This window comes from Aristolochia californica, unplaced genomic scaffold (assembly GCF_029961685.1).
Source record: "Aristolochia californica isolate CCGP_79_NKW_82.1479 unplaced genomic scaffold, dmAriCali1.0.hap1 SCAF_16, whole genome shotgun sequence".
Classification (NCBI taxonomy): domain Eukaryota; kingdom Viridiplantae; phylum Streptophyta; class Magnoliopsida; order Piperales; family Aristolochiaceae; genus Aristolochia; species Aristolochia californica.
In genome coordinates this window covers 1039636-1109268 of record NW_027181837.1, presented here as the reverse complement: position 1 = coordinate 1109268, position 69633 = coordinate 1039636, and the positions used below count along the sequence as shown (strand labels likewise).

At 39.1% G+C, this 69633-nt stretch overlaps 8 protein-coding genes across 10 annotated transcripts in view; 5 read left to right on the top strand and 3 right to left on the bottom strand.

Annotated features, from left to right (window-relative positions):
• The window catches only part of LOC137953481 (uncharacterized), a 486-nt gene extending 343 nt beyond the window's left edge, over positions 1 to 143 (bottom strand). The window contains exon 1 of the mRNA XM_068800898.1: positions 1 to 143. This exon is cut by the window's left edge and continues 343 nt beyond it. Coding sequence (XP_068656999.1) covers positions 1 to 143 — 143 coding nt within the window.
• A 1548-nt stretch (positions 144 to 1691) lies between these two features.
• LOC137952513 (auxin-responsive protein IAA9-like) lies at positions 1692 to 8143 on the bottom strand. 3 transcript variants are annotated; one of them, XM_068799587.1, is made up of 7 exons: positions 7998 to 8143; positions 3544 to 3947; positions 3279 to 3460; positions 2963 to 3189; positions 2703 to 2844; positions 2303 to 2364; positions 1692 to 2195 (listed from the first exon to the last, which is right to left on the bottom strand). In XM_068799587.1, exons 2-7 carry the CDS (start codon positions 3913 to 3915, stop codon positions 2158 to 2160), a joined length of 1023 nt encoding a protein of 340 aa, XP_068655688.1. In that variant the 5' UTR covers positions 3916 to 3947; positions 7998 to 8143; the 3' UTR covers positions 1692 to 2157. The 3 variants fall into 3 exon arrangements, with proteins under 3 accessions (XP_068655688.1, XP_068655687.1, XP_068655689.1); XM_068799586.1 differs by lacking the exon at positions 7998 to 8143 and adding an exon at positions 7730 to 7939; XM_068799588.1 differs by lacking the exon at positions 7998 to 8143 and adding an exon at positions 6383 to 6450.
• Positions 8144 to 17479: 9336 nt separating this feature from the next.
• On the top strand, positions 17480 to 20406 carry LOC137953909 (uncharacterized). The gene is made up of 3 exons (XM_068801459.1): positions 17480 to 17783; positions 17884 to 20138; positions 20240 to 20406. Exons 1-3 carry the CDS (start codon positions 17600 to 17602, stop codon positions 20312 to 20314), a joined length of 2514 nt encoding a protein of 837 aa, XP_068657560.1. The 5' UTR covers positions 17480 to 17599; the 3' UTR covers positions 20315 to 20406.
• A 4961-nt stretch (positions 20407 to 25367) lies between these two features.
• LOC137953679 (uncharacterized protein At5g65660-like) lies at positions 25368 to 26633 on the top strand. Its single transcript, XM_068801144.1, has 2 exons — positions 25368 to 25778; positions 26273 to 26633. Exons 1-2 carry the CDS (start codon positions 25542 to 25544, stop codon positions 26444 to 26446), a joined length of 411 nt encoding a protein of 136 aa, XP_068657245.1. The 5' UTR covers positions 25368 to 25541; the 3' UTR covers positions 26447 to 26633.
• Positions 26634 to 33572: 6939 nt separating this feature from the next.
• On the top strand, positions 33573 to 38086 carry LOC137953478 (uncharacterized). The gene is made up of 2 exons (XM_068800892.1): positions 33573 to 34736; positions 37230 to 38086. The coding sequence occupies exons 1-2, from the start codon at positions 33573 to 33575 to the stop codon at positions 37935 to 37937; spliced, it is 1872 nt and encodes a 623-aa protein (XP_068656993.1). The 3' UTR covers positions 37938 to 38086.
• LOC137953325 (transcription factor bHLH93-like) lies at positions 38062 to 40309 on the bottom strand. The gene is made up of 4 exons (XM_068800669.1): positions 39439 to 40309; positions 39073 to 39240; positions 38800 to 38967; positions 38062 to 38709 (listed from the first exon to the last, which is right to left on the bottom strand). Exons 1-4 carry the CDS (start codon positions 40000 to 40002, stop codon positions 38623 to 38625), a joined length of 987 nt encoding a protein of 328 aa, XP_068656770.1. The 5' UTR covers positions 40003 to 40309; the 3' UTR covers positions 38062 to 38622.
• A 6722-nt stretch (positions 40310 to 47031) lies between these two features.
• LOC137953157 (phosphoglycerate mutase-like protein 1) lies at positions 47032 to 61775 on the top strand. Its single transcript, XM_068800413.1, has 11 exons — positions 47032 to 47176; positions 48251 to 48312; positions 48404 to 48511; positions 52395 to 52474; positions 57766 to 57928; positions 59210 to 59284; positions 59404 to 59492; positions 59603 to 59722; positions 60344 to 60388; positions 60482 to 60608; positions 61367 to 61775. Exons 1-10 carry the CDS (start codon positions 47059 to 47061, stop codon positions 60576 to 60578), a joined length of 957 nt encoding a protein of 318 aa, XP_068656514.1. The 5' UTR covers positions 47032 to 47058; the 3' UTR covers positions 60579 to 60608; positions 61367 to 61775.
• A 173-nt stretch (positions 61776 to 61948) lies between these two features.
• Positions 61949 to 65028, top strand: LOC137953155 (probable beta-D-xylosidase 6). The gene is made up of 6 exons (XM_068800403.1): positions 61949 to 62757; positions 62950 to 63116; positions 63236 to 63333; positions 63421 to 63771; positions 63866 to 64282; positions 64348 to 65028. The coding sequence occupies exons 1-6, from the start codon at positions 62029 to 62031 to the stop codon at positions 64944 to 64946; spliced, it is 2361 nt and encodes a 786-aa protein (XP_068656504.1). The 5' UTR covers positions 61949 to 62028; the 3' UTR covers positions 64947 to 65028.
• The last annotated feature ends 4605 nt before the right edge of the window (positions 65029 to 69633 follow it).

The window sequence follows — 69633 nt, the reverse complement described above, 5'->3', positions numbered from 1 at the left end:
AAATCCGCTGTGAGTTCTGCATCAGAGATGCTGCAGCGAAGACGGCTTCTTCTTTTTACTCTACAATGGATGAATGGGAGCCTTTGAGATTCAAGGGTTTTCGGGAGGATTTGGGGGGAAAAAAGAGCGGCCGTGGTAGCCATTCAGTGCGTTTGGTAATGGGTTTCCGTTTTTTTCTGGGTGAAGAGGATGAGAATCTGTGCAGCTAGGGCCACTCTGGAAGAATTTTCTGATGCTTATCGTCAGTCACCACTTCACCGAACATCACAGGAGATTCGAGCTACAAAGACCCCTTCTGTGGCTCTGGGAATTACAAGAGAACCTCGTTCATTACTTTGATGTGACATCTGGATCACTCTCTGTGATTACAGTAATAATCTGGCCCTTGGCAGGTTTTTCAATTCCAGGCAGATGAACTGAGTCATTAGGACTTGCCGACCTGGTGACAGGATTCGGGGCGAGTCGGATGGGGCAAGAAGTTCCCGGTCAAAAGGCCATCATAAATAGCAAAACACCTCTACCGCCCCCTTAATCGTCTTCTTCCTAAGATCGAAAACCCATCCCCACCTAAATCAGGTTAGGTCAGGTGAAGTCTTATTACAATTTAGAAAAAAGACTCTTATCCCACTTCCTTCACTTGCTAAAAATTAGAAGGAACCCACACCGACCAGTTTCTTCCTCTTTCTACGCATAATTACCCCTCTCCTCTCCCAACACATCAAAGAAGCAAGAAAAAGGCTTCGAGATATCAAAACTGAGAGGTACTGGGAAGAAATGTATCACTACAGAGACTACTAGCTGCAGTCATTCTCTTCTAGTTGAACACGATGATCAGTTGCCGAAGCAACGATATGTAAGCTAGAGAGAAGTGCAGCAGAAAAACATGTAAAACTCGTTTTTGAGCTCTAAATTTAAGTAATGACCCACAATTTTACAGCCATGTAACTGGGTTTTTAAACCATCTGCTGCCGCTGTACTGTAAGGATTCTACAAAACCAAAAGACATTAACACAAACAAGTCAGTAAGAGGACAATGTTATAAGCAAACACCAGCATTTTCCCCTTTTACATGCTTAGCCTCCTTATTTTTGTCATTTCTTTGCAATCTCCCGAGAACTACGCCTTGGTCCTAGGCCCCTCCTGCCTCTGTTCCATTCATGTGGTCAAATTCAAACAACCCAGAATGGACTTCAAACTTGCCTAGGTTTTCCCATTTCACAGAAATGGAATAAACCTGCTCCAGGATTTTAGTTGAATGACTATGCATAAACAACAATACGAATCAATGAATCAGTAAAGGGCCCCCATATCACTCGGAAGCTTTCACATGAACACTACATACATAAAATAAAATAAATAAATAAAAAATGTGGGACGATTTCATTCCTACATAACATAGCTGATGGGACTACTCGGAAAGAACAGTGAAGCCATCTCAGTAATTGGTCTCACATTTCCGTTTATCTAATGTACTTTAAATGACCCCACATTTTCTTTGTACATAATGCCTCCACTCATGCAGTACCATATCATGTAAAAAGGAAACTCTTCTGTAGCAGGAATAAGAGAACAGATCCAGAAAACCTGCCAACAGAAAAATAATCAACCAGCTGACAACCATTGAAAGGAACCACTCTAAATCCCCATATCATCAAGAAGTTTCTACCACTAAAAAAAGGACATCTATTCAATAAAATGCAAAGATACTTAATAATTCACAGATCAGTGAATAAACAGTGTTGGCCAATAGCAAGAACTGCCACAACGAGGAAACCACACCATTAACTGCTCTTCATCCGGTAAACAAGAGCATATACACACAAGGCACCCAACACTTCTTGACAAATACTAGCCAAACTCCGTTCTAGTAACAACACTTTACAGAATTGTCCCTTCACTTCAGGACAACACAATAAGTCAAATTCTTTCGAAGCTTCATGTCAGTCTTTTTCCGTACTTCAGAAAAACAAACTCAGAACAACAACCACATAATTTTGAACTTTGCAAAATACATAATAGATATCTAAACAAATGACCTGCCTTCTGCCCAGGGCATAATCTTACTACATGGTACAATTGTCAAATCCGCCCTTGAACTTTTCATCCATCATCCAGCAACCTATGGTACAGATGGCAGTCATCACTTTCAGATAATGGCTAGTTCCTGTTTCTGTTTTTCTCCATTGCCCTTGGAGCTGAAAGTACATACACAGGTAGAGAAGTGTGTTAAATGAATCCGTCCCCCTCTGCAGAATTCATTGTCTATGAGTGAATAAAAAATCTAGTTAGAAAACTAACACACCTAGCCCAATGGCATCAGACCCTTTCATGATACGCAACCTTTTACATGAATCAATGAACATCCTGCAAGAGATCCAAACCAAGGTTTGGAAAAAAAATGAAAAGACATTAGTAGCTAAAAGTTCTTTTGGCAATGAATCTCAAGATAATTAGCATAATAGGTATAATCATGAAAAGACTACTTAGATCCGTGAGATAATTGCCATCATTAATCTTACAAGGGATGACATCATTCAACCTAAAAGATAAGAGCAGTTAGCTTTCATCTGCGTAGTTAATAGAAGTTGATGCATCTGCGACTCTCAGGGAGAAAAGGATTATTTATACTAGCACACCTTTCTGATTCGCTAGAGGCAAACATAGAAAATAAAAGTAAATAGTTGAAAATGCCAAGAACTCACTCCCAAGGTACATCGCCCACAAGCATCCAATCACTATCCTTGTCCTCATATGTGAGCACATATTCTGATCCATGTAACAGATCCCTCAGCTTGCTCTCACTCAGCTTGTCCCTTCCAGGAACTCCATGAGACCCATACTGACCTGAAAATATAAAAAAACAGAGCAGTAACAGGTACATACCAACAGATTTAAATAGCACACTAATAAATGTCCCTAATATCTAAAACCAGTATGAGAATCAAGTCTTAAGTTAGCTCACCTATAGTAAAACAGCTGAACATTTTCTCTAGAGCAGAAGACAACTCCATATAAGTAGAATAGGTTTTCAGGTCCACCTTCCTCAAGTAAGGAGCCCCATCCATACTGACCTTCACAAAGAGTGCTCCTGAACCTGGTTTTCCATCCACTTCTTCGCTGTTCTTGGAACTAGTGGCCAATGTGTTTTTCCTGAATGATCTTATGGGAGGCCAACCAACAACCTGGGCCCTATCATGAAGCACTTATCATATGGTTAATTCTGCAAGAAAAGATGAAGTACCATTCAAATTAAAAAAATATGAAAACACTATACTCACTTGGCTGCAGGTGCACTTCCAGTATTATTTGGGATGCTCAGTTTCTCATGTGATGGAGAGTCTTTGAGAACAGAAGAGAGACCTCCAGGTTGGTCTTTGCCAGAAGAAGTCTTTAAACCAGAGTTTACTGGTGGCCTGGACGAAAGAATATTATTTACCCCTTGGTTTGCAGAAAAGTTCCCCTGCATCACCCATTCAGAGCCCTTCTTAGATCAAGCAATTTGAAAACATTCATCTGCCATCATTCAAATGCAGGGGTTTTTACCTCTGGAAATCCATCCATTACATCAGAGAACCCTCTTTTGTTCCCAGAGACAACAGTCTTCTGCAGTGGAGCTAGAGGAAATAAGGGCTTCTCATCAAGTTTGGTTGTGCCCAATGGACAGAGCTCCGGATTCCTGGAAGGAGACTGGGACCCTGGAAGACCAAGCCTGAGTTCAGTTGCTTTCAGATTCAGAGAGATCTCAGATGGGCTTGAGACCACAGAGCTTTCCACAGAAGAGCAGTCAGATAAACCCATATAGTTTCTTTCTCTCAATCCCGGGCTATTCTGACAGGTGCTGTCAGTGGAGGCAGAAGAAGCCACCAACGAGACATTGCTCCTTCCTTCATCCGAAATTGCAAGTGTTGGAGACATGAGACTGTATATGCATAAAAACGTGTCCTGACCTGAATAAAGCCAGAAGAAAAGAAGCCATCAAACTATCATACATAACCTAGACAATTCCCAGACCCCATAATCCTTCTATTCAGAAAACCATTACTCAAACGGACCAGAGGAGATAGAGAACTATAAAATGCAGACATGGTGACCAAAACACAAATATCATCCTTGCATATGGAAAAACATGAAGTGAACAAACATCATCAACTGATTAATAATACAAATCAAGAGCACCAGTGAAGAAGGAAAATAATGTATACAACTGCTTAAATAGGTTCTTTTTGGCCTTTAAAAGGACGGTCGAGAAAATATTCCAGGACAAACCAAGGCATTCTGTGGTTTGAAAATGAAGAGTTAATAAATTGCTAGAAAGATTTTACAGATTAGAAAATAAAGAACTATGCTTATCACTACCAACTCTTGCCATCAATATTAATGAATCAATGCCACTCAAGGAGGTTGCATCAAATACCAGGTACAAGATAAAAATCAGAATATGAAGGTGAATTCTTCTTGGTTGAGCATGCTATGCTTTGTTGGACATGTGAAATTTACAGAACTCCCATAGGTCCAAGCAGGCAGCTGGCAAATTAATAGGTGAAAGGAAGGGGTGTTTATTTAGCAACAGCAAATAGTGCTTAAACAAAGCTCTGGTGAAAAGATAAACAAGCAATGACGCTTCAGATTTCTAAAAGAAATTATCTTCCTTCTATAAAACCACTAGCTTAGCTCACAAGGTCCATTACCCACATTGGAAGGATAGACAAGTGCAAAGTTTAACCATTAATACTTAATCATTAAACCAAGAGCTCCAAAATTTATGGATGATAAAATATCTGGCGCTTAAGCAAATCACATACTAGATGACCCAAACTGACATCCATACTACAATTTCGCTTCGCCTCTTAAAAACATGATAGACCATGACTCCGCACCAACATCCAAGCTTGTCACCCACTCAGACCACCTCATCAACTTTGTGAAGGTTCTCACTCTGACAATGTAGGTTGTCCTCTCCAAATTTCAAATATGAGACATAGTGTCAGTTTTAATAGTGATTTTTCAGCATCCAGCTAATAACACCTGTTGGCACGGCAAATGTCCCACCATTCAATGGTTTTACACAAGCCAGGTTGACATATCAATGCCCAAACCCAGGTTGTGCCACAAAAGCATATATTAATTGATTGGAATAGATTACTTACCTTACATTGGCCTGCCAACTCAAGATGAGTAAACAGAAGAGTTTTCATAATTAGCCTTGATTAGACTAAACTACTGTTGATTATACACTTTAAATGTAGTACTTCCTCAACATAAAGAGAACAACTCCTAAATGAGATCCACAACTGGTTTGAACTGATACTAAACAAAATTCTTTAGCCAGCCTTCCCATGAATCATTGTCTTTAAAACCAACTGTGATACTTGATTAGAATGCTCAATTCAACTGGTAATTTTAAATGCCTTTCGACTTCCCAAAAAGTCACATCTATGATCTCAGACAGTTAAATGGGTACCCAAAGCACAAATAAGATGTATGATTGCTGTCCCAACACCTCTAGTTAGTAGCAATCCAAAAAGTAGGAGTTATATTTAAAATTCACTGAACAATTGCACCTAATCAAATTATTAGAAACATATGTTTTTAATAGCTTTTTAGGAACATAATTACAAAAAAAATATTTTACATATTTCTCCAGAATTCTTAGAAAATTTCCATATTTTTAAGAGAGATATACAACATTCCCTAGGAGATGCACAAAAATGACGGATACATAACTCAAGGTCCATTTGCCAAAACCCAATTAAGTATTCAAATGCAACTCATATCTTGAATGACTAGACAATTCTCAAAAAAGGTTACCAAACAAAGAAAAGGTGACCACTGATAAATGAGAACAAACAATATAAAAGTGAAGAGAGAACACATTTTTCTGGAAACAAGTACATCTCAACGTCCAAAGTAGCGGCTGACAGGAAAATGCTCTAAGATTCTCATTTGGCTCTATGGTACAACTCTAAAAACTGTACAGCAGCTCTTTGTAAAACTGTATTTCAGGTGTAGACTCAAGAGATACAGGAAATACAGCATATCTTGAATTTCTGTGAACAGAACTAGAATCAACTCCAGATATGAAACAAGAAAGAAATAAACAACCTTGAAATTCAGAAACCATATAAGAAAATATCAACATAGAAATCCTAACCCTCTGACCTTAAAATATTTTAAGTGCCAGCATTTCTCAGTAAAACAGTTCCAGAAATTCAATGGACATATAAACATCTTAAATAACTATTTCAGTGACAAATCAGCCATTTTTTTTCTACTTGAACACTCAAATGAACAAATAACGATTGAAGGAACACCCGCAAAGCTCAAAATGACATCAATCACTGGCCTTATCGGTAAAGGACAAAGCATAAAAGAAGCCCCTTGCCTTTATATTGTTATAAGTTAGTGCTTGGATATTTGGTAGCCCAATGAAAAGTAGATAATCTCGGACCACTGCCAAAACAGCTTAAACAATGAATTAAAGTTTTGATAGAACGTTTAACATTAAACCTACACAGGAGAATGGATGCCTAATGACTGACCTGTAAGCGACAGATCAGAGCTGGACGTTACCTCATATTAAATCTTAGTACATAAAACAATCACATGAAAGAAAGTAGAGACGTTCAGTTGGAGCTAAAACGAGTTTAAACAGTATTTACGAAATACTCACCAAGAAAAAAAAAACACACATAAAACCATAAACAGTAAGGGGATAAAAAACAGACGGACCTGATAAACAACCAGAGTACTATGGAACTCAAAACAAACGGAATACACGCAGTAGACACATCCCATGGACTAAATATAGTGATCTCACTATCAGACACGCGGCGATTCTCAATGGCATTACCAATGAAAGAAAACAGAAGCAACCACATACAAATACTGCGGTAATAGAGGTTTCTAGTAACATCAACCGCGATAAACCAGAAAACATGAAAGTTTTAAAAAAAAAAATTACCACATGCGAGAAACTATAAGATTAAGAGGCGTTACCACGGACACACAAAGACAGAAAGAGATTGAAGACGGGGATGGAAAACAGCGTAGAAGTGAAACAGAGAAATCTCAGGGATAATCACGATAAATAATTTCGAAAGCTTCTCTTAAAAAACATAAATAATTAGGAAAACATGCCTAGAAACAAAAAGCAGAGAGCATAAGAGATAAAAATGAAGAGGACTTTCGTATTACCGACTTCGAATAAACTCCTCAACAAGCTAGCAAGCTTCAAATAAACAACAAAAGTAAGGTCGACGCCTGTAATTTAAATAGCAAAACGCATTCCCAAGGCTTCTTCGCAGCCACCCCACCATAAAAATTGCAAGAGAAAGAAACGACAGAGGAAAGGCTCAAAATACCCCAAACAGGAAGAAAACCACATAGAAAGGAAATAGTTAGTGAGTAGAAAATATAGAGAACAAGGGAAGCACATAACATCCCACTTCACTGTCGCCGAGTAGAACTAAAAGCAGGAAAAAACAGTGAATGATGCCAGTAGAAAATAGTGAGATACACGGAGAACAGACGGTGGAAATGCCAGCATCATTTCGCATTTCATCAATAATAACATGAACAAAAAACTCTAAAAGCCATTCATAACAAAGATACGAAAGGGAGATCACTTAACAGAAACGATCCCCTCTACGCGCCATTTTAACAACATTAACTTCGAATCAAATCAGAAACTATAAAAAAACAAGAAATCACTGGAACCACACGAACTAACCAAAATATTTTTTTGCAGAAACGTCCTACTTGAAAACCGCTTTAGCTGGAGAGACAAAGAGAAAGAAGGAGCTAAGGGCCTTCCATTTCGATTGACTATCACGGCAACAACAACAACAAGAACAGCTTGCGCCTTCTCAAAAACCCCAAGGAAAGAGAGAGAGAGAGAGAGAGAGAGAGAGAGAGAGAGAGAGAGAGTGAGACACTGAAAGAACCGTCTGATAATAATAAAATTTCTAATCCGAAATTCTGATGAAAGGATTTTATACCTCTCCGATCAACTCGAGGCGCCAAACGGACGGCCACGATTGGACGATCAGTTCCTCGCCAGCCGTCAATGGATCGCCCCGTCGGAATAATATCTTTCTTTATTTATTATTATTACCAGCAAAAAGAGATTTTTTAGGAAGCCGAAGGAAACAAAGTTTGACCAAACTACCCTTACTGTTCATCTCGCGATATGGAGAGTTTTAATCACTACCGTCGATCACACGAATAAGCAAGCAAGACCAAGATCCGTGATACTATCTCGAGACAGGAGTTTTTTAACAGAACGAGATATTGACGACATAATAGGTATTATACAAATCCTAACCCCCTTCAATTATTCAACCACTCTATTCATCAATGATTAATCGCCAGATTCCTCAGGAATTGTTACCTCTTCGTCAATTACATAAATACCACTAACCACTCCCTCGCGCATTTTAGTGAACGGATAAGGCTCCATATTAAATCCGCTTAATTTCGCCGATAACCCGTCGCTTTTCCCAGATCTCGTGAGTCCACATACCCTGGGGACAGGACCACGTAGCCTGCCTCGTTCGTGCAAAACACGGTTGACGGCACAGAAGGGACGATGACTAGGCTCGTTGAGGAGGGTAAAATAGGAAAGGAATTGTTGGGTCGTTACTTTTATGTCACGTTAGGGCATTTATGAGGAGGGTTTAAGTTGGGGGACAGAGGAAAACATGGGAGGCAAGTCTGGGGGACAAGGAAGCGGCAAAATAGACTCCCGTGCCGGTTCCGGACCGGGACACCTAACCCTCCTCCTACCAAAACCATCATTACTTCTCCTATTTTCTCTCTCTTCTTTTATTAATTTAATTAAATTATAAGACATAATTAACTTAATCTCATCTAGATTAACCACATCATCGTCATCATCATATCAACCCATGCATCCATCACAGCTCATTCGCCGCATGACCTTCCACGTCAACAGACGTCACATCGCGTGGCAGCTGACGCTAGTCTGTCTTGCGTGAGAACGAGGATTTCGTTACATGTCGATACTACCCTTCGTTACATGTCGATACTACCCTCCGAATTCGAGTCAATAGAGGGGTAATTTAGTCTCTGCAAGGCAATTATGGTTCGAGCCCAGTGAGAATTGGGGTGATTAAGGTTTTAAAAGGGGTGGGCCCGAGAGTGGGGTGGGGCCAAGGGATCGGAGTGAAAGTGAAAGGTGAAAGGTTGGGGCAACAGGCGGACAGGCGCTTTATAGGAAGAAGCTTCTTGCAGTATCCAAGCGTGACATGTAATTAGTTGTACAATGCGTGCGGTCTGAGCCACTGACTACGCTGCCACGTTGGTTAATCCTACGTCACCATACCAGCTGGAAATTTGGAATTACTCGTGGAATATTGTATTTATCAATTTACGTGGACTTTTTACCCATAATGTAGTGTGTGCATGGATTTCTAACTAGGGATTGTGGGAAGTCATTAGTACAGATGGGAAAGTGAATTACCTGAAAAAAGAAAAAGTTGATGGGCAAATTGCTTTCTCCGCATGCCTCCTCCCTAAGGGAGTGACTCAAATGCGGGGAAACGAGGGCCCCACCATTTCGCTCGGAATCGAAACTTCTGCTGGAAAAGTATTTTCGAGTGGGTCGACAACGGCAGCACTCGGACACTCATCATATCTTTCCCATCCAATCCTACCCGTCTACGCGCATTGAATATCTGATCCACGATTCGTGAAAGAAGCGGCTTCCACTCGAGTGCGACAATACGGTGGGCCCCGTAGAAATAGAAGTAATGAAGCGTACTCGAGTAGAAGTGGCCTTATTTTATGTCCAGTCTCCTCCATCATTTAACCCTAAATCTCGTATTTTGTTGAAAGATTCGGAGATCGACGCCTTTGATCATTTAATATGCTTTTGTGGTGGGCCCACGTGTTTATTTTTTAAGCAGATCCGTATCTTTTCATTCCGCGGCTTCTAGATACGTGTCGGATCGGAGAGACGGACATGAGTGATGTACACGGATGCGACATAGATGGATGGATGGATGGATGGAGTGGATGTCGAATATGGAACATGGTCTGTGACTTCATCTTAGATGTGAGAACCGCAGATTTTGCGGGATGTTGGCTCAGACGGCTTTTCCCGCCCATTTACGCTGAACCTTAATTTCAGACTCGGCTAAGCAAACACCGGCCCGGACCAGAGGTGGGACCCGGCAGACAAACTAACTGCTAGATGATGACACGTGGTTAACTAGGACGGGATCTCGCTCACGCTGTCGGGCACGAGGCGTCCACCTTTCCCTGCCACACGCTCACGTGTGGTGAAATTAATTTTATTTTAATATATATGCATGAAAGTTCCGATGGAACGGTTGGAAGGTGGATTTAATCTTAGCCCTTGGTTCCTGATAATCCTCCTTCCAAACGTGGTTTCTTTGTCCCCTAGTGGTCCCTACGCCAGGCCCATTAGCATGGGGAGAATCTGGACAGATTAATGGGCTTTAATTTGATTTGCCAAGTGACCAAAAGAAAGACATTGGGGCCCATGATTTGAACGATTCGGAATTCAATCTATAAAGAAGGTTGTCTTATTTATGGTTGATTATCTGGTCCGATAATAGTTGGAAAGGGGTGTTTTTTTTTTTTTTAATTTAGGATTTAGGTGAGTCCCTTCCAACTCACTCTAATCTCGACTCAGCTTCAATGTCGCCGAGTGCTACTCGACATGTCAAAATTGCCTATTCTACATCTCAATAACGACACATGAGGCCCATCCAATCCTAGTTTGTTCGTATCACCAGTGTAAAAAAATGTTTTTAAAGGCCCACCAGCACGTGGGTAGTCTCGACACGTTTAGTGGGCTTCCAACTCAACGCGACCGGAAATCCTCTTTGGGCCATAATGTTGGAACCGTCCATTCGTTACCCTGTGTAGATCGTCTGTCTCATTATGGTGATAATGTGGTGGGACCTAGCCTCGAAGACCACCCGTGATGTCTCGCAAGCTAAAGACCATGGGGCTCCACCTTGTCTCTTTGCATGTTGTGGATCTCAATTAGGACTCGAGCAGGCAGGCCCACGTACCATGAACCATTGTTTAGAATTATTGTGAGAATCTGAAAGCTTTCCTCTTTTGGTAGATCGCGAGTCTTTTCATTGTTCTAAAGCAAAACGACTTGCTACTTGCTAGTAATGTCTTTCTTGGAGGCCACCGAAATTTTGTAGGGATACCTACCCTACCTTTGTTCTTGAGCCATTGATTGGAATCATCCCCTCACTTGCTTGTAATTGGACCCATGGAACTTGCACTCTTATCATGGTGTTCATTGCCTTAGCTCTGGCTTTGTCTATAGATAAAGATGTGCTTGAAGGCCTGACCTATTATTCCCTTACATGTAGGGATAGTGGACAGTTATAACTAAGGGTGACATTGAATTGAACTGAGCCCAAACCTACCTATGCTTGAGCTGAGTTTGATTTAAATATTTTGAAATTGAACTCGAGCCTAATAATTTAAACTGAGTTCGAACTCCAACCTACATTTAAAATTTTACATAAAATACATGTCAAATAAATTGTATATAAAATTATTTATACTCTCTACATAAAATTATTCATAAAAACCACACAATTATGCATAAACTTTATTCAATAATCAAACACAAAAACATCATTGAAATATCAATATCAATTAGCAATCACCCAAATAAAAACTATACATCCAATATAAATTTATAAACTCTAACTCTTTCTCTTCGTACTATGGAAACAATATGCAAAGTTCCCTTCGCATGAGCAAAATCCCCACATATGACAAAAACAAAAGAATAAAACCTATTATTGTTTGATAAAAAAAATACTCTTCCACTACTAATTCTTAATGTGGTGAAAAATATTAAAATTACCCATATGAAAAAAAGATGACATAATTAGTAGCATTATCTTCACAATCTTCTTCTCAGGTTGTAATCGTAAAACAAATTTTTAATAAATAAAACTAAAAAGTATACTAAAAAATATCATAATAAATATATTCAAAAGTAGTTCACCTTTTGATTTTTCTTGACACCGTGAAGAGCCCGAACCTAATCATTGCCACAAATCAAAGCTTGGACTATATTTGGTGCCAAGGAAGAACAATGTGTCTATTACTCTACCACCAGCACTAAAGGTAAACTCTGAAGCTACTGTAGATATGTTTATAAGGATGTCTGCTACCATCTTAGATAATACTCGAAATTTCATATTATTCACTTTCCACCATTCTAAAACATCAAAATCATATTGTGAAGTTTTCTCACAAATATACACACCTTCTTCCAAATAATTTTCCAATTCTGACCTTGGTGAGTTCCCTAATTTCACTTATTTCACATAAGTCATTAACTTTGACCAACCTGAACACTATGAAGAATTTGACCTACTACTTGTGGAAACACCCTTAGAGCTAATACTTGAAGCAATCCCTTCATTACTAATCTCCACATTATATATGGATACATATTCATCATAAATCTCATATAAAGTCCGTCGAACTAAATTTATATTCATTTAAGCTTCTTCCTCATAATATATCTCTAGAAAACACATTTTGATCAACCTTAATTTGACCCTTGGATCCAAAACTGAAGCAACCTCCATCAACAAATTGTATTCACCCCAATACTTCTCAAATTTCTTTTTCATTCTACGAACCATTGTCCTAATAAAAACATTTTCATTTGTAGAATGAAAATTCAAAACTTCTTTTATCCTATATACCTCACTAAGGTACAAATTAAAAGTAGGGTAGTCACTCCTAGAAATTATATTAGTGACTATATTAAAAACTTTTAGAATCCTACACACCATTTCAACCTTTTTTCCATTCATCAAAATTTGGCAAATAATTATAAGTTGGTTCTCTATCTTGAAATCTAGGGAATGCATATTTGAATTTTAATACAGAAGACAACATGTCATAAGTGGAGTTCCAACGAGTTGAACAATCAATAACCAACCTGTTTTCACCTAGTTGTAATTGTTGTACAATTTCAGAAAAAGTGTAAAGTTTAGGCTCAGACAAATTTATGAAGTTGATACTTTCGTGCACATTCTCAATGATATGCTTAATCTGAACAAGACCATCTTGGACTAATATGTTCAGAATATGAGCACAACAACACACATGAAATAACTTTCTACTAAAAATCAATTTTCAAAATTCTCAAACAAACATCATTATATACAGCATTATCAACTAAGATACTAAATACTTTATTTTCGATTTCCCAATCTTTCAAACATTTGTAAATAGCATCTACTATGTCAACACCACGACGAGGAGGAACATGCACAAAACTCATGATTCGTTTTTGTAGTTTCCAATGACTATCATTAAAATGCCCAATAATAACCATGTATTCAGTCTTTTGGTTTTGTGACTTCCAAATATACGTGCTAAGACTAATCTTGTAAATCCCTTTTAATTAAAATTTCAATTTCTTTTTCTCTGCCTCGTACATCTCCATACACTCCTTAATGGTCTTACGCGATATTTTTTCATAATTTATATTTGCCATCTTCAATATAAAATTAAACCCCTCCTCTTCTATTATCATGAATGGATGTTCATGCATAAGAATCCAATGAGCAATGAGTACTCTCATTTTAGCTTAATCATATTTGCCTCCAAAATCCATAAAAGGAAGTTCAATGGACTCTGATCAACATTAAACCCCACTAGTTAAAAGTTTATGATTTTTTGTTTTCTCATTGCCACTTTTCTACTAGGATAATTTTTTAAATGTTGACTCATATGTGTGGTCAATCCATTGTAATAACACTCAAATTAGTTTTACAATGAACACATTGAGCCTTTTTTTTACCATCTATAAGTGAGACTTATTTGAATTTTAACCACACATGAGACCTTTTTGTCCTTTTGAACTATGGATAAAGTCACCTTCTTCGTCATTTAGGATACCTTCATCTAGGTTCACTTCTATTACATTAGTAGTTCTAGAGGTATATGACTCTGGTGGAGTTGAGTCGATATATATGGCCACAATAGAACTAGTGTTAACTACTGATGTCAATCGAGCAGGAGGTGTAGACATTCTTACTTCTAAAAAAAGAATTACAAATTAAAAAGAAAAAGAAAAAAAAGCAATCCAAACAACATTAGTAGTTCCATGCAAACTGGGTTTAAGCCCCAATTGAACCGGATAGATACAAAAAAAACCGATCAGTATAAGCACACCCAAGAATTAAAATTACGAACAACCATACTCTCAAGTGCAAGTACACCCAAGAAATGCAGTACCATACTCTCAAGTGCAAGTACACCCAAGAAATGCAATTTGGGAATAACTATTTGTTTATAGCTTTGTTTATAGCTTTGTCGTCTTCGAGTGAATTTTTTTATCAATATATGTAAAAACTACCAAAAGCTAAAACAGGAAATTGTTCCCATCTCAGTATCGAACAATAGAAACAACACCAGCCATGAGATTACACTAAAGGGAAGTGTTCATTGGTCCTGCCAGAGGTACACTTTGTTCAGAAAGAAGATGATGGGAACCCAACAATGTGGAGAGATGGATTTGAGTTCATGTAATTGTGTAAGAGCTAGGTTTTGAAATATTTAAAATTGAACAATTGGCAAAATAAATTAAATTGGTAGGAATCCTCAAATCCATAGGGAAGGGTCATCTAAACAAATCCACTTTTCTTGGTATTCGTCCTTGATTTCTTCATTTGGGTAGCCATTGGAGACAAAAGGAAAAATAATATACCAAAGTGCAAGACAAATATTTCAATCTAACACTAACAGTTAAAACGCCCAACAAAATAATATAATGGCAAAACAAACAAATCAACAAAACGGTAAGAGCTGAAAAACAAAAAAATCAACAGTAGGGTGAGAGCCATTACCTCTGATAAATTAGTAGGAAGAAGCTCCTGAAACAACATGAGGCGTTCGTCCATAGCAGTTTTAGTGCAAAATCGAAGATAAATAATGGAAAACAGAAGATAAAAATGAAAACAAAATCACTATTACATCTGCGATGAAAAAAAAAACAGAAATAAAGAATAAAAGAACTTACCTTTGTTTTGTCACTTCCGTCGGCGAGGAAGAAGTTCGGAGGAAGAAATCGAAGAGAAAGAAAATCAAAGAAGAAGAAATCGAAGAGGAAGAACAAAGAATAAGAAGATGAAATTGAATAACAAACTAAAACTTACCTAAAGGAGTAGATTGTAGTCAATTTCCTTCGGATCTTCTCCCCCAAATCCCCATTTTTGCTCAATCACGAAGTACTACCGCCTGCCGAATCCCGACTTTCCCTCTTCCCCAAATCCTCAGTTCCGAAGAATGAAGGATGAAGCTCCGCACTCAGGCCCTCGTTAAATTAATAAGCCGCGAGCTTTCGAACAGACCATAGTTCGATCAAGCTTAGTTCGTTAACTGAAATGAGTTTGAGATCTAGATAAATCAAATTGAACCGAGCTAAACTCCCGCTCGCAAACCGGCTCGATCGATGTCACCCCTAGTTGTAACCACTCCCTCATTTTTTAATGGAAAATAAAAGTTTTATGAACAACTAATATGGTCTAACAGAAGAGTTTTGTGACCTTTCTAGCTAGGAGCTTCTGAACAGACGATACCATTTTCAACTTCTAGAATTTGATCGTCATGCGTGGGTAAGCGATCGTTCACACTTCCGTTTAAATTATATTTATGAATTTCATAATATATGTAAAAATTCATTTATACTTACATTGCATGCTTTTTGTTGAAAGTCGAAATAGTAGGTTACGAAAACCAGGAGACCAATATACTCCTCTTCCTCCTTTGCCTCTAGTCTAGGGTGTGATGTTTTCTTGTGAAAATCAGTCTTGGGCAGAGAGAGAGAGAGAGAGAGAGCGTTCATGGGAATGTAAGGGATAGATAGTAGTGGGCGTAGGGTATTTAGGAAGATCCCATTGATAAAGAGACGCATAAGCTGGGGATGACTGATCTTATAACTCTTGTTGAACTTTTTATTCTCCTACTCTCCCTCTTACCTCTACTGAACTCGCCTTGGGGCAGACTCTAAATCTATGCCCTTCCTGCTTTGAATTACAGCATGGGCTCATAACAAAAACCCCACTTATCAATTCAGGGACCAAGGCCTCACCCCTTGAAGGGGGAATGATTAAGTGTTCAAGGGGATCAGTTTAGCCACTCTCTCATGTAAGTTTTCTACCATCAGATAACTCTACAAAAGTAGACAAAAATTTCTTTTCCTAATCCATTTGTGAACAGAACAAATTCTGGTTTTCATACAAAACCATCTGGGAATCTCAAGCTACAAGGAGACAACATTAGCAGCTATGGCAGTGATCTCATCTCTTGAAAATAAAACAAAATTAAAAGAAAAAATAAAAATTCTCACAATTGAGCTACCCTTCAAACGATATTAGTCTTTAGTTTAATTTATAAACTGATTAAATTCTTACTTTTATTTTCATTTGCATTCTACTCAAATAGTGTTCTAGGGTGTGATCCTATCAATTGGAATTTTCATGTGTATGAGTTATCCCTAATCGATCGTACCTCCTCTCCAAGGAGGAGACTAGGGGTAGGCATGGGATTGGGTGTTACGAGGAATTCAACCTGACCCAACTTGACAAACTCAGGTTTTGTAATTTCACCCTATGGGTTAGGGATGGAGCGGGAAAAAAACCCACCGGGTTTAAGCTCGGGAACTGGTTTTTTCAAATCCAACCACATATGAGACAAAAATATAAAACAAGATAGAAAAAAATTGGGTTTTACTGGGATGGGGTGATGACTTATCAAATTTAAGCTGGGTTTACGAGGATGGGGAGGGGATATGGTTAAGAAGATGGTGATCGGGTCGGGGTTTTTTTAGGTTGGGGCTTCGGGTTCGAAAAAGAAGAATTGTACCTACTAAATGAAATGGTTTATAGGCTATGGGATAATTCCTTCTTTCTTGAAAATGAAGAAGATCCATTCTCATGGAACAAAACCTTTTTCCAGTTCTTATTTAGGTAAAAACTTGATTTAAATTAAAATTGGATGGCTAGCTAGTTGGTCCAATCTAACCATAAATCGGATTAGTTAAAAGGTAGGATAACCTATGTTAAAAAAAAAAAATATATGGGAAGTAGATTTAAAATACTTTGGTTCAACCTAGGGCTCAACCCAAACTAAACTGGTTAGATCAAAATCCGTCATCCTATTAATAATTAATTAAAAGTAAAAAAATCAGAAAAATAATAATAAAGAAAAGCCCACTTTGCCCTAAAGTTGTGTAAATAAGGGAGAGCATGTGGAGTTGGTTTGCTAGCCCTAGCCCAACGGTCCGGAAGTCGGAACTCTTTTTCTTCCCCAACGGTCAAATTCCTCTGGCGAAAAATTCAAAAAACGCTGACACTTCAACGTTCTAAAGCTCTCTTCTCCTCCCCCGACTAACCAGTCTATTTCTTAAATTCGAACTTCCTTGGCACTACGTCCCGAGATACTCTCCAAATCCCCTCTGTCGATATTTCCGCTTATAATCACTGCAACCAATCTTTCTTCCACGCTGTTCTCTTTCAATCACTGCAGGAGTACTCGAGAAGGGAAGGCAGAAATGAACAGAGAAAGCATCGGGGCGTCATCGCTCAGATCCTCAACTCCCACTGCGAGCAGATCGGACCACAATTTTAATACTCCAGATAGTTGCGTTCGGCGGAAGAGTTTCACCGGTACATCTATCCCGGCAGTTCAGAGAAAATCCTATACTGTTACGCCTGCTAATAGCCCTGCAAGTCAAGGTACTAACGTCTTATTCCTTCGAATGTCTGTTTTCTGTTCCTTTCTCTGTTTATGTTCTTCTGCTCTGCTGGGTGTTGATATTTATTACTTTTGGACCAGAAATCCCCCCAAGAAAGATGAGATCTTCATTCGAGAAAGAGAACGAGAAAGATCGAACTGCATCAAGTTCAGTGCGTATACAATCACCTGTCATTTCAAAAGGGACAAAGAATTTCATGGCTCCAACCATCTCTACAGCTTCCAAAGTTGCTGCATCGCCTAAAAAGAAAATTCTTTCAGAAAGAAACGAAACGGTTAGGTCTTCTGATTCCCTCTCTGATGTAAAATCCTCCGTTACGTCCATGAATTCGTTACAGACTTCGGGAACCGAAAAGGCCTGCTGCAATCCCGAAATCAGCTCTGTTTCACTGTCAATACCCTCAAAACACTCAACTTCTAGAGATCAGATCTATAGGGCTTCAGTTTCTTTCCCTAACGGAAACTCCACTTTAGTTTCGGAAGAGGTGTCGGATATTTCTAAAACTGGAAGTGGGAGACTGGAAATGGAGAACGAGGTTGGTTCCGAGATCCGGTCACATAACCCAAAACTCTCAATATCTGGAGAAGGTCCTGAATCTTTGACGCCAGATAACTCGAAGCTCACTGAACTTTTGGAGCCAAAAATTTCAGAACCAGAGATCCAGTCACATAACCCAAAACTCTCAATATCTGGAGAAGGTCCTGAATCTTTGACACCAGATAACTCGAAGCTCACAGAACTTTTGGAGCCAAAAATTTCAGAACCAGTTTACAAGGATGATCGGTTGGATCCTAAAAAGAATAATTTCTCTTTTCAGGCTTTGCCCCATAATTCGTCTCGTCCCCCATATAATCCACAAACTAATTATCTTTCTCCTAGGCCTCAATTCCTCCACCACAGACCCAACTCGCGGATTGATATCTGTCTGACTAGAGAAAATGATTCTCATAGTGACAAAGGCATTAAGCTTGAAGAAAGCTTCGGGTCTAAAAGCTCTTCAGACACCGAAGAGTCTGTAGAAATCCCAAAAGATTCCGAGGAATCACTTTCTCACGATGAAGAGGCCGAAGGTTGTGAGGAGACCTGTGTAACAGAGATTAGTAACAGTAGTATCAAAAGGAGGTCTCGTTCCTACCTTTACGGAGAACGAAAGGTGAAATCAGTCCTTCTAGTTTGTGTTATTATAGCTAGTTTATCAATGTCAATTACAGATTCTCCAGGCATGATTATCTCTTCTTATCTCCATGAAGCCTTTTTTCCGAACCAGTTATTTGCTCCTGCTTATGAAAATCTTGAGTGGGCGGCTCATAGTTTTAAACATTGGTCAACCTCTTATTGGTCTGAGGCGATTCTCTTTTTTAAAATTGAAAAGAAAGGCAAATTTCAGTTTGCAAATTTAACTTCTTTAGACCATGAAATTTGTAACCTGCTGGATATTATGGCTGCCGAGAATCAGGCGAATATTTTGCACAAAAAAGGTATGACACAGCAGATCGTAGAAGATTTTACTGAAGAAAAACTTCACGAGACAAGTGAAGATTTCAAAGACCATAAAGGAAGCAACTTCGTGGAGGAGGGTCACTCGGTCTACAGTATGGCAGAAGCCATGCAAAATCAGATTACTTCAGAGCTCGAAAGTGAAGAACAAAACAAAGAGGACGCTGCTGATCACTTGGACTATGAGAGTAAAGCAGTTGCAGACGACGTTGTTGCAATTGTTCGGCAGACTGAACCACAATATGAAGAGGTTCTATCGCGCCATGAAAGCACAAAAAATATTGATATAGAAGTTGCAGAAGAAATTGCAGACGCAGCTCTTGAAGCTGAACAACTTTCATCCCAAATTGGAGAAGAGCCTGAATCCCAGGAAAATATTACTATGGAATATCATACTTACATTAGGAGTGAGTCAACGTCTGAAGAAGCCCCTTCCGGAAAGCTGAACAAGCACCGGGTGCACATTGCTCTAACATCGTTTGCTTTCCTTGCACTTGCTAGCCTATCATCTACCATCTATCTCAAGCACAAGAAAGCTTCCGCGGTACAGCCAAAGGTTTTAAAACAGTCTTGTTCAGTATCCGCTAGCAGTGATGGACATTCTTACTTGAAAGGATCTCGAAATTCAGAAATGGAGGTTGAGATGTTAGAGGGGTCAGGTCCCTCAGAAATGAGCAGCAGTGTCCAGAAGAGCTCGTCTTACAGTCGAAGGACAAAGGTTGAAGAGATTCAGAGCGTTGAAAGAAAGGCAAGAAGAAACTCCTCAGTCTCGGATCATTCTGCAGAATCACCTTCTTTAGGGAGCTTCACAACATATGAAACACTACACGGTAAACATGTAAGTTTCTCTCGAATAGCTTTAATGGATTTTATTGCTGTTTCCGGGTACACTGCTTGTTTTCAGGAAGAAATCTGTCTAATCTTTTGTTATGGTTGAAGGGATGCGAAGAAAATGATGTACTCACTCCAGTTAGGCGTTCGAGCAGAATTAGGAAGAAGATCACTTCCCCCTGACAAGAAGAAGAATGACATCCCCCTTTCTTGTTGGGTCTCTTAGATGATGCAACATTTATCTTCTGAATGGAATGATGTGACCATCCCTGCTATTCTGTCTTCCACCTTCAACACTAATGCTAATGGTGTTTTGAATGTTATCATGATGATAACTGGATCTTCCACTTTTCTCCAATCGATTCACAACACAGACACAAAGTGGAGATTGAAGGTTGTACCAAAGAATATTTCTTGGTAGTTTGATTATAAAATTTGCTTATCAATCACCTATTATTATGTTAAATCGAGGGTACAAGTAGTTTAAACATAAGGTTAGCTTTCGTACATAAAATTTGCCTTTGGGTTTAAACATAAAAAACTTTCCTACTCTATTACTATATGTCAAACATTGAGTGGGCAATGACCAAATTAATGCATCAAATTATAGGAGTCAAAACTACAGTATTGAGCAAAAAAAATTGTTTAAATGGTCAAATGCAAGAGGGAGGTTTAATGTAAACAATAGAAGATGAGGTCTCAAGATAGATAACTAGTTCACTAGTGTGTCGATACTTCATGGACATGGAGTAATAATAATCCATTTATGTCAAAGCAACTTAAAAATGTGTCAAATAATCAACTTTTCGATGCACAAAAATGGCTCGATGGATTTCGTGCAACATCAACCAAGCAAAGAACCTAAATCCGTTCCTTGTCACTAACTATTTTTGGAATAATAATGATCAAATTCTCAATTTATTTTATTTTATTTTCGTTATGTTTTTCAGGAATTAGAGAGAAGAGGGAAACAGGCAGTGTCCAACAAGCGGGCAGCAATTGAGGCAGAGTTGGTTGTTTAAAACACAATCTCTTCTGCCTCTTCGTGTTTTTCGATAGGGGCAACCTATCGGTACCAACTAATCCCGCGAGTTGCAACTAACCTCTAATGTACAGAGGCAAAGAGAAGCACCATTATCCTCTCTGTATGCAGAGTATTTGGTCTCCCTTGAAAAAATATGTGATTCTTTGGGTGCCGATAGGCCGTTTGCAAGTCGCAACTCGCGGGGATTAGAAAGAAGGGAATAAAATTTCTTCTACTCCTTGGTGTTTTCTGTCAATAAAGTACAAACTTTTTTTTTTGTGGCTGCGTTGTCGTCTTCGATTGATCTCAATTGTACGTTCAATTGGGTTTGCACCCACAAACGAAAGATTCAATGGACCAAGCTATATAAAAAATTCTTCCCAAACTCCCGAATTTACCTTTGGAATCTAATAATCAGGGGCACCGAAAGACTATCAGCTGTGAAAACTTGCTACAGGCCAAAACTCAGGCTGTTTCGACTAAGGCTCTAAGTCGGGCCAACACCCTGCCTGGTCTGGTGTTGTCTCCTCCATTTAGACGGGAGAAGAGTACAAAGAAACCCATACAAGGGGTTTAAGTAGCAATAATAGCATAGTCTAATAGATAATCTAGCACCTGACTCAGAAAATATTTTGATGTCAACTCTATTCTTTCTCTTCTAAATTATGGCCCGCATAAGTTAACTATTTAATTTTCTAGATGTTGATTATTTTTACACTTTCTATCTTAGGTTGTTGGTGGTGTGCTAAGGATTCGTCAAATACTGACCAATTTAATCAAGTAAATACTACTATTTGGACCTCTTAAGCAAAAATATACATATTTATGTTTTTTGATTTGTTACATCATATGCTTCTCTTACGTGAGAATATTATGTACCTTATTAAGCCTAGATGATTTTCTTTTTTTGAGTTGAATAATGGACCTAAGAATTTTGAATGTCAATAATTGTCAAAGAGAGAGGAAATACAAAATTGCTCTTTTTCTACAAATAAATTATTATGTTTGAATAAAATTTATGCATAGTTATATAACTTTTATAAATAAATTTATAGGGAGTATATAGATAATTTTCTATACAATTTATTTGACGTGTATTTTATGCAAAATTTTAAATATAGGTGAAAACTTGAACTCAGACTAGAATTCAAACTCGAACTAGATTAAAATGATTGGGCTCGAACTAACCTGATTCGAACATCCACAGTTTGGGGGATCACCACTAAGGACAACCCATGGCAACCTGCCATTAATTCTTCAGGGCCTCCTACTAGTGCTTCTTTGTTTGCTCAACGTCCCATCACTCTTATCGTTCGAGAATCACTTGAAGCATTAGTAGGAAGACAAAAGAAAAGAGACCCAAGTGGGGGAACTTGAACTGTACCTTCTTATCTCTTTCGGTTCGGCTGAAAGAAGACGTAGTGCTCCGCCAGTGGAGTTGAAAAGCTATGTATCTTCTCCTTGTCATGAAGCGAAGTAACAGGTGCTTTCTCTCAGTGCGGGAGCTTCCTTAACAATGGAAGTGGGCGGTGCACTTCCTCGGTGTCTGGGCTGCTTTCCTAGTCAGCAAAAACAGTTACACCCTTAGTGGTTTTATGAACAAGCTTCCCTGCCATACCCTGTTTACATAAGATTTATTCTCTTTACATGTTTATCAGGGGACAGGAGCAAACTCTCGTTTTTCCATCTATTTTCCTTTCATTCTACCCAAGAAGAATGAGGGTAAGCACTGCAGAGGTGGTGCAGGAAGAGCAGAACCCACAAGGTATAGAACCAGTGCTCTTTTCATTCTCAAATGTCATGAGGGAGATTTGAAGAAGATTTGTTCATCAGAGAGGCCGAACTACCCTAGATCATTATAACAAATTTGAAGATGGCACTTTTTATAGAAAAATTACTCTCCTGGAAGTAGATTGGCCCTCCAATCCCATGGCTGCCCAGTCCAGAAGAAAGCACATGTCAACCATGGTTGATTCAGGAAGCTATGATGGGATGGTCTGGAGGCGCAGAACTTAGCATTGTCCCTAGCTGGAACCTGATTCCTCCATCTGAAAGAATACCACTGCAAGTACCATCAATCAACCAATGTGAATCGAAATAGGATCTACCCAGCACGAATTTCATCAAATAAAAATCATAGTAGGAACGAAAGCAAAAAGTAACAAGATCAGAAGCATAACCTATATTTGCTTGCTTATATGTTTTTTTTTTAAATTGCTTCCATGTTGTGCTGCTCAGATTTCCTCAACGTCCCATCGTTCTATCCAGTGAGAATGGGATGGAAAACAAAAATAAAAACCGAAACAACATAATCCATACTTTTTATTATATCTTGTTAGGTAGAAAGCAGTAGTAATGCACCAAATTTGGAGTTTCAGTGCTTCTGCAAGTAGATCTCAAAACTGGTTCCTCTCCTTTCAATGAAACCCTCCTTCATTTGATATAGAAACTCTCTGCAAATTTTTGGTAAGGATAAGAACAAGCAGCCATTTTTTTTCTATTTTCCAGCTTTTCTGCCTGTAGAAAACAAATAGGAAAGAAAACAGACAAAATGGATAAGATGAACAGAGATGGGATAGGGGGAAGTGGACCACTCAGACAAGGATAAGAGTCAGCAGTCAATACCCAAACTGAAGTGAGCAATGAGCATCGCCCATCCCAACATCCTCCACTCCGTACTAACTGTACCTTGCTGAATTGTCTGGCAGATTGGCACAGAAAAATACTTAGACAGACCCTACAAGTATTTGATTAATTATCCATTCAACAATCTGTAAGTCACCACTTCATCTCCTTCACTTCTCTGAACCCAACATCCGGAAGCTACAGCAGTGGTCATAGTAATGACAAAATAGCAAACATAAGATGCCTTTAACAAGTCCAATAAGTCCGAACTCTGATGATGTTTATGGGAAAGAATAATTTTATGCAGGCGTTTGAAGACGACTGTAACTACTTTCATGTCTTTATTATCGAGAAGAAGAGCAGTATCCGTGCAAGCAACAACTTGTATGTCATCGCATACAATAGTTGAGTTTGATGCAACAAATTTAGAAACAGGAACTAGTGGACGACTGTCAACTCTGCCAATAGCAGTTAGGAATGCTTTTAAGTTGAAGATAAGAGAAGGATCTTCTTTAAAATACATGCTATGATTACACTGAAATTTCGCTGAGTTAAAGATGATTCCGGGTTCTTAAATAATCTGCACTAACATATTATAATCCCAACACCGCTGCACTATCTTCTGCTTTCAACTGTAGCTTCCTGTCTCCAACAAGAGAAATGCAAAAGCTCAGGATATAACCCACGTCAATGGTCTAAAGAATTGAGCCTCTTGTTGCTAATACATGTCATTTAGAGAAGTTCAACATCAAAGTCGCCGTCGAATCAATTAAGAAAAGAACCACTCGTATAAGGAATATCTCAGTCTGAGTTTAAACAGGCAAATATACAAACAGGTAATGGAGCAAATGATTTTTTTTTCTTTTGGGAGAAAAAACTTACACGGTAGGAGAGAAGATGGGTGCTGTGGGTAGGTGGGAGGTGAGAGAGTGATTTTCTTTGCCAGTCTTTCTGATGACAGATGATGATAGAAACTGTTTATAAGTCATATGAGGTCATGGTTCTTTGTTGGAGGACCACTGTCTGGAATATCTATTTGCAGAAGATCCAATTGAGTCTGGTTTTTTGAAACCAAATACAGGCGAGCCGAAGTCGAAGTTTAGGTGGTAAATACCGGAGAACTCGATCAATGATGGAATAGCATATCCCGTCGAATACTTGCAGTCGGTTTCTCCCTGATCGATGGCTTCTGTAAAATGTTCCGATTAGGGTCGAGATGTTTTACAAAAAAGGAGACTCAGTTCCCAGGAAGATCAAAATTCATTGGGCCTTGTTCAATCTCCGCATTGTCATTCTCACATTCGCTCATAATCCTCTTTTTTAAGTATCAATAGCAGTCGGATTGAAATGGGGGTCTCTACAGCTCACCGCCAATGAGAGAAAAGTGGATTTACCGCCAGCTGAATGGCATTCGCAATAGTGGATTTTTCAGCTTTTTGCTATTTTTGTTCACACACTTGACGGCTCCATTCCCGGCGGGCCCCGCCGCCCACCTTCCTCCCCCGTACGGTCGACAGGACTGAGAAAAAAGGTTGAAAAATCCCACTTTACACGTCCTCAGTTTCGATCCGCACCGGACTCCCGACCTTTAATAAATTCACCTCCATCCCTGCAAACCGAAACACTGCGTATGTGAGAGTCAGAGAGAGAATCCAGTCTATTCTCTCCCAGTTCATTCTTTTAATTGTATGAGGAAGAGGGGGAGGGGGAGTTGCAGAAAGGAGAAGAAGAGCTGGAGAGGAGGAGAAGGAGAAGAAGGGTATGGACTCACAGGATCTGACGGGGGGATCGGGACACCAAGCGGACGCATCTCATCCGGCGCTCGGTTTTCCTCTCGGCACTGCTCTTTTGCTCATTGTGATTTTCTGCTTGAGCGGTATCTTCTCTTGCTGTTACCACTGGGATAAACTTCGCTCTCTCCGTCGAGCCTTCTCTGGTGACTCTGTCTCCCAGTCCGATTCCTTGGACCCCCCTGTCAAACCAGCTCCTCTTCCCACGGTAATTGTTCTTCCTAACCTCTCAACAGCTGAAAGTTGGACTGCTCATTCTGATATCTGGATCGTATAGCAAAACCGAACGAGCTCTTTCTCTCTTTTTCTTCCTCGGTTATCTTGATTATATTTTCTTTATTTGAGAATTGGACAACATAAAGTTATAAAGTATTCTGTTCTCCCCTGGATCTCGGTTTTTGTCTCTGGTTTTATTTTTTTAACTCAAATTTTCTTAAAAGTATTTACGCGTTGGAGTTTTGCCTCGCACCCGACCTCTGCTGTCTGCAGCACTCTTGCCTTCCTCCAGTCCAGTGACTGAATTTCTTGACTTTTGTCTTGGCTTTCTGATCGGGTATTTGCTTTTTACTTGATAAGTCAAGGTGAACTGTGGGGACGACGGGTTGATAAGGGCAATTCCGTTGATTTATGCTCTTCTTGTTTTCGTTTTTGCTCTCTCTAAACCTGTGGTCTGTAGTAACAGAGATTGTTTTTCATCTTTAGGATCCTAAGCCGGACGAAAAGCAGAGCCTCCCGGTCCTGATGCCCGGCGACAGAATTCCCAAGTACATTGCTTGGCCCAGTCCCTGCGAGCCATCACCATTAGCGCCGCCTACTGACAAGATCCTCACGGTAGAAATCCAATCGCCGCCGCTGCAACCGCCACGACCCTCTTAATCCGATGTCTGGAAATTTAAGTTTCATGTACACAATGAAGAAATCGAGTTTTTTATTAAAAAAAATCAGTTTAGTTTTTGCTTTATTTACGTTAGAATTTGAAGAGTTGCCGTGACCATTGTTGTAGCTTTATCATGTACAGAGCATTTCTTTCAATGGTATTTATATTCCGATTCGGTTTCTGGAAGATTATCTACGGATCGGTATTTTGTCGAACCGGGATCAACACGTCCGATAGGCGTCGGCCTGGGTCGCGATCGTGTCCCACCACAGTACTCATCACGGTAGGCCCACGCGATTCATTATCCTGATCATCAAGTAAAAGAAGTGGGCCCTGTGGTGCAAGCAATCGGAAGGCATTACGCAGCTTTCAGTTTCGGCTTGCAAACCGAGAACCAAACCGTAATCGCTGGCAATTTGGCTCTTCCCGCAACGAAGAGCTACTACACATGGGCCCACAGTTGCCAAAGAGCAAGATCACGCGTAGGTAGGTAGGTAAAAGCAAACGATTTAAAAACCAGTGGGCTCCACCTTATTAGCCCGATTATCGAAGATGACATTGAAAAGCAGGAAAGGAATCTTGATTCTACGCTTAATCTTACGAGAAAATTCATTTCCAGATTTTCCGTGAGGCGAATAATTAGAGATTGAAAATCGGAAAACGCAGTTACGTACCGAAAAAGAATCAATCAAAATCATGGAGGAAGCACTAGAGCAGGAAGGAGTATCTTTGTCAACGACGGCCATTAATTCCGGGAAAGAAAACCGGTCTCCGTCCACCAAACTTCACGGACATGTACTCCGTCCGTAACAAACAGAAAGATCAGAACGTTGAGAAATTTATCTGGGTAATCCTTAATTGAAAACGAAATGCAAGATTAAGGACGAATGAGAGGAGAATCTTTGTGAGTCTGTGACGCCTGGTTTGGTCGGGGGGAGGGGGAGAGAGGGGAATGGTAGGAGGACGTCGCTGTGATAAAGGGTGAGAAAAGGGGTGAGGAGAGGACTGTAAAAGTACGGCTGATAAGTGCGTTAGGTTGGGGGGCCCCCTAGGAGGAGAAAAGAGAAAAAAGGTTGGGGAAAAGCATTAGATTGAATATGTAATTTTCCCAGATTTCTTTAAAAAAAAAAAAAAAAACCTGGTGCAATTTTGAGGAAAAATTGATTCACATACTCCCAAGAGCCCAAACTTGCATATTATTAAGAAAATCATCATATTGAAACTTAAAAAAAAGTAATTCTCTAGTACTCCAAAGTCGAAATCAATCCGGTTTTGCCATAATCAAGGAGGATTCAAGCTTGTAGGTATTTTTATAATTCGCAAAGTTTATGTTTGATTTTAATTGTATTTTTTATCTATCGTAAAGACATGGTGCCCTAGGTTTAGGTTCGGTGTGAACGTCAATGGTTGGAGACAAGTTGGTTGCTTAGTTTATATAAACCCTAGTTTGCTTTTGCTGTAAGTAGAGAAATAAGCTCCCACAATTTGCTGGTGGATGTGAAGTAGGTTACTTGAGTATGTGCGAACTACATAAAATCATAGGGGCAGCACGACTAGTAAATAACGATAGATTCCATAGAAATGTCATAGATTTGTAATTATGCAAGTTGGTGGATGTCCTTTATGTCATTTTCCTTTTGGAGTATGTAGTCCTAAGGACATTGTAGTCATTATAAACACCTTCATACAATTATAAATACTACATTTAAAGGCATGGGGTATGTTGAAGATAATGCCAAAACAAAACACTGCCCTGTTTAGGACATTCCTTACAGAGGATTACGCTCCCAAATTACAGGAGCTAATCAAGCTCCTTCATACCTTTTTTGTACAAATTACAATTACTGTAATCAATTGTAATCTTTGTAATTGATACACACACATCTATAAATTAATAGAAGAACTCACCTGAGAGTGTGGTGAATTTTATAATCTTTACATGGTATCAGAGCTTCGTCTGGATTAACATCCCTCTATCTTCAATGGCGTCAAATTTCTCTTCCGATCTCCTCCCATTCACACCTTGATTTATATGATCACCATCAAGCTCTCCTTTTCAAATTATCTCCTCTGGAAGAGCCAATTTCTTCCTCTTCTTGACAGCCAAGGTTTGCTGAGCCATGTGGATGGCACTCTTGCGCCACCACTGCCATTTGAGCCACCCACTTCCCAGACGCCAAATCTCAAATTACTGGCATGGAAGGCGACAGACCAACGCCTTCTCAGCCTTCTGCTATCGTCTCTGTTAGAAGAGGCCATGGCAGAAGTCGTTGGCCTGACCACCGCCCGTGAGGTGTGGACTACCCTCGAAAATTCTTTTTAGTCACCGATCAAAAGCTAGGGAAATTCACCTCAAGGACGATCTCCAACTGATGAAACGCGGAAATCGACCGGTCTCCGCCTATGCTCGAGTTTTCAAAGCTCTGTACGATCAGCTTCATGCCATTGGGTGTCCCGTTGACGACACCGACAAGGTACATTGGTTTCTTTGCGGTCTTGGCCCCGATTTCTCCAGCTTCTCAACCGCCCAGATGGCGCAAACACCTCTCCCTTGTTTTTCAGATCTAGTTTCGAAGGCCGAAAGCTTCGAAATATTTCAGAAGTCGATGGAAAGCCCGACGCCCTCTACTGCCGCATTCACGGCGAATCAGTCCTTCTCCTCTCGATTCGACACCTCTTCTTGCCCTAATCGGGGCCGCGACAACTATCACGGCCGGAACACCGAAAATGACTTGCACAACTCCTCCAACCATGGCCACAACGGTGATTTCTCGTCCAGCCAGGGTCATTCCAACCCTAATCACCGTCGTCGACCGCCGAGATGCCAAATTTTCCATCAAGACGGCCATTATGCCGATCGGTGTCACCAGAGGTATTCCCCACAGGAGCCGTCGGCGCAACTTGCCAAAAATTTTGGTTCGACAATCTCCCTGTCCGAACTAAATGACTCTTCTGACTGGTCCGTGGACACGGGTGCATCAGCCCACATGACCCCTTCTCACTCCACGCTGGATCAGTCTGTCTCCTACACGGGTAAGGATCGTGTAATTGTAGGAAATGGGGTGTCCCTCCCAATTACCCGTACAGGTCATCTCTCCCATTCCCCAAACCTCAAATTGTTAAATGTCTTAGTCGTTCCCCACCTTACCAAAAATCTATTATCTATTAGTAAATTGACCAATAATTATCTTTTATCTGTTACATTTACTAATGATTTTTTTACTATTCAGAATTGTCAAACGGGAAAGGTGGTGGCAACCGGTAGACGTGATGGAGGTTTATATGTGCTAGAGCGTGGAAACTCTGGCTTCATTTATGTTTTGCACAATAAAATTTTCCATGCCTCATATGAATTATGGCATGCTCGTCTAGGTCATGTGCATCATTCTGTCATTTCTTTATTAAATAAAAAAGGCCAGTTTTTCTTACTTTTTTATTACCCTCTCCTACATTATGTGACACGTGCCAACTTTCCAAAAGTCATCGTTTACCGTTTTCTCGAAACGAAAAAACGATCGTCTCATGTGTTAGAGCTAATTCACTACGATATATGGGGTCCGTCTCTTGTAACATCAAAATTGGGGTTTTTCTATTATGTCTTATTTGTTGATGAATTTTCTCGATTTACTTGGCTTTACCCATTGAAATTGAAATCTGACTTTTATGATATTTTTCTTCAATTTCAAAAATTTGTGGAAAATCAACATTCTGCTCGTATTAAAATTTTCCAAAGTGATGGTGGTGCCGAATTTACAAGCAATTGTTTTAAAAATCACCTTCGTCAATCTGGTATTCATCATCAACTATCTTGTCCTTATACCCCTGCTCAAACGGTCATGCTGAACGCAAACATCGTCATGTCACTGAAACTGGTTTGGATCTACTTTTTCATTCTCACGTTTCTACTCGGTACTGGGTTGTTGCCTTTAGCACTGTTGCCTACATCATCAACCGATTGCCAACACCCTTTGGTTTTTCTCCTAATTATGCAAATTTTCATCCCTTTGGTTGTCGTGTTTATCCCTGTTTACGTGATTATATGCCTAATAAAATTTCCCCACATAGTCGTCCATGTATTTTTATGGGGTATTGCTCACCTTATAAAGGTTTTTGTTGCCTTGATCCCCTTACTTCTCGAATATATATCACCAGACATGCCCAATTTAATGAGACATTTTTCCTTTTCTTAACATCTTCTCAGGCTCAACCTCTCGCCTCTCTCCAATTCTCCAACTTCCTGGAACCTGGTCAAACTCCTACAGTCTTGTCCCTATCTCCTCCGGCGCCTCATTCCCCTCACATTACTCCATCTGGCTCTAATCCCTGTGTTATTTGTACTGATCCTGTGGATGAGATTTTGCAGGCCACTGATTTGCTTACAGGTGCGCCTCTGTCGACCGCAGATTCAGGTCTGCCTGGACCCCCTGCTCCTGTTGCCGCACTCCCAATACGGTCTCATCCTATGCTCACATGCGCTCAGGCTGACATTTTTAAACCTCGTCACTCGACTGATCTTGCTTACTCTAGCTCTTCTGGTCTCCTTTATGCTCTCTTGACAACTACTGCGTCCAAAGGTTTCAAATCAGCTGCCAAGAATCCTACCTGGCTAGCTGCTATGGATAAAGAAATTCAAGCTCTACAAAATAACCGTACCTGGATCTTGGTTCCTCGTCCGGCTCATACAAATATTGTGGGTTCTAAATGGGTCTTTCAGACAAAATACTTGCCTGATGGTTCTATTGAGCGCTTCAAAGTTTGTCTCGTCGCAAAGGGGTTCACACAAGTCTCAGGTCTTGATTATACCGACACCTTCAGTCCTGTCATCAAAGCTACCACCATTCGGGTTGTACTCTCTATTGCTGTCACAAATCGCTGGTCTCTCCATCAATTGGATGTCAAAAATGTTTTCCTAAATGGTACTCTTAATGAACAAGTTTATATGGAACAATCACCAGGATATATTGATCCTCGCTTTCCTGATCATGTTTGCAAGGTTCAAAAAGCTCTCTATGGCCTCAAGCAAGCCCCTCGAGCCTGGTTTCAGCGGTTCAGCTCTTTCCTTATTCATCTTGGCTTCTACTGTAGTCGTACTGACCCTTCGCTCTTCGTCTTTCATCGGCACTCTGACATCCATTATTTGCTCTTATATGTCGATGATATTATTATTACGGGCAACAATCCCTCTCTTCTTGATAGCTTTGTCATCAAGCTTCATTCTGAATTTGCTACTAAGGACTTGGGTTCCCTCAGCTATTTTCTTGGTCTTGAAGCTACACCAACCGTTGATGGCCTATTTCTCAGTCAGTTGAAACATGCACGCGACATCCTTGCCCAGGCTCAATTACTTGACAACAAGCCTGTGCACACTCCTATGGTGGTTTCTCAGCATTTATCCTCTGTTGGTCCATTATTTTCGGACCCCACTCTTTACCGATCCCTTATTGGTGCTCTTCAGTATTTGACCATCACGCGTCCTGATATTGTTCATGTTGTCAACTCAGTAAGTCAATTTTTACACTCTCCCACTGCTGACCACTTCCTTGCTGCTAAGCGCATTCTTCGGCATGTCAAAGGTACTCTCCATTATGGTTTGTCCTTCTGTCCATCCGCTTCACCGGGATCTTTAGTTGCTTACTCTGATGCTGACTGGGCCGGATGTCCTGACACTCGCTGCTCCACCTCGGGTTACTCTATTTACCTTGGTGATACCTTAGTCTCATGGAGTGCCAAGAAGCAACCTATAGTTTCTCGTTCCAACTGTGAGTCTGAATATTGTACTCTTGCTCTCACGGCCGCCGAACTTATCTGGCTCACCCATCTTCTTCGTGATCTCAAAGTCTCCCTCCCTGAGCGGCCACTTTTCTTATGCGATAACAAAAACGCTCTCTTCTTGAGTTCCAACCCTATTGTCCACAAACGGGCCAAACATGTTGAGTTAGACATTCATTTTTTGCGTGAACTTGTTGCTACTGGCAAGATTCGCACTCAATACGTGCCCTCTCACTTACAGGTTGCAGATATCTTCACCAAAAGCGTCTCTCGGCCTCTCTTTCAGTTCTTTCGATTCAAGCTACACGTTTGTCCAAATCCGACGCTAAGCTTGCAAGGGGCTGTTGAAGATAATGCCAAAACAGAACACTGCCCTGTTTAGGACATTCCTTACAGAAGATTAAGCTCCCAAATTACAGGAGCTAATCAAGCTCCTTCATACCTTTTCTGTACAAATTACAATTACTGTAATCAATTGTAATCTTTGTAATTGATACACACACATCTATAAATTAATAGAAGAACTCACCCGAGAGTGTGGTGAATTTTATAATCTTTACAGGGTAGAACATTGAAGCATCTTCTTCTTGGTTCAAATTGGTTCATACACTTCTCTCTCTTTTCCTCTTCCTTCTCTCCCATGGTTTATTCTCTACACTCTCCCAATAACTAGAGTTATTCTCTTCTCTCATTTTTTCTTAAATCTTCTTTTCCTCTCTTACCATATATTTCCTATAGAAAATTATATACTGTTGGAAAGATCTTTGAGTCGAGTTTTCAACTTTTCTATTGAGAAATTGACGTATATAGTTTTTATAAAGTTTGATCTTGAGACTATGCATGACAAAGAGAAAGGTGATGCGATGGACTATGTCATCGTCTTCAAATTATCAATTTGTCTCCACTTTGTTACAAAAAAGAGAAGGATGATGATCATGGCTTCCCCTTTTAGCACTCTCCGGACCCCTTCACTATGGATTGAATGTTGACACCTTGCTTGGGATTTGCAGAGTTGCCTTCAGTTATAGGACCATGAACAGTGACTCGATTTTTTTTATTTGTTTACGTTTCTAAGTTGGGTAATATATTTTATTTAATTATATTTAATATGAGCTAAAATTAAGTAGTCTAATTTTGGTAAGCCCAGTTATAGGACGGGCGAGTCACGATTCGACTCGGCTGATCTTATCCATATTTTCACATGTCTGAGTCAAAGTTCCGAGTCCAATTCGGAAAACGCGGGTTAAGACACGGGTATCCACTTCAGTTTCGGTTTTAATGTCCCGACCCGAGGCGAATTTGAAATTTGAATCTCTTCTTCCTTTCTCGTCTCTCCGCCTAGAAGTTTCGGGAGAAATGCCCAAGGCAGAATTTCTCAGCCATGGAACGCCAACGTGCTTCTCTGAAATCCCACTCAGACGTTCTCCCAGATTTGTTTCTGACGATACCTCCGGCTGTGCAAAGACAAGAACCAAGAAAAATCAGGTACTCTCTACTCCGATTTCCGCTTACGAAGAATCCAATTTTGGATCTGAGTTTGGTAATCAAGTTTTCAGAAGAGGAGTTTTTCCAAAAAAAATTGAAACTAGAAGGAGGTCTCTCCGCTTGGTGAATCTCACCAAGAAGCAAGCCAGACAGAGTGGGTCAAGAAAACCCGAGGCGCCCATTGATAATGCTGAGTCTTTTCGGGTTCTTAGAAGGTCTCCTAGATTTTCAAACACGACCAGTGCTGATAAACATTTCAATGAAGAAAAAATAGCCGATACAGAGGAAGGTGCCCAAATTGAGAAATGCAGTTTTCATGAGCTTGCAACTAAATGTGGATCTTCAGCGCTAACCCGAAGTAAGGGCCAGAAAAGTTGGAGAAATTCGAGAGTAGCTCCAGAGAAAGCATATAACAGCAGGAATGATGTAGTAGAAAAACCAAATGGAGCTACCCACCTGAAGGGAAATAGGTTGAGGGAATCATCAAGTAAGCATGTTTGTTTGGAGACTAAGAGGAAAGGCAGTGCCCGTAGAGTTAAGGGAAAATGTGGTCAACATTGGGTTTGTGCTGGGGACGCGGAAGGAGCAGATGTTTGGGGTGATGAATGTGAAAAATATAGGGACAAGAGTGAAGAAAATCAATTTAGACAAAGTCACATATTAGAGAAACGGGTTTCTCTTGAGATGACTGACAAACAAACTTCTCAAAAAGATAGAAAGAATTTTCGTGAGTCTCTGGCTTCTCTGGAGAACATAAAGAAACCAAAGTTACCCAAAGAATTATGTAAAAGGACTAAAATGAGTAATGGTGATTGTGTGGTGCCTGTAGAATTAGAAGTGGGAGAGGGAAAAGAGAGAAACAGAAGTAAGATAGAGTTAGCAAAGGAAGAGAACGGATCAATTAAGATAGCATGTGAGAACCTCCAGAAAGATACTACAAATCAAAAGTGGACAGATAACCAGGAAGCTGCACTGAGGAGAGCTTACTTCACCCAGAAGCCTACGCCTAATTTCTGGAAGAAAGTATCGAGACTGGTATTTTGGTCTCTCACTTGCTTGCAAGTTTAATTATCATGTTTCTGGCTTTGACACTTACGATAAACACATGGGGCATGATAGATTTGTATGTCACTAGACACAGTTTAGACAGAATTTACTTATAGGCTATAGAATGCAAAATGTTTTATGACTAATTTAGTGTATATATCTAAGAGATAATGGAAATGCTAACTTGCATAAAACTGACTAATGGAAGTTCACTTGGTGATAGAACCAGTAGTGATGGATTGATTGTGTGAGCAATATGTCCAATTTTTAGGAAGACATTTGTACTCTAAGATTAGTGCTGGTTAGGAATGGAAAAAGGCTACTTGTCCATTATGTCTCCTCAGAAACTCACCCGGTCGTTGATATGCAGAACGATACCTAATTCCCTGAACCAAATGGAAAAAATAAACAGAGTTTAATCCAATGAAATCTGTATTGCAAAAGTTTCTCTTGCTCCTTGTTCACGTCAACTTATGGTAGTTTTTTGTTTTCTTTCCTAACCGGGTCTTCCAGTCATAGTTTTTTTTTCTCCTCAAGTTTCTCTAATCCCTCTTGGTTCAATCTCTTGACAATTGCAGCTTTATTAGAGTGACAAGTCCTCATTGTATGTTATTTATCCCTAACTTCCCCATAATTTCTTCAAAGTATTCTGAAATGGTCTTGTACAAAGAACTGTTCAACATTTTGAGATGAACTGTATAATTTATTATACTTCTTCAAAGTATTCTGAAACGGTCTTGTACAAGAACTGTTCAACATTTTGAGATGAACTGTATAATTTATTATACGGGTGGCATCGAGCCGAGTCAAGCTCGAACATGCATATGTTCGAGTGTGGCTTGATCTGAATACTTCAAACTCGAGGTCGAGGTCGAGCTCAGCTTCGAGCCTAAAATTGGAATCGAGCTCGAGCCCAAAATTTTTAACCGAGTTTGAGCCCGAGCTTCAACCTACATTTAAATCTTCAAAAATATAAAAAATTACAAAAATAAATAAAGAGAACATTGTGATGACCTTGGTACCATGAACTGCAAGGTATCACAAAGGTGTCACAGACTTTGCAATGGAGCATACTAATGTATAATAACCAGCTTAATGGACCTAAAAGAAAGAGCAAAAACCTCCTTTAATAGTGTTTATTTCATTGACAAGCAACAATATTAGATGTTGAGGAACCTAAAAGGGATGAACGATTGATCGTCTTTGAGTTTTGAGGTAAATAAGAGCATCTATCAACCAACTAAAGCGGGAATTGTTCAACAATTAGAGTAAAGGGTATTTTCGTAAAAAAATAATACTAATAAGTCGGTTCACAAGCTAACAAGCCAAACTTGAAAAATCTCGAGCTTGGCTTGTTATACTTAACGAGCCTTATTTTAAGTTTGAGTTAAGGGCGAGCCCAAGTAAAAATTGAATTGAGCCGAGCTTTTTCAAGCTGAGCTCGAACGGTTTATGAGCCAGTTTGGCGTGGTGCCACCCCTATGTATAAACATATTTCCAACTTGAAAGGGATCAATTTCATTAGCTCTCCCGAATTATGTACTTTTTATCCTCCCTATAGGTATCTGTGTTGTATGCCTGAGAAACATTTCAAAAACAATTCCATTTCCACCCTTGGTTTTTAAGTATGAGCATGACAAGGGTTGGACATGGGAAAACTTGCCTTAAATGGGCTTATTTGTAGGCTCCATATTATACAGCCAGACAAATTTAGTCTGCCATATCTGTTGTGCAGATAGTGAATTGGAACGATGAATTTTAAGTGGTGTGGATACAGTTTGTCATGGTACCAAAACATAGTCATTGACAATTTTCTGAGACTGACTAAAGATTCCTAATGATGGCCTTCCTTTTCTGTATGTTGGCTTTATGCTCGCTTTGCTTCAAACAGACTTTGCTTATTCTTCCTGTTAAATCTCAATATGCCCAGGAAAATCACCTACTTTTGTGCTGCTACTATATTTGAAGACATAAAGATGTGTACGACCTGTGAATTTGATCCCTTGTCTGTAATTTGTCTGTAAATGTGTAAGTTGTGCCATGGCACTGTTTTTCATTTAGGAGCTTTTGATATAAACTTAACAAATGATACCTGGTAAGGGTATATTGGTTTTGTAGTAATTATCCTTCACACCATTTGGAATTCTGTTTCCAATTTTACTGTTCATACCCACATCCATTAACTTTTCTTCCTTGAAATCTTTTATCATCATGTCTTTCTGCTCGTTTCTGAGAAATTTCTATATATTTGGGAGCAATCTCCTGGCCTAAATTGGGAACCAATATCTTTCTTGGTGGTGGGTCCCTGCATATGTTGTGAAGAACCAATTGAAAAAACCACTGAAGTAGTTGCATTTTATTTCATCAGGGTTGCTTATAATCTTGGTTCTTTGCTTATAATTTTGCTTTGCTAATATTTAACCAATATCTTTCTTGGTCATAAACCTCTGATTGTGAATATTGCTTCATTTATGCATGTAGGTGCCAGGAAAATCTGCACAGGACTGCTTCAACAGAATTTTTTCAGAGCTCCCTACTCCACAGCAACATCATCCTCGTTCCAGGGCCAGAGGAACAAATCTCTCTCCCTTGAGCAACTTCTCAGTATCTGCTAGTAAACTTCTCGAGCCTGTGGACCTAAACATGAAGAAATCACAGAATTTGAAGCATAAATCTCTTGCCCAGAAGACTGCAAGGCATTTACTAAAAAAGCAGCATCTTGCAGACCAAAACCATGAAGCTGATCTGTTCTCAGCTCTTGAAGGTGACTCAGGTTCATCTAATCTAATGTTCTCACCAATTAAAATGCTCACTACCCCTGATTCTATGCGAAGGTCCAATAAATTTCTTCAAAAGACCCAGATGAATTCGAGTGAGAGAGATCTCATTAGTCCCCCGGTTCTGAAAAGGGTGAAAAACATGGCCTTGCATGAGAAGTATATCGATCGGTTGCACAGCAGAGATGCAAAGAGGAAAAGAACGGGATCATTCCAGACCCGAAATTTAGTGTCTGCTCGAGAGGAGACAAACGAGAATAACATACCAAAAGTGACCATCAAAGCTGCCAAGAACGCTCTGCTTACCGATGCCACCGATTTTGTTAAGGTGTTCAAGCAAACGCAGGAAGTTTCTACATGGGAAGACGCAGATTTTGAATCTGACGAAGGCGAGTGCGAAGATGAGTTTTGACCAGAAAAACGGCCTAATTGTTTCTGACCTTGGATCCAATGCCTCCTTCAGCTAGCAATTCTCTTAGGAAAATAAGACAATTCAGTCAGTTTAATGTACAGCTTTGCCCACTTTTTATAAGATTTTCTTGGTAGTGAATTGATTCATTGTCTGCAATTCGATGAACAGTCCATCAAAATCATGGCTTGTTTCTTTGTTTTTGCTAGGCATCTGAAACATTAACCTGTGATCGATCGCTGGCTCTTGTGAAAATCTTAAACTCTGTGCCACCTTGGTAACTCCCACTCTGGGGACCCACCTGGGCGTCAAGAGATGCAGATTTCATAGCCGTCTGGTTAAGAACATTTCTGTAGTTGCCTTTGGAATTTGATGAATTGCCTCTGAAACTTGAGAGGTCGACAAGGCAAAAAAGTATGAACGTTGGAACTGTTGCAGGCGAAAGATTAAATAACTGTTGAGCAAGCCCTTAAAATTGATGGAAAATTTCAAATTCAAAGTAGAAATGACACAGATCGTTTGAAACTTGAAAGAAGATGGAGCCATGGCTCCATTGATTTCCAGCCCTTTATTCAGATGAGGTCCCAAATAACTCGAGTTCCTACAGTGCTATGAACTCCCCTAAATTTTCTACTGGAAGAGAAAAGATGAGAAAAAATACAGAAACTGACGGAAGTTATTGTCTAATTTACATGCATCTCCCTCCGTACCCAGAATTTCTAAACAATGCTTGTTTTATCTCTTCTGAGCTTACTATCGCTCTTTGTTCCAACTCCTGTAAGAAATAACAGAGACCAAAAATGTCGAATAAGTATCCAGAGAGGATAGAAGTTCAGAAATGGTATCAGAAATGGTGGTCGCTCACCTCCGAGCAAGAGGCTTGCATTCCAAAATCATTAAAGCAGCTAATAACGCACTGTTGAATCTCCAGGCCCAGAGCTTCTAATGTGTTAACTATGGAGAACAGCAGACCAGGTTTACCAGCACAGCAGATCTCTATCCTTGTGTCTGTATTTCTCCTCTCCACGTCAAACTGCGGAGAAATGACAAAATAAGACCGCATAAATTTTCATGGAGAATGGGAGAAATATCGTTTTCCAAATTGAATCTATAAGCGTTTAAATTTTTTTCTTCTCACCTTGGGAGTGTTGCTCACCATGATCTCGTTAGGCTTCAATTCCTTGCAAATGCTGACCACATTATGCTGATGATTCCCTGCTTGAATCTCTTCCTGCAGAGTCTTGATCCTCCCTAGGAGCTCTTTCATGTAATCAATGGTGTCCCCCAATATGGATGTTCTGTCCATCTGCCCAACACATTTTTCATTTGCAACGAGTTCAGAGGAAGAAAAACAAAAACTGGAAGGTCCTGTTGAGATGCTAGAATGTTAAATTGTAAAATCTGAAATTTACGAGCAAATGAAAGTGACTGTTGACAACATCAATCATTGCCACTCTTCAAAGATGAAAATTTGCAGAATCAAGAGAAGGGTCCTTCCCCGTGCCTTGCTTATCTTAGGGACAACGGATCGAAGCATAGAAAGACGATCATTCAATCTTTTCCTTCTCCTTCTCTCCGCCATTAGATTCTTTGAAGGCAGGCCCTCCACTTTCTTTACCCGGCTCTTCCTCCCAACGCATGAACTGATTTTGCAGGCCTGAATCTCTGAAGCTCGCTTCAACTCCACATCGCATATCTGTGGCTTCTCCGAATTGCTGAGATTGTCGCACAGTAGTCCCAGTTCTTCATCTTCTATGCCGAGCATACATTCTTCTGGTGTCTGAAAGGTGGCAACGTCCGGCTTCTTGTACGACGGATCAATCTCATTAAACGAATAACCGCCGGGAATTGGACAATAGACTTCATTCAGTGGAGAATCGAAGATGGTTTCGCTTGGCTCCCTGAAACCAAACGATGAGTAAGGCAAAACCAGACCTGGGTTCTCTTGGAAACTGTCAAAGTTCCCTCCACTGGAGTAGAACTCCCCCATTTCAGAAGGAAAGTTACCCCAACTCTCCCTTCTGAGTGCCAGAAGCTCCTCTAAGAAGGCATTCTCGTCATTCTCCATCTCTCTCTTCTCTCTCTTCTCCCTGGAAACCCCTCGGCGAAACTTCGAAAATGTGGAAGTCTTAAAAAGTGTATAAAGCAAGCCAGAAGCTTGATAACAAGAAGCTGCAGCAAGTTGAAGGAATATATAGAAGCGCACAAAGAAGACTTTAATGGAGTATATTAAGGCAAAATAGAATGAATGATTAAGCTACGAAACGTGTATTAGCTGCCAGAGCCTAAGATAAAAAAGGAATCTCCTCTTTTTCTCAAGCTCCCTCTCTCCTTCTCTCCTTCTCAAGGTGATTCCGTGTCTTTTCCACCGAAATCTGAAATCAAACAGAGACGATATTTTAATTCCATTGCTCTGAAAACTTTGACCCACACTTCTGTCTTAACCGAAAAGGATGGAGTAAGCATCATAGACCCTGTCAGGGACATCTGAATTGCAACCACCTTCCTATTGGTTACAAATAGAAAGAGTGCAATACCCATCAACTCCTTTTCTCTCTCCCCTGTCTGTTCATGGAGAAATGCTGATCTGGTTCTACTTCTCAATCCTCTGGCACCTTGGTTTTGGCTCTGCAAATCAATTTGGTTATCGATTACTATCAAAAGAAAACTTTCCCTAATATGAACCAATTAGTACTGACTACGCCCCCCAAGTAAGAGATCTCTATCCAGGACAACAACTTTAGAACAATAAATGGATCTCCCATCTTATTAGAAATTCAAGCCATTAACACATACTAAACTTCTCCTTACAATGTTCTGGCACAACGCGGTCGGTTCTATTGACAATTGCCAACGCCAGATTATTAATTCTGTTTGGTTTAGTTTCAGAACTCTTTTCATCTTATCATTCAGCATTTGGTTGATGAAAGCTTGAACAAAGAACTGTGTTAACAAAGGGTCCTGATAGCTTTCTTCTATTACAACTACTTTGTTCTGCAAATGACAAAACACTAAATCCAGTTGCAGCTCTTGTCTTCACTTGTTTAGAGTCTAATGAACAAGCTTCATTATCAGTACTGTTATTATTTCTAGTCGTTCCTTTCACATCCAAAACTCCACTTCTTATCTTGCTGATAAATAGAAAATACTCCTTGCCCTATACCCTACAGCCCCAACAAAAAGGAGAGAAATTTTGTGCACTAAATCTCATGGCAATCCAACAAAAGCAAAATCTTTTGGGGTTGCCACAGCTGATCAACATGCGACCTTATTAAATCGGTAAAATTGAGAGAATGACACCATATTCAGCATTGTAGAACTTGAGATTATCTCAAATTGTAACTCTAAAGTATTGTAAATTCTCTTGTAGATCACGCTACGAGACCTGTTGTAATCATATAAATACCTGTTCAATAAAAATCATAGAAAAATTATTCATTCACTCTTCTTCTTCTTCTATACCATTTTCAACAAGATCGTAAAAATATTTCGAGTCAACTCAATCCAAACAAACTCAAATTGAATCATCTGGGTAGACTCGATTATACGGAAAATATGATTTTTCTTATCATTTTTTTAAAAAAATATTAAAGTTATTGATAATTCTATATTAGATATTAAATTAATATTTCTCAAAAACCTATAATTTAAAAACGATCGAATTAATCTAGAGACATTGAGATGGCCCGAGTGCTCTGACATTTTGGGCTTAAAACCGTGAAAGGACCACTCGGCTTGCGCCACGTGCAGGAACAGAAAAAACGCGAGAACGTGACGGGTGAACGTCACGTACGTACTGAATGTCGAGAGAGGATTAATTACCCGTCTAATTAGTTTAATGAAGAAAGAGGCGTGATTATAGAAAAGTCGTAATCACTAATCACGATTCCCCTAGTTATAGTAGTCCAGTCTCGTGACAGGACCACGAAGGGGCAGGGAGCCGCAGACGTCAGCCGAAAACGACGGCCCGTGTCGTCACCCCCGACAATGAGCGGTTTTCGTACGCGCCCACAATATCGTCCCTCTAACCGGATCCCCTACCCGACCCGGTTCCGCCAAACCGTCTTACTTTTGTCCTCTTTTCCTTAATTAATTCTTCCGGTGGGGACCCCACGGTTAAATATGGAATACTTCCGGACTCGATTTAAATATTAAATAATATAATAATTAGGAAAAAATACCATACCCGCTCGTTCCCTGCTTAAACAGTCGGCCGCTGGTTTCCGCAAAGCCCGCCAATCTTCGCGTTTGGCGCTTTCCTCTTCCGTCACTCTCCCGTCTCCCTCACCAACCGAAGCCCTAACCCTAAACCGCCTTCCTCTCTCTATCTCTCTCTCTGTAAAACAAGAAATGCGTAATTATGTCAGCGATGAGAAAATGGGGAATTAGGTTGCACTTTCCTTGACAAGGACAGTCGGACACTAGGATACTCGTTTTCTCTCTCTACGCGACTGTGAGATGAAAGGACTGTCAACAGTGTAGTGAGTCGTGCACACTTGCTCTCTCTCTCTCTCTGTCTGTGGGTGGTTATGAAGGAAAGAAGAGGACAAGGGGAGAACATGTCAGTCACGGAAGAAAAACAAGAGAGTCTAGCGACGTAGGGAGGAGGGAAAATGAGGAGAGATGATTGTGTGAAACATGGAGATTTGAGAGCAGAAATGTCAAGGTCAGGTTGATGCTTACGAATAGATACTTGTGTTTAAAATTGACAGCAAACGTTTGGGTTCGATGTATTCAGCAGCTGCTGTTAAGAGGTTACTCGATTACCATGACCAGCTAAACGAGTGAACAATGAATAATCTTCATTGGGTGGACTGATTTGGGAGTAAACGCCAAACTTCGATGAATGATTACCATTCATTATGAGTAATGACGACGATTCGATGACGAAAGGTTTGAGAAATTGCTCTACTGTGAGCATATTTTTTATAAACAACCGTTCCGGTGTTCAATAATGTAATTGATAGAGGTTTAGGAGAGCGCAGAGGCTCCATTGTTTTGCTTTTTTCCACGAGTAGAAGCAAACGGAACCCATTAAGTTCCTTTCCTGTCTTGCTCGGAAAACCAGCTGAGAACAAGCATTCGTTCAGATCTTTTCCGGACTAACCAGGAATATTGTTTTCTCGACAGTTTGGACTTTGGAGAACAGCTTGCCACCTTCTTCAGATATAACATCTTTAAGCAGTTTACCGAAATCGTAATACCAAACGGAAGAGGATTTGCAGGGAGGTATAGTGGAGAATGGCTTTCATTACACCATCCAAGCAACTTTCAGTTTCTGAGTCATGCACAGTGCCAAACACAGTTAATAACCTCTTCTCTCCACCTCAATTATCAACTTCTCCTAATGGTTGATATCAGATCCTCCTTGCAGAAAGGGAAAACCAAGCTCTTGTCAGAATGATTTCCTTCTCTTTTTATCTTTCAAAGCTGCATCAATGAGTCTCTCCATCTCTGATTGAAATAGAAAGCTATCAGTCTGGGCCCTTTGGCCTTCCGGAGGCTTTTTTGAACAGGAATCAGTTGATTAATAACATTTAATTCATAACATTACTTACTAATTACTAATAAACATTGTGTTTAAAGCAGTGGAGTTATAATTATTCGTCAATTATTCATCAGTTATTTAAGTTGGTTTATTTAGTAGCAGTAATTAAGCTGGTTATTCATCATGATTCTAAAGTTGGTGTATTTGTTGAAATTTACTATTTGCCATCTGATTTACACTTATGATTTTTTTTTTTCTGAATTACATTAGACTTCTCTGACAAACCCAAACTGTGAATTAATCATACTTAAATTGAAATTAAAAAAATCTAATAATTCCACAAATCAATCCTTTGAAGATAACAAAAATTGTAGGTCGAAAGCGCGCAAATGTTAAGAAAATAAATTGAAAATTCTCAAATCTAATTCAAGACCCAAATTTCTAAATGAAATGAATGTATCGGAAGAAAGACCTTTGAAGACAAAATCAAATATTTGAAATTTTTATGTAAAGGTTCGATTATTTTTCTCCCTAAATCCTACTTAATTAGCTAGAATCTTTAAGTTTAGGGGCAATCACCCTAGTGTTAGACTTAGTTAGCTTGACTCAAGACCCCATTAGAACAACAATTTCAAAAACTTAAGTTGCTCTTGGATAGGGGTAGAGTTGAGTACTCGAAGTGACTTACCATGTTCCTTTTTTTTTCCATCTAGCATGAGCAAAGTTGACCCTAGTGTGGGTAAGGGCACCCACCCTTTGTTTAATGGATACATGGATTTTTTACCCTATAAAACACCCCTAAAGCTCATCTGATGAAAGATTGATTGCAAACCAGCTTCTCTAAGTGCTCATAATTTAAGATCCTTTGAGAAAAAATACGTGGCAGGCCTTTCAAATCCTATATACATGCTCCAAAGTGTTACATTCATCAGATTTGTCTACATTTTTGAGAGTTTTCAAGCTAGTAATTCATTTATAAGTTAAAACCGGTAAGTCCATTAGTTTGTTTCTTATTTCTTTCTTATTCTCTTTTCAATTCTATGATGGAAAAAGGTTTGATGCCTTGTTTAAAAGGGGGAAAGAGTTTGATGCTCGATATTACAAGTGCTTTGTTGGAGCTCTTTTCTTCTTACCATTGCTTGTGAATCTCAGAGTAGTGTTTTAAGCATGGATGTACCTAATGGCTGAGGGAACCATGTAAAAATCCTTATGTCTATCTCTATTTTATTTATCATTTTGTTAGTTTATTTTATTGTGGACACATTTAGGAACACAACTTTTACATCATTTTGGGCCAACAAGTATTTCAAACATACTTCAAAGTCAATCTAAAATAGAAGCTCATGACATGTTCATTTTCCTAAAAGGCCAATTTGGTGGACCAATATTTTCAATTTAACGGAACAAATTTTACCCATATTGACATATCCAAACGATCAACTTCATTCAATCAATCGACTACGGTACATGGGAGATTCTGGAGAATAACCCTTTTGTCCCAATGAAAATAGTTTATGGCCAAAGGATGGTACAGGGAAAATCTAATGTCACCAGTGAAGATATACAAATTCTAGAGCAAGGCATTTGTTGCTTTCTACTCTAGGCTAATTAATTCACTTGTCTCTCCTAGTGGATGACCACAAAGAAGATATGAGGCAAATCATAAAGGGGCCAAATGAATCCAATTAAATTATGAGTCAATCTTGCCTTGTTTGATCCTAATACGAAGAGTTAAAGATGAAACCAAATGAGACTATTTGACAAATAAATTATTGATTTACAAGCATTTCAAATGATCTTGATGTACTTGGGGTGTGTTGGTCTCATGATCTTCAGTAGACTAACTTTGATGATAACAAACGCTTCAAAATTAATGGTATGTGCATGGGGGTGCAATTGGCAGTTTAGTAGTGGAGGGGTCAAGGTTAACCATAATATGACCTTTAATTGTTAGAGTCCCTTATCAAGATACCTCTAAAGCATAATTCATGCTCCTTTTTAGATAAATTAAATTAACATCTAATTGTGAAGAACTCTAATTTCTAGTTCTACTTAGCTTGAAACGGAACAATCGACAAAAGCTATTTTATATGATCTACTATTTCATAAAAAAAATTAAAAAGTAAATCTTATTTGCTAAGTATCCAAAATTGTTCTAGTTGTCAACACCTCTTTCCAGCTTAAGATCCTAATTGTTCCCTGAAAACTCTTTTTGTATTGCCTCTATTCTAGGTCTTTTCTTCTTATCCTCTCTTCCTATTTCAATTCTAAAACTAGGTAGGTAGTTCATCTAAGAAAAGGGGCAAGAATTGTAAAAATAGGTAATTCAAAGGGAAAACTTAAAATCCTGAAGGGCCCATGGTCCCCATATTCACTAACCTAGCTACACCCATGGGTGTGCATTGAGAAGTTTTTTATAGTGTTGCAAGGTCATTCTAAATTTTTAGAGTCCCAACGATAGAAAATGGCCAAAAAAAGAAAAGAAAGAAAAAGTGTGCTAAAAGGAGAACCGACATTTGAATGATAGAGAATTTATAGAAAAACAACTAAGTGCAACACATTTGGATGGAGTACTATCAACATTCGACCAACAAAGAGTTTGTACAAAATCAACAAAGTGCATGGTGTTTGAACGAATTGTGACAATTCAAATGATAGATAATTTATAGAAAAACCAACAAGGTACAAGGCATTCGAATAACACATCAACATTTGAACGACAAAGAATTTATAGAAAAATCAACAAGGTGCAATGTGTTTGAACCACACATTGGAGTTCAAACGACAAAGCATTGACAAAATTTCAAAAGATGAAGAACATTGAAATGATAGCGACTCGATACTAGGAAAAAGACAATGAAAACATTTAAACAAGATAATTCTTTGCTTTTACCCTCAGGGTAACATAGGAGAAGAAATAATCAATTTTTTAGCAGGCACACCAACATGGTAAGATAAAGAATGTAAAAATTTTAGCCTAATGAATGAGTAAATATCATCGGGGACCTCTTTATGAATATCCAATAGAAATGAGCAAAGAGCCAAGGCAAAAATCGCCATAGACTTTGTAGTTGATGCATTTTTACGATTTACCAGAATTTTTTTGTGGTAGTATCTTTAACTTATAAACATTACGTTGCATAGTGACAAATTCATCTTATCAAATGAATTTATTGTATGCTTTTATGAGGTTACACTAATATAAAAAAAAATTCTCCATTAAAATAGTTCACCTCAAAATTCACTTTCACTTTCACTTCCCCTTCCTCTTACATCAACCATTTCCTCTTACATCAACCATATGTTGTATTCGAGTTTAGATTTTGACTGATGTTATCTCAGGCACAATCCTAAAATACAAGATGAATTTTGCTTCTGAATCGAGTTAATTCTGTATCGTAGGGTAAAAACACTAGGAACCGAATCGTGGGGATCTCAGAAAAAAAAACACACAAAAAAAATTCCACGCGTGGAAGGAAAGCAAAGTACTGAAACTTGCAAAATGCCAAGAGACCTGGGTTGGTCCACGGAGGGGGCGTGTCAGCTTTTGTTAAGGGGATTGACCGGCTAGAAAGAAGGCACTTCACGGACCTCCAGAGTCGAGGACAGTGTACGTGGACCATTTATTTAACAAATATGGCAGTTTATTCAATTAATCTGCCCTCCCTCTTCTTTCCGTCACCCAATCCCTGCACAAAAATTCCCAGGTCTCGTTTCCGAGCTTCCTCTGTTGTCAGCTGCAGCTCCCTCTCAGGTCGGTAAATGAATATTTCTTCATTTCTTCTATCTGCTGCTCTCTCTTTGCTCTTTAACGATAAATTTTGAATTGCTGCGTCTTCTAAATTCTACTACTTCCACTCCTTGTCCTTGGGTTTGTTACATAGGGCTGGGTTTGTTCCAGTTTTGTGAAAGATGTGGTCGTTCTGTTCCTCTTCCTTTGATTAGCTTTCGCTTCGTATATTAGTGTAATAATTTTGTCGTTGATCCGCAACGTACTAGAGAGGGGATACATTATTTTTTGCGTTCAAAATGAAACGGAATTGTAAATTGAAAATCAAGAAGGTATGTGAAACGTATAGGCATGTTGAGTTTTGCATACGGTTTTACCTTACCTGTCGTGATTGGTTGCATTTCCCGGACACACGCAACCACATGTGCAAATTAATTTGAACAAGGTCATGTAGGTTTAGTCCAACTTGGAAAGATCTGACAAGGTCTTGATTCCGTACCAGCTGTTCAAAGCATCTGATTTCTCTGTGCGCCGCGCCTTCTGATTATTTCTAACTTTGCAAGACTTCCATCATTGTTTACAATAGTGGACAAATGACACTGATTCGAGTATAAAAATGTCTGGAGTTGTACAATCTCCTTCTCTTCAAAAGACAAATTTGACACCAGTAGCATCCCAAATTTGCTTAAAGGATTCTTGCAAATTGTTGCTGAGGAAGAATTGGGGACTACTAGTTTTGTGTTTGGATTGTAATTACATAAGTCAAGGCTCTTGGTTATTCGTCTTCTTGGTTCACAAATGAGCGGTTGGTTGACTTTGGGTGGACAGCTGCTCTCATAAAAAGATAACTTGATCACTTGTATGATCATCTACCATTGCTGACTGGCCCATAAACAGGACAGTGACACTTGTAAATCAAGAATACACAGTCAAGTGATTTGCCTGTATTTTATTTTTCTATTGAAAATCGAAATGGAGATTATTTCTTAACCGGAGGCTGCCCTTTGTTAGTCTTTGGTGCTTTATGCACTAGTGTTAATTTGTCTTTCACTTTTACTGCCCTTTAAAGTTAATCTCCAGTATGGTGTATACTTGCAGACATGGACAGCACTGCAGGACCAGCTTTGTTTCCACTGCACCGTTGTAAAACACTGCATCTGGTTTGTTATATTTCCAGTATATTTGTTCAAAGATACTAGTACTTTTCTTTCTGGACTTTTTACATTTTTTCTAATACAAAACTACCTCTAGGTGAGACATGCTCAAGGGATCCACAATGTAGAAGGGGAAAAGAACCATAAGGCATACTTGTCACCAAAACTCTTTGATGCACAACTCACTCCTCTAGGTTGGCAGCAGGTATGGGAACTCTCTTATTTCCTTTACCTTTTTTCTTCTGTATACTGTTCTTAATATTTAAAAATTATCAAAGTATTGAGGTCACATCTATATCATACTGTAGTTGTGATACACTTATCCTTGTTTGCTTACACAAATGCTTGCTTGGAGTTGCTCCGTGTTGAAAGAAAAAAAAAATTAACCTCGGTGGTATGATACTGTTGTAAAGTGGAAGATGTATATATTGTACTATTTGGAATGTGTTTTATGTGATTTCTTTTTTTCTTTTTTTGAAAATTTATCTAACTCAGTTAGAATTCAATATAATTTGCATCTTCTCTATGCTTTGGAAAGCTTATTTGCTCTTGGAGAACTGTTCATTGGACTAAGTCTTCTCCTTTTACCATGTTAAGATACAAGTGATCAAGTGAGCTTTAAGAAGGTTAATGGGAAATATGATGAATTAAAACAATGGGGCTAAAAATGCCTTTATTAGTTCCATTTGATTATCTTAGCCTTGCTTCTGGCCGTAATACTGAAGTACCTAACAGATATCCAAATTCCGGCAATGTCATCTTAGTACTCATCCAATTTTTTAACTCAGAAAATATGTTCTTGAGAATAAGTGTTATTCAAAATAATCTTGAAACTAGGTTACATTGGTCTTACATTTTTTAATTATATGAAAACTAGGCTTCATAAAGTCAATAAGGAACTTGAACTGTAACTATATAGATAAGCATACATTTTGGGCTTTTAAGTTTTGAATAAATTTTCAAAGAGAAGAATCTATCAAGTTAACTTTAGTTTCATAATTATTTTTTGAAAATTTCAGTAAAAAGAGTTATCTTTTGCTTCTACGAATCATTATTGACAACAATTGTTTAACTTATTCTCAATTGTGTGTTGAAAAACAACTATAGGGGCATTTTGGTTTTTTACCTTATCTTTGTTTGTATTTATTGATGTAATCTTGTTCTACATGTCCAACTATGTCTATGGACCAAGTTTCATGTAAAGAGAACGCATAGATTAGGAAATATAGAAATGTTTTTTTTTTCACTTAAGTAAGGGCAGTTTTGTAAGTTATACTCAACCCTTATTATAAATAGAGGTTGGGGGACGTGCAGGTCCCCCAACGCAGTTCAGTTTTCAATTTCTCCTCTCCACATTCTCTCCCTCTCATTCTCTCTCTTCAACCCTCTTTCTTCTTAAGTTTTTCAGAATGCTTTTGCATATTGCATATTGCATACTGCTATTGCTAGTAAAAGGGTTCATTAAAGCTGTTGATATTTTTATGAAAATATATATCGGAGGCTGTCTAGCTGCATTGGATAGAAAAAAAGGATAGTTGCATCCATTTAAATGATGGCTGATAGTGGATTTTTAAGGATAAAAAATTCATCAGTGAAACACATGTATAGTTTTATAGATGACAGGTTGATAGGAGCGAAGAAACTTGTATTTTACATGAAAATTAAGAAATAGAGCCAAAATAGAATGTGACGAAGACAAAAAGCATAGCTTATGAGGTCCTATAGAGTAGGTCATGAACGTGGGTGGATAGATACATCCTCATTTTCAAAAAAAAAAAAAAAAAGAAGTTTTTTTTCTTAACACTATGGAACAATATATACGAACTGTGAAATTAAGGACCATGAAAGAGTAAGAGACATAAACCAAACACTTAATGATCCAACAGTTTTAATATAGGAGCATAGGATGGAGGTAGAAATTTTTTTATATTTGCCTATCACAACAGACAGTGACACCAAATTCATAGAGATTGCTTCTTCAAGTGTAAAATTATAGTAATTGAATGGAAAGAAGTTTAAAGAAGATGAAGACAGGAAGGCCACACAATGAGACCACATCCCTGTCACTTAAATGTTAAGGAAAAATTGGTTTTAAAATGATTAACGAGTCTCTTGAAGTAGATTTTTTTCTGGCATCCAATTTCAAGAACAAGGTGGTATCCGAGAATGCAATAACTATTGGAAGGTTAAGTAAATAATCCACTCGTATAGCATAGGTTACAGATGCTAGGTCACGCTTACCAAATATAAATTCTTCTTTTGTTATTGGTTGGGGTTCGGTTGGGCCCGGATGTGAATTATTGGTTGGTGGAATTTCTATGGCCCATAAGTGCATTCCATGTCTCGTGCTGGGTTGTTTGTTAGGACTGGATGTAAGAAGGGCTGTTGTAGTGAATACTCACCATCTTGTTACAGGCTTGGAAGATTCTGAGCTTATTATTTGAGATTCAACCAATTATTATAGAGTGGAGCTGGTGCAACTTCAACCTATCCCTGTAAAATCAACTGTAATTAAAGTTTTATTTCAGAAAAAAAAAATAGAGATGCAACTTTCTCCCATGGAGCCTTGTGGAGAAACATCAAAAGAAGAAGAAAGACCTCCGCATGGTTCGTATGATGTGGATATCAAGTAAAAAAAATGTGTGTAGAAATTTAATATATTAGAATATTATTGACATTGTGTTATGACAAGAAACATTGATATCATGGGCATGTGTTGTGCTATTTAACTTGTATCAGTATTAGGACAATGAGCGGGAACACAAGCCATTTCGTGTTACTGTCAGCTTAATTTGAGGATCGATTTAAAGTCATTTTCTCACTTACCATGGAGGAGCTTATGGCCTATATTTGTGAGATGACGCATTACTGCATGTTTTTTTATGGATGATATAATTTAGATTGAATCTAGGGATGGCAATATGGAAATTGGAAATATAAAGACAAGACTTTTTACCCAAGAGGTTTGCTGACCTAATACTGAATGTAGGTGTTGCATTTTGGTGAATTCGTTTGAGACAATATGTCTTTGGGGCAGATAAGCCAAGTATTTAAAAGGGAAACAATCTAGGAGGATATAGTTACAAGATAAAGCCTGTAGGTATTTTCAAGGTGGTGCCATGTCAGATTAATATTCTGTCTGTCAGTCTTTTGCCCTATGGAGCTGAGTGTGGTATAAAAAGTTGCACCATCAACAAAGTTGGGGTGGTAAAGATGGATTGCTAATTTGAATGTACAACAAAACTATGAAATGATAAGTAATTGATATATTAGAAAACATTTGTGGACTATCAGTTACAGCGAGAAAGCAAAAAGTAATTTGAGATGTGACTTGGGTCTTTGGCTCAGTGGTCACATGGGGTTTCTAGTGCATGGTCTTGTGTTCAAGTCTCACCATGGGTAAGGGTATGTGTGTGTGTAATCAACATTAAAAAAAAAGTCATTTGAGATTTTTTTCCCCCCGTTTGGCAAATTTGTTTGAGATGGATGGAGATGCTGTTGACAATAATTAGAAGTGTTCTTTTTTGGGACTTGAGGGGCAAGATACTGAAGAATGCCTGAAATGACATGGATGGAAGAGAGGGAAGGCTTGAAAAGGCCAACTTACCCATTTGATTAGCAAATGATGGAGCATAATGAAGGAGTCATGTTGTTGAACCAAAGAGCATAATGGAGGAGTCATGTTGTTGAACCAAAGAGCATAATGGAGGAGTCATGTTGTTGAAACCAACATAGTTGGATAAGGCATGAAAGAATAAAATATATGTTCTTAATGAATGTAACAAATATAATCTGTTATTAATGACAACAATGGTCTATCAATGCCAAATTTGCACTGTTTTCTGCTAGAACCTAAGTTTCCAATATATGATTCTAGCATGTAAGTAGATACCTTATGTTTCTCTTTTCCTTAGTTTTTTTCCAATATTTAGTGATTTGGCCAACGATCACCTTTCATTTTCCAGTCAGGCACTTTATTATTGCTTCCTTTCTGAGTTTGTCAGTGTCTTTTCGTTACAGCTATTTTTCAATTTCTTCTTCTTCATTTTGTTCTAACCATTACAATTTTTTCTGTGGTACTATAACAGGTTGATAATTTGCGTAAACATGTTCATGAAGCTGGGCTTTCTAAGAGGATTGAATTAGTTGTCACATCTCCCTTGTTGAGGTATTAAGTTGCAACCACTCCTGTTAATTTCAGACTATTCAATGTTCAACTATGAAAATTTTGCTAAAAACGTGTGTCCCAAGAATAAAAGTATTTATCTGACAAAATTATCTGGTTCTTCTGCTAAAAGTTCTGGTATTTTTGCTTTGTTATCTGAACATGTCATTTTAGTCATTGTTCCAAGTGGTAGTGCTACGATTGCATAAAAGAACCATGAGGGCTGCATATCCTGTTGATGGCTGTAAATAAATAAATAAAACAGATTGCTATTAACCACTTTTTCTTTCAGAATCCTCATAAATAGGACATTTCTACTTGTAAATACTGGAATCTTAAAGAATTTGCAGTTAAAATGTCCTTTCTTGGCCAAAATAGCTTTGTTGACCAGACACTATAGCTGATAACTACTTCCTCGATTTCCTCAATGCTCAAAATCCTCTCTTTGATTACCCCAGCTGAGGGCTGAAAAGTCAGCTAGTCTTGGTTGCACACTCCTGGGAGTTCCAATGCCGTTGTAAACACATTGACTAGGAAGGAGTCACCTGGCAACACCTTGCTGTTGGCACCTCCTCCCCTCTATGAGTCTCTCTTCCTCTCCTTATTTTTTCACTTAGTTTTTTGTTCCCAAGTTTCTTGAAATTTCCTATTTGGACTTTCTCCCTTGGGAGCTCTCTTAATGAATCCTCCTTTCTCATTGCCATTAAAAGAAGGGTGAAAAGACAGGATGGGATGTTTTTATTACATGTGCACAAATGTCATCATGTCTCAGATGGACCTCCAGGCACTGTTGAATGCTTTCTAGTTAAGTTGAAAATTCAGAACGGAAGATGTATTACATTTACCAGTCTCCCAATTAAGCTACTTCACTGTTGATGCGTCCATTTAAGCATGATTTTATTTGTGAGTTTCTTTCTTTTCTTATGCTTTCTTTCACTAGTAAGTTAAAATAAAGTTGCAGCGAATGGTTAGCTTGTTTTAATGGGAGGACAGATAAAATTTAAAGGGAAACCTGTTCTTGAAAAACTTCAACATCACCTTTCAATATGGAAGGGCTGGCTCATCTGAAAGGCTGGACAGTAACATTGATCAAATCGTGTTTGGCAGGTTTCCCAACTTATTATCTTTTTTTCCTTTATTGCCCAGTGAGCATGGGTAATAATATTGAAAAGTTAATGAGAAATTTCCTTTGGAAGGGCTCCTTTGATGGGTTTAAACACCATTTGATTAAATTAGATGAAGTAGGTAAATCTAAGAAGAATGGAGGTCTGGACATTCGAAGGCTTAGAGATACTAATGTGGCGCTACTTACTAAATGCTGTTGGCAATTGAATATGAAACCTCTTCCATGGTGTTCATTTTTTTGTAACAAATTGATGACTGTTCTTGAAGTTGGCTACCTCCTAATTGGAGACACGTTTATCCAACATATTGTTTCTTCTCATCCAATATCAGGTTTTCAGCTGGAGCTGGAAATAAAATTCGGTTTTGGTATGATCATTGGGTACTCAATTTGTCTTTACAAAACATTTTTCCTTGGCTTTTCAATTTGGCCAGGAATCATCATATTTTCCTTTTTGACATTACCCAACACGGTCATATTCAAAGTGTGGATTGTCCTTCTTTATTTCTTCTTGAATTCAATGATGCTGAAGCCTTGGAAATCTGAAGCTTAATCAAAGATTTGGAGCATGTTTGTTTTCAGGCTTCTCAGCCTGACCATCTTATCTGATGCCCTTCCACTAATGGTCAATTGACAGTCTCCTCTTGCTATGAGAAGCTTGTCATGGGGATTTCTTCTACTAGAGTAGCAATTGTTTCCTCTGCCTGGTCTCTTTCTGACCCTCCAAAGCAAAAGGTTTTTGTTTGGAGTGCTCTCCATGGAAAGATATTAACTCGTGACAATCTGGCTAAAAGAGGTTTGCTGCTTCCTGGCCTTCCTTGTTTCTGTATGGTCAGTTTGAGGAATCTGTTGATAACATTATGCTTCATTGTAGATTCTCATGGAAAATCTGGAGTTATTTCTTTGGTTTATTTGATTTTCCTCTTTGCTGCCCTGCTTCTCTCAGCGGTCTCATCTCTCCTCACTCAGTTTCTTATTTGCCCATGCTTGGGAAGATAATGTTAAAGGCCTGTCTTGTTCATATCCCTCAGGGAATATGGTGGGAAAAAATCAGCAATGCTTTGAGAGCATATTTTCTCCATGGACTGTTGTGTTAGGATTCATTTTAATGTCATATGTTGATTTTTTTTTTTTGAAAAAGATGTATTAATAAAACAGGAGAAATTACAAAATTTGGGGGAGCATGTCCCTCACAACCAGCGATTGTAAGGTAGCTCCCTGCCTGGCAAGCACATTTGCCGCTGAATTTGCAGATCTCGGAATGTGAGTCCAAATACAAGAAACAATTGAGGTAATTTCTAAAATTTCCCTAAAAGTATCCCAATGCCTCCGTGGAAGGGAGGATGCATTCTCACACCAACCTATCACCACTTTTGAGTTGCCTTCAGTATGAAGGGCCCCCCTGCATTTATCTCTAATGACGCGAAGACCGGAGAGGAGACCATGTAACTCAGCAGACGTAAAGTCAGATATACCAAGAGGGCCGGCATAAGTTAAGAGCTGATTTCCTGAATGATCTGAAATAACTCCTCCAAAACCAGAAATCCCAGGGTTACCAAGAGACGAGCCATCAAAATTTAACTTGAGATAACTAGGATCGGGAGGAGTCCATTCTTGCATGACCAGAAGTTTTCTCCCAATGTGCATCAAAGCCAAGTTTCTCCAGTTTTCACGTATGGAGGATCCTAGATAGGAAGAGAATGCTTTCTTTGTTAAAAGCCAAGTTGATATATGACCTACCACTCGGTCCGCAACCCGGTCTAAAGATTCGCTTTTTGCATCGAATCGTCTTCTATTGCGCTCATTCCCAAGCCCCCACGATATGAAATTGGCACAGGCAGAAAATATCAGCTTTCCAAGGCTCGGCATAGGGGTACCCATGAGAGATTTACTAAATGAGAGTAGATCAACCGTCATGCAGAATTGTAGCCCAAACTTTTCAAGAATGCTGATCCACACCTTCCAAGAGAAACTGCAATGGAGTAGAATGTGGCTAGTAGTTTCAGTGTCAGAGTTGCAGAATGGACACAAGGGGTCAACGGAGGGGTGTCCTCTTCTTCTCAACATAGCTGCCGAGAGAATTTTGCCTTGATAGGCACTCTACATGAAGAATTTTACTTTTGGAGGGGCACATAAACGCCATACAAAATTGATCTCATTCTCCCTCCAAGACGAATTTCCGCCGTTTAAGAAGCCATATGCGGACGAGACTGTGAAAGAACCCTTTTTATCCAGCCACCAAATGAGTCTGTCAGCCTCCAAAGGACGGATTTTAAATGAAGCAACAAGGTCCATCAAACGACCAGCCTCCAAAGCCTCACTATCCGAGAGACCCCTTCTAGGATGGAGGCTCATACCCCCCCTCCTCAAATGCTTCTGCTACTGATTTGTCTTTGCGAGACGCGTGGAGAAAAAAACTTTTGAATGCAGCCTGCAGGGGCTCCTGCCCTATCCACAAGTCTTCCAAAAACTTGATCGATCTACCACTGCCTGGATAGAATCTACTTGCAGAATGAAATTTGGAAGCAGAAGGTATAGAACTCTCCATATTGAGGAAATGCCTCTTCGATTCCCCCCAGACATCCACCAATGAGGATCCCCACCCAGCTTTGCGAGAACCATTTCCTTCCAAAGATTTGAGGAATGGTATTAAACTTCCATAACCATTTTAGCAACAATGCTTGATTCATGTCTCTAGATTTCCGGATTCCCAGGCCACCCATATTCTTTGGCTTGCATACTTCATCCCAACTAACCAAATGGTACTTAAAGGCATCACTTGATCCCCTCCATAGGAATCTTCTTTTTAGCCTATCCATTACTTACAAATTGCAACAGGACAAGGCATAAAAGATAGGGCATAATTGGGGATTCCTGCTATGCAAGACTTGAGAAGGATGAGCCTCCCCGCTTTACTAAGTAGATGCCCCTTTCATATGTTGATTTCTGAGGCCAATATATAAACACAAGAGATCTCAAGGGAAGGAGAAAAGAGATGAACTCTAGTTCTTGGAAGAGAGGAGAGAAGAAACCAAGGGAGAGAAAGAAGAGGAAAAGAGAGAGGTGTAAGGATGAATTTGAGCCAAGAAGAAGGGGCTTGAATACTCTACCCTATGCCTTGTGGCTGTATTTATAGTTGTGTGAAGGTGTTTACAAAGACTATAATGCCCTTATAGGACTACATGTTTCAAAAGAAAAAAGACATAAGAGGACATACACCAGCTTGCATTATTAGAATTCTATGCCATCTCTATGAAAGTTTCCCTTATTTACTAGCCATGCCACCCCAACATGTGAGTGTCTTTTAACACTATAGCTTGGCTTTACACTCTTGATGCTTTTGAGGATGTTAATGGCGGCATTTGTAGATGCAATTGGAGCTCATTAGCGAGTATGTCTCTTCCTGAGCATGATATCCCAGTTGAGTGGAAGCCACCGATTGAAGGCATTATTAAGCTAAATTTTGATAGATCCTCTTATAGCAATCCTGGTCCCCCTTTTTTTTGGGTAGTGGTGGTGGGGGGTGTTGAAATTAAAATGGTGATATTCTTGCCTGTTTTGCTGGCCCTCTTGGTCAAACTGATTCTACAATAGCTGCACTTCAAGCTTCAAGGAATAGTCTGAAAATCTTCCATGAACGTTTTCATAGGCACTTAATGTTGAAGGCGATTCTCGCTCAGTTATCTCTTGGGGCTTGGGCAAGAAAGATCCTCCTTGGCGTCATTAACTCTGTTTTTGTGAAATTCAAGATTTTTCAAAAAATGTTGTTTATAATTGGTGTTTTGTTCCTAGATTAGCAAATTCTGTTACTGATTCTCTAGCTAGAGAGGGGGTTACCCTTCAATCCCTCATTGTAAGGGCCCCTCTCCTTGATTTTTGTTTGTTGATTGCTGTTTGCCTTCAGGTTTAATGAATATACCCCTTCTCTCAAAAAATATAATGGTTTTAGACTTTTTTTTATTTTTATGAATTGTGGTTCTTTTTTCCTTGAAGATGTCTTTCTATAAAATCTGTCTTTTATATTCTTGCAATGAAACTGTAATATCAGAACTTACGGATAAAACTAGAATAGTTTTAGACTTGTATAAATGAGATTCATTTATGAGATTTTTCCTGAGCCTGTTCAGGTTGTGCATTCGAAGTATGAACTTTTCATTCAACTGGTTTACAGGACAATGCAAACAGCAGTGGGTGTCTTTGGTGGGGATGGCTATGTGGATGGGGTTGATGCTCTTCCACTAATGGTGGCAAACGCTGGGAACAGTGATCGCTCTGCAATATCAAGTTTAAACTGTCCACCTTTCCTTGCTGTAGAAACGTGTCGTGAACATTTGGTATGTCTCCTAGATCTTCTTGGCTGTTTCTGCAATGCACCCTATAAGCTAATGTTGGATTGTGAAGGAAACTAGCAAAACAAAAACCTAAGAGAAGCAGAGAAGTAGATGCTAAACTTGAGTTCAAAGTGTTTTGAATAAATTAAATCTGATTCAAAACTATAGCAACAGTCTCTAATCCTTTATTTATAACTTTCTAGGACCGAGTATCCTACTAAAAGTCACACTATGGACTTTTTAAAATAAGTACCATTACAACAATGTAAGTTACGGACTGAACCTTCCAATTTTCAATTCAACTGTTGACTTACTAAACTGAATTGACTAGCAACCGGAAGAATGGCCGTGGTTGCTGATTGTTGACTTCTCAAAACTAACAGATACTGCACCTTTACTATCAAAATTCCATCCAACCTGAGCCACATTCCCGTCTACTTGATTCCCTGCCTAGTGCCCTCTTACTCTAGCCACTGTTAGGTGCAGCTGTGGAGTTTTTGAAACTGAATTTCAAGCTTTATTACCCGTCTTGCTGTCTGCCTGGTGCTCTCTTATTTGGGGCTCTCATCATTGTGATATCATGGGAAGGGTTTTTAGACTCATCTTCAGTTTGAACATCCTTTGCTATGAACTGCATGGGAATGCAGCAAGTTGTTGCATTGAAGCTTCAGCTTGTCTCCTTAGTGCTGCTAATTCATCTGTAGATTACTGAGTCTGCATGTGGGGCTGCCACTTAACAAATAGTCCTTGCCACTAAACAATCTTCCGAGTTTCGAATGCTAGCTGTAGTACAAATCTGTGGTTCTTTTTCCTTGAAGATGTCTTTCTATAAAATCTGTCATTTATATTCTCGCAATGAAACTGTAATATCAGAACTTATGGATAAAACTAGAATAAAGTTTTGTACAATGCAAGGGATGCAGGACTTTCTCTTCGTTTCTAATGTTGTTGTGTAAAAACTGTTTCAAGCCATGCTAACCTAACTGGGCAAAAGAAAAAACAATGACCAGGAGGAAGTAAGATGTTTTTTCAGTTCTATACTAACGCATGAGTGTTTTTAGCCCTCAGAAAAACAACAGTTAAAGGCTTTATTCTTTTCTATTACTTAATTGGTTGATTCAGCTTGTTGATTTGTGGTCAATTCAGCTTGTTGACTTATGTGGTTGAGTCAGATTGAAGTTCTTGGTTAGTTAATGGAATTATTATTTTATTAAAACTAAACCCAGAGATCATCCACTATGGATATTTGTGTTCAACACCTCTAATTATCTTTTATGTCTGTAGGGAGTTCACCCTTGTGACAAGAGGAGTAGCGTGAGCGAGTATCAACTTCTTTTCCCTGCAATTGATTTTTCACTGGCAAGTTCTTTCAACATATACTGAGACTGCTGTACTGCTGTTTTATTTGATAGAGCTTATGATTTCGTGATCTTTAAAACGCATTAACTGGTTTCGTGGGACTAATTTTTATTTTTCAGATAGAAAACGATGAAGATATCTTGTGGAAGGCTGACATCAGGGAGCCAAATGAAGATGTTGGTGCTCGGGGAGTGCAATTTATTAATTGGTACTGCTATTTCCATTATGCAATTCAGCGAGGAATTTTCTTTGTGCTTAGGGTTTGCAATTCCTGTGAGATATGTTCAGGTTCTAGCATTAATATGTTACATGATGTAGGTTGTGGACCCGCGAGGAGAAGGAAATCGCAGTAGTTACTCATAGTGGATTCCTATATCATACCTTGAGTAGGTTTGGGAGTGACTGTCATCCCTTGGTCAAGGCTGAAATCAGTAAACAGTAAGTTGTTTGTGGTATGCTTATTTGATTATCAAAGATTATTCAAGGGGAAACTAAAATAAAATGAAAATTGCACTTCATGGTGCAGTGTGTAGTCTTCTTATGTGAAAATCCCTTGGTTATCATAGGGGGCTAGCCTTTTTCATGTGCTCTCTTGAAGATGGTGCAAGCTACTCTGGATTGAATGTATGGGGCTAATGCATATCATATCAAAGTTGTGTATGATCCAGTATTGATGTGGCACACATGGGTGGCCTGGAGTTACCAATTCAAGCTCAAATAACTGCTGAATTATAGTTCAACATGAAATCCCAACTAGACTGTTTTTGAATGACAGTATAGTAGAAGTGGTTGATCTATGGATGTATAATAAATCTCAGGGTCATTTGGATCATGGCTACCCGTTTGTAGATGCTCCACCTGTTGAAAACTATGCAACATTATCACTACTTGTTCCTAAATTCTCTATAATAATACTCTTATTAGTTTGATTGAAGGGTAATTAGCCAAATATTATGAAAGAAGAAAGTATAGAACAAAGAATTATGAGAAAGGAAAGACAAGATATATCCTAGGCCTACTTTAACTGGTTCTTTTGCTTTTTCTATTATGTTGTTGCAGTTTTGCCAATTGTGAACTCCGCTCAATGGTGGTGGTTGACAGAAGGCAAGCATTTAACTCAGCACCATGTTTATTTTATTTTTATTTTTATTTTTATTTTTCATGCATTTCTAACAGTTTAGAAGACAAAATCTGCAGCATGATTGGGTCGGATCCTTCTACAACGAATTATCCTGGAAAAATCCCGCGTGGGCTTGATCTCCCTAGTGATGGTGCTCAGGAGAAGACAGTCTAGGAGCTTGCTATATTAATTCACATTATCCTGGTACTAACAAAAGGGTTCACCGCCAGCTCCCTGATTTTGTTGTTGGGTGTTGGTTTCTTTGATGCCTACTTATGAGATCATTCATGGATTTTGATTAGCCATTCTTTTCTTCACACAACCCACTTCATTTTTATGTACTAGGGTTGGAAATACACCCGTTTTATACTAAACAAACGCAGAAAAATCAAGTCAAATCATGGAGAATAGTGGGTTTTGTTTGGATATTCTGAATTCCCCTTTGTGTTTTCTTTTCCATCTGTCTGAATTCCCTGATTGCAGATGATGATGGCCAAAGGCTTCTTTACACACTCCTGTTTTACCTTTAGTATCTCAACCACACTTAGTTAACCTAGTTGGCAATCAGACCTTGTTCCATCAGTTGACCTAATTGGTTACATCATTAGGTTTACACACCCACAACTACAAACACATAAATTATTGTCAAGAAGTTGATTAGAGTTTTGAATTCAAAAAAGAAAGGTTTAGAGTAAACATCTAAATGATATAACACAATCAAATTCAATTGTTCTGAAATTCTGTGGTCCTAACAAATTATGTCCAAAGAAGGAACTTTATTTTAATCCAGTGGTCTCATACACTCTACTTGCTAGCCTTATCTGCTTTGATGACTTGCTTCCGTCTACTTGAGAAAAAAAATTCATAAGATTCACATCTTGGTTAAGGATGCTTAAGATTATTCTATCTCCATGTAGTTGCAAAGTCATCTCATTAATCAATTAATGATCTTGTTTAACCAGGTTGCTGTCTAACCCAAAATGAGTCGCCACTATAAAGCTTGCGTGCTCAAAATTTCAGGTTTGCCTTCCCTATTGGATGGATGTGATGAGAGAATATGGAAAAAAAAATTCTTTATTTCATCACTATCTTTGAACATTCTCAAAAGCTGAGTGCAGAGAGAGCAGGTTGAGGAATCTGCCCACGGTTTTGTTTTTTTTTTATGGAAAACATCTTCCTTATCTTCTCTACTAACCTTCTTGATGTCAGTTTCTCTGAGTGCTCTCTGAACAGCTGCAGAATTTCCATTTTGGGTACAATAATTCAATTCTGTTCGTAAAATAACTCGAAAGTCTAAGAACGAAGCCAAAATTAAGTCGACTTCGTCTTCCACGATGCTCTCAGTCTCTGTCGAGGAGCAAACTATTTGCTGTTACTTGTTCCAATCATATTATCTTGTACTGAAAACGTAAAGTCATCTAATTACCACAAGTCTGATCAGTGGTTAAGAAAGATCCGTTGAAACTGCAAGGAGACTGGTGCGGAAGAATGAGACGGAGATGATTGACATCAATGGCTGCGTCATAAGAAATCTCGGTCACCATCGTAGTGAACCCACCAATTATAAGAGCTCCCCGATTCTGGTTCTGCTTCTCCCTACTAACTATCAATAAAAACTTACGAAATGTCTAAATGGAGAGTATCCCCTGTCTCTCTCCTGCAACTCTTCGCTATCTTGATCTCGCACTCTGTCGCTGCGCACCCGCATCCCCGGTACCCGTGCAAACCACCTCACCATGATTCCTATCCCTTCTGCAACACCTCTCTTTCGATCCCTACTAGAGCCCAATCGCTCATCTCCTTCCTCACTCTCAAAGAGAAGATTGCCCAGCTCTCCAATGGGGCAGGGCGCATATCCAGGCTTGGCATCCCCGCCTACGAATGGTGGTCAGAGTCACTTCACGGTATCGCCATCAACGGCCCCGGGGTCGCCTTCAATGGATCTATCAAAACGGCTACCAGTTTTCCACAAGTACTGGTGACTGCGGCCGCATTTAACCGGAGTTTGTGGTTTGAAATTGCCAAGGCGATCGGAGTGGAGGCAAGGGCTATGTATAATGAGGGTCAGGCTGGTTTGACGTTTTGGGCGCCCAATATTAACATTTTCAGGGACCCCAGATGGGGGAGAGGGCAGGAGACTCCAGGCGAGGATCCTGTGGTCACTGCGGCTTATGCGGTGGAGTATGTGAAGGGATTTGAGGGGCAGAGTTGGGGTGAGGAGTACAGAGAGAAGAGAGCACTTGAGGGGACTGAGAGTGGCGGCGCTCTAATGCTTTCTGCTTGTTGTAAGCATTTTACTGCTTATGATTTGGAGAAGTGGAGGAATTTCAGTAGATACACTTTTAATGCAGAGGCAAGATGTCGTTGCTTTTCTGTTATTTCCACATCATTGAAAGCAAAAAACAAGATCCAAGAAGTTTTTTTATTTGCTTTCTCTCCTCAAAATACAACTTGCTTTCATCTCCCATTTAAGCTCGGATTTCGGAGATCAACTTTGGCAATGTGCAATTCTCCTTCTGATTATATTCATTTCTCCCGTTCGCAGGTTACAAAACAAGATTTGGAGGACACTTACCAGCCCCCATTTCGAAGCTGTATCCAAGAAGGCCGTGCGAGCTGTTTGATGTGCTCATACAATCAAGTAAATGGTATACCTGCTTGTGCTCGGCGTGATCTCTTGGATCAAGTTCGAAATGAATGGGGCTTTAAGGGGTTAGTACAGTTTTTGATTTCCTTCATCGTATCGTCTGGTAAAATCTGTAATGCTCGACTTCTAGTTCAAGATTTACGAACCTGTATAACTCAAAATCCTTTTCTTAAACCCGACGCAGATATATTACCTCCGATTGTGATGCAGTGGCTATAATATATGAAGATCAGAAGTACGCACACAGTGCTGAAGATGCCATTGCTGATGTTCTAAAAGCTGGTGATTACAATTATCCCTTTTTTCCTTGGACAGATTAAGAATGTTAGAGACCCTAATAACTTCCCGTCTTCTTTTGGACACTTGCAGGCATGGATATAAACTGTGGAACGTATTTGCTTAGACACACTGAATCAGCTGTTAAAAAGGGAAAAGTCCTCGAGAAAGACATAGATCGAGCACTTTTTAATCTATTTTCTGTTCAATTGCGACTTGGTCTCTTCGATGGGAATCCATTACAGAAACAGTTTGGAAAACTTGGAACTGCAGATGTCTGCACCGAGCAACACAGACAATTGGCGCTTGAAGCTGCAAGACAGGGCATCGTGCTTTTGAAGAACGATAACAAATTCTTGCCATTGGATAAGAGTACTGTGGGTTCATTGGTAGTCATCGGTCCTGCGGCAAATGATACAAGCAAGCTTGGCGGAGGATACACAGGTTTAATTTCCAAGACCATTGATGTTTCTACCCAGACAACTGTTTCTTGCATTTTCCTTCTGTGATATAACCATTAAATTTCCCAAAAATGCAGGCTACCCCTGCCGGCCAGTGAGTCTTTACGAGGGGCAGCGTGCATATGTGAAGAAGACATTATTTGCACGGGGCTGTTTTAATGTTTCCTGCGAGTCTGTAGCAGGATTCACAGAGGCGATTCATGTCGCCCAGAAAGCCGATTATGTTATGGTGGTCGCAGGCCTGGATCTAACTCAAGAAACTGAAGGCCTCGACCGAGTTAGCCTCCTGTTGCCTGGTAAACAGATGGAGCTAATTTCTGCCATCGCAAATGTTAGTAGAAGACCACTGATTCTGGTTCTCATGGGTGGGGGACCAATGGATGTTTCCTTTGCAAAAGATGACCCTCGAATTGCTTGCATCCTCTGGGTAGGCTACCCAGGTGAAGTTGGTGGGCAAGCTGCTGCTGATGTTGTTCATGGAGCGTTCAATCCAGGTTAGACTCTTCTCAGAACTTTTACTAATTAATCAAACAGTTGATGCTGACATTGGAGCAAACAGGTGGAAGATTACCAGTTACCTGGTATCCTGAATCATTCACTCGGATCCCCATGAATGACATGAACATGAGAGCCAACTCTACTCGGGATTACCCTGGACGAACCTATAGATTCTACACAGGCGACATAATCTATGGGTTTGGCCATGGATTAAGTTACTCCACTGTCTCTTACAGATTCTTATCAGTTCCCGATAGAGTGAGCTTGTTGGGTTCTTTAGTTCAGACAGATTTCAGTAAGAGATCAGTATATGGAAGGAGGGGGTTGCCCGACTTCGTCTTAGTCGATGAAGTTGCTTCTTGCGAAGCTCTGAAATTTTATATTCACTTCTCTGTGGCCAATAATGGCGATATGGATGGTTCTCATGTAGTCATGTTGTTCTCTAGAGTGGGGAGAGGGTTCGAAGGTGCCCCGACGAAACAGTTGATCGGCTTCACTCGGGTCCATACGGAGGCATACAAAGCCACTGAAGCTAGCCTTCTGGTAGACACATGCAAGCAACTAAGTCTGGTTAATGATCAAGGAACAAGAATATTGCCATTGGGATCACATACTTTGATGTTGGGAGGTTGGGAACATTCTTTGAATCTTGATGTTTAGGAGCCCAGCTGATGCGTCGTGAATTCTTTTCAAATTTGATCTATATTGAAGTAATAAGAATCTCACGTCTACTTCTGAGTCAGTTTCAAGCCTTGTGGATTTCTCAACATCATTGTAGAACAACATAACCAAAATTTGATAGCTTAACTTTCACGTGAACAAAGAAGCATGATTCACATACAAAAGGGTTATTCACTATATGAATATCACTAACTTGTTTTATGGTCATCACAAGTTAAATAGGAAAAGAATATGATGTAGTACAATATATGTTTTCACCGACTAAAGAACATCAACCCTGACCCCATTAAGACTGACATAAGAAGAAGGGCAAGGGCAATTAAACTGTTTTTGTGTTTCATTTGGAGTCATTTCCTTTCTTCATCTGGGAACCATCATATTCTGATTTTGGATTGCCACGAGCAAGATCCCAAAAAGACTTTAGTACTCAAAGAGGTGGCCTCTGCTTCTGGTTCTAGAACCGCTTTCTTATCAGACAACATCCATAAAGAGTAACTCTTTCCATTGATCCTTCAGATCCTGAAGCAATGAATAGACTGAGTAAAGTTTCAAGAACATGCAATAGAAGCAGTGACAGAATTGTAAACTGGAAATAGGAAACTAAAGCTCAGCAATATTCACATGATAAACTAATATGAAAAATTTAAATTTACAATAAATAACTAATGAGAGAATTTGAGACACCAATGAGAAATATTACATAATTATTAGAAAATGTTTCTGTAAATTATGGGTTGCATATAAAGAAACTCGCAATATCTAATGAGAAATTTCTTAAGAAACTAGCAGTATCCAGTGAGAAATTTCTTCTGATCCTTTTTTTTAAAGGATGGCATCTTCTCCTCTTTGTTAGGGTTTCACATCTCTCTGATGCCTTCCGTGTCTGAAGTGAAATGTCTTGTATTCCAAGATACGCTAAATACTGATATTAGAGGTGTCAATTTTACCAAATAACTGGTCTACCACCTGTTCATTTGTATACAGAAACAAAAGAAAAATCATTTACAAGGTAAGGATGGATACCTTTACCTCTTTACCATTTACTACTTATTAAACAGAATGGATACAAGTAATGAAGAGTCATTTCTGTAACCAGACAGAACCAAAACAAATGGGTAATAGAATACCCTTACTTTATTTTGTACTTTACCCATTTACACCCCTGGACATCAGTTATCTCCATGGACCTAGGTTGTGTTGTAACAGACTCTGGGCTGTCCGGTTGGGTATAAGTTGTGGAGCCACGCTCTTCATTGCACAATCTCTAGATTGAGAGATAGAGCATATGATACACCTTTACTAATATGTGAGAGAAACAAACCTGAATGGACTTTGATGACTGTAGATAGTCACAGATGCAGATACCAGGTTGCCAAGGAACAAGAATTCTTCTAAGAAAGAAGTGATTGCATGGCTTTCTGTTGCCAAAGCATTTAATAATATCAATTAGTTAAAACTCAGTCAAATTGTACAACCAAATAACATAACAACAGTTTGGGCACAATACATTTGATCCTAGCATAAAAGTAAATAACAATCTTTTTTCTTTGGTGGGTTAATTGCTCTCACCCCCTAACAAATTGAAAATTACTCTTAATCTCACTGGATTTGTATCTCAATAATCACTATGCTTACTTTCTTGATATTTTTTGCCAAAGAAGGACATAAATACCATTTTTTATTTTTATAAATTAATTTAACATTTATTTACAAAAATCAGAGGGAGGAAGCTTCTCCTCTCCTTTCTCCCAAACTCAGGAGGAAGGAAAGGGAGTAGCAGAGAGTCCCTCCTCTTCTATGAGGGTTAGAAGGAGAGGGTTAGAGTCAGAGGGAGGTGTAGAGTCCCTCCTATCCTCTGAGAGACAGAAATAAAGGGTTGACACTCTCTCTAAAGTAAAGAAGGACAAGCAAGTATCCCTCAGATCAAGGCTGTATCAGTTTTAATTTGATGGTTGTTCTTGGGAAAATCCAGGCCCAATAAAGTTTGAAGCAGTGTTTAGATGGAACGATGGAGCTACTGCTCTAATCCTTCTGAGGACCTTTTGGGTCATACGGATCCTATTTTGGTAGAGATAGTGCTGCTCTTCATGCGTAAGACTATGTATCATTTCTCAAGTCCCTTAGAGATAAGGTTGTTAAGTTGCGGAGCCTAATTACTGCCCTACACTGAGTTAGTCACAGATCCTACACGGTCAAGTCGCCGTGGGGGTTGGATAGGGGCGGGAAGCGCCCCTCCGTGGGTGTAGGGGGCAGAACCCCCGCTCAGTTCATGATAGATTGACTGTTGTTTCATTAAGGACATTTTGAAAATTTTACTCTCGTATCGCGGTTGCCCTAGTTTTCTCTTTATAATTGAGGGGCACTACTATTAAGGTTTTATAATCTTAATCCGATGAGCATCTCGAGTTGCAACCCGAGATGTTAAAGAGAAATACCTGTAAGTGTGCGATTTCTCTTGTAAACTATTTCATCTTTATAGGATTACCGCAGCGGCAGAAGACAAGACGTAGTCTCACCTTGAGGCGAAATTGTATAAATCTTGTTGTGCTTTTCGGTGCTTGTTTTTTCCTTCCTCCGCATTTATTATATTATTCTCATTAGTTTGGAATTAGGGTGTTTAATTCCTATAACTATGTATCATTTCTTAAGTCCCTTAGAGAGAAGGTGACCCCAACGCTTCCATTAGCTGGTGCATAGATCCTTGGAATATTCATCATAAAATTTGTGATATATGAAGAAAGTGTTTGTAAAATGGTCTCCTGTAAATATATCTACAAATGAGAGACAGAAAGAGAGAGAGAACACGAAACTTAGAGAACAACAAAACGTATGTATAAAGTAGTAGCAACTGAGATTTTTTTTTTTTTTTTGAAATGTGGTGTATAAGTTATAAAAAAATAGAGTAAAGTACTAACAAACCTAGCTAGGCAGGTCTTCCTCCACAACAAGGTGTTGGAGCGAAATACCCATCTTAGCCTAAGTGTTTGATTTGATGGCTTTCAAAACTATCTTGTTCATTTATTTATTTTGAATGTTGTTACACATTTACACACTTGCCTTAGTCCTTACCCCTTAGTGAGATTTGAAACCAAGACCTCATACTAGAAAACCCACAATGTGACCATTGAAAACTATTTTATAAAATGTGACAAACTAGATAGCTTTTCTTATCAACGATAAAACCTTAACACACCTTCTTTAGTTTCATCTTTAGTGAAGGGTAGAAGTAGCTCAACTTCATGTTCGGCGTCAGAGGGGTGAGAGCAACCTCCGAACCTCAATGCTGGAACAAGGTTATTGGAAAGTTTGGCTACATGCTCAAGGAAAGAAAATGGCTATTCTTATGTTAGAAAGAAAAACATTCAATTGAAGATCCATTAAAATCAGCTCCAAATCTCTTCTTCTTTTAATTAGAGCACCACAATTTTATTAGTTGCTCATCGTTGACAATCTCTCAATTAAAAGGTCCATCAGTCCCACCAAGTGAAAACATGCTTCAACCTGAACAAGTGGTGTCGATTATACCTCAAAATTGACAAAAACTCTGTATGCTGGGCAATTAGAACAATGTCAAGTTTACCTTAATTCATGCACGGTGAGCTTGTTAGCAGGCTTCTTAGGAGAAGCAAAACTTCCAAATTTTCCTTCATCGTCAACTTTCAACCTTGAATTCTCCTCTTCAGATATATCACACAATATATCTATCCTACTCCTTAAGTTGTTGATTATATCAACCTGACACACAAAGAGAGAGAGAGAGAGAGAATAAGAATCTCCAGCAAAGGTGGCACACACGAAACCTGGAGAACAACAAAATGAATGTATAAAAAAATAAGCAACAGAGATATGTAATCAATTATCTTTATGTCTGATATAGCTTGAGAAATAGGTACTTTCGGACACAAGTAAGTACAAGAAAATATAGCTCCACTAACAACAACGACACTCGTAACTTCCTCAGTGCTGCATGCTTTACAGAATTTCATAGAGTAAGCATTGATTGATTTGATGGCTTTCAAAACTATTTTGTTCATTTATTTATTTTGAATGTTGATTACACATTTACACATTTGCCTTAATCCTTACCCCTAGTTTAATTTGAAACCAAGACCTCATACTAGAAAACCCCCAATGTGACCATTGAAAATTATTTTATTAAATGTGACAAGCTGGATAGCTTTTCTTATCAATGATAAAACCTTAACACACCTTCTTTAGTTGGATCTTTGGTGAAGGGTAGAAGTAGCTCAACTTCATGTGCGGTGTCAAATGTGCTTGGCTGATCCCCTACCACCTAACAAAACCAAATCATAGAAGAAAAGAAATAGCTTACACGAATATACTCAAGGTTTTCTATCTCTCCATCTTTTTTTAACATTAAGAGTATGGCAAAAGTTCCTTCAACCTTTTGACTGAAAATCATAATAAAGAAAAGGAATCCTTTTGAGGAGAGGAGGGCTCTCAACAGAGCAAGGAGCAGATAAAGAGGGTGTTACATAAAACAGGAAATGTCCTCAATTTTGTCCAAGTATGTGAAGCAGAGCCCGAGGAGCTTTCTCCCCTGGGGCCTAAGTGATGACCACTGTGCAGTCTTCCTCAACAATAACAGGAGAGAAAAACTATCTCCGAAGACTCCAACACCCTGTAAGAGAGCTCCCAGCTCCAC

Bases quoted from the DNA above. Each gene is read 5' to 3' on its own strand.
- LOC137953157 (XM_068800413.1), top strand. From the start codon at position 47,059: ATGGCAGTTTATTCAATTAATCTGCCCTCCCTCTTCTTTCCGTCACCC. The intron at 48,512-52,394 runs GTATGGGAACTC...GTACTATAACAG, and splicing joins CTCCTCTAGGTTGGCAGCAG to GTTGATAATTTGCGTAAACA. The intron at 52,475-57,765 runs GTATTAAGTTGC...ACTGGTTTACAG, and splicing joins GTCACATCTCCCTTGTTGAG to GACAATGCAAACAGCAGTGG.
- LOC137953478 (XM_068800892.1), top strand. From the start codon at position 33,573: ATGCCCAAGGCAGAATTTCTCAGCCATGGAACGCCAACGTGCTTCTCT. The intron at 34,737-37,229 runs GTATTTTGGTCT...TTATGCATGTAG, and splicing joins GGAAGAAAGTATCGAGACTG to GTGCCAGGAAAATCTGCACA.
- LOC137953155 (XM_068800403.1), top strand. From the start codon at position 62,029: ATGTCTAAATGGAGAGTATCCCCTGTCTCTCTCCTGCAACTCTTCGCT. The intron at 62,758-62,949 runs GCAAGATGTCGT...TCCCGTTCGCAG, and splicing joins GATACACTTTTAATGCAGAG to GTTACAAAACAAGATTTGGA. The intron at 63,334-63,420 runs GTGATTACAATT...GGACACTTGCAG, and splicing joins TGCTGATGTTCTAAAAGCTG to GCATGGATATAAACTGTGGA.
- LOC137953679 (XM_068801144.1), top strand. From the start codon at position 25,542: ATGGACTCACAGGATCTGACGGGGGGATCGGGACACCAAGCGGACGCA. The intron at 25,779-26,272 runs GTAATTGTTCTT...TTTCATCTTTAG, and splicing joins AACCAGCTCCTCTTCCCACG to GATCCTAAGCCGGACGAAAA.
- LOC137953909 (XM_068801459.1), top strand. From the start codon at position 17,600: ATGAACAGAGAAAGCATCGGGGCGTCATCGCTCAGATCCTCAACTCCC. The intron at 17,784-17,883 runs GTACTAACGTCT...CTTTTGGACCAG, and splicing joins TAATAGCCCTGCAAGTCAAG to AAATCCCCCCAAGAAAGATG. The intron at 20,139-20,239 runs GTAAGTTTCTCT...TTATGGTTGAAG, and splicing joins AAACACTACACGGTAAACAT to GGATGCGAAGAAAATGATGT.
- LOC137952513 (XM_068799587.1), bottom strand. From the start codon at position 3,915: ATGTCTCCAACACTTGCAATTTCGGATGAAGGAAGGAGCAATGTCTCG. The intron at 2,845-2,962 runs GTGAGCTAACTT...TTATATTTTCAG, and splicing joins GTTCAGCTGTTTTACTATAG to GTCAGTATGGGTCTCATGGA. The intron at 2,196-2,302 runs GTGTGTTAGTTT...ATGTACTTTCAG, and splicing joins GTCTGATGCCATTGGGCTAG to CTCCAAGGGCAATGGAGAAA.
- LOC137953325 (XM_068800669.1), bottom strand. From the start codon at position 40,002: ATGGAGAATGACGAGAATGCCTTCTTAGAGGAGCTTCTGGCACTCAGA. The intron at 39,241-39,438 runs GCACGGGGAAGG...TGTGTTGGGCAG, and splicing joins TTGTCCCTAAGATAAGCAAG to ATGGACAGAACATCCATATT. The intron at 38,710-38,799 runs GTGAGCGACCAC...TATTTCTTACAG, and splicing joins TGCAAGCCTCTTGCTCGGAG to GAGTTGGAACAAAGAGCGAT.